Source organism: Hemiscyllium ocellatum, chromosome 25, assembly GCF_020745735.1.
Source record: "Hemiscyllium ocellatum isolate sHemOce1 chromosome 25, sHemOce1.pat.X.cur, whole genome shotgun sequence".
NCBI lineage: Eukaryota > Metazoa > Chordata > Chondrichthyes > Orectolobiformes > Hemiscylliidae > Hemiscyllium > Hemiscyllium ocellatum.
Genome location: NC_083425.1, coordinates 12,463,575 through 12,528,120, shown reverse-complemented (window position 1 = coordinate 12,528,120; position 64,546 = coordinate 12,463,575). Strand labels below are relative to the sequence as shown.

At 40.5% G+C, this 64,546-nt stretch overlaps 1 protein-coding gene across 1 annotated transcript; it reads left to right on the top strand.

Moving 5' to 3' along the window:
• Positions 1 to 3,849: 3,849 nt before the first annotated feature.
• On the top strand, positions 3,850 to 39,168 carry chmp6b (charged multivesicular body protein 6b). Its single transcript, XM_060844469.1, has 8 exons — positions 3,850 to 4,078; positions 16,404 to 16,513; positions 28,461 to 28,548; positions 30,520 to 30,606; positions 31,091 to 31,156; positions 31,270 to 31,350; positions 33,359 to 33,422; positions 38,506 to 39,168. Exons 1-8 carry the CDS (start codon positions 4,016 to 4,018, stop codon positions 38,556 to 38,558), a joined length of 612 nt encoding a protein of 203 aa, XP_060700452.1. The 5' UTR covers positions 3,850 to 4,015; the 3' UTR covers positions 38,559 to 39,168.
• The last annotated feature ends 25,378 nt before the right edge of the window (positions 39,169 to 64,546 follow it).

The window sequence follows — 64,546 nt, the reverse complement described above, 5'->3', positions numbered from 1 at the left end:
CTGATCCCTGCGGTACCCCACTGGTCACTGCCTGCCATTCCGAAATGGAGCCGTTTATCACTACTCTTTGTTTCCTATCAGCCAATCAACTTTCAATCCAAGTTAGTACATTGCCCCCAATACCAAGCGCCCTAATTTTGCTCACTAACCTCCTATGTGGGACTTTATCAAAAGCTTTCTGAAAGTCCAGGTACACGACATCTATTGGATCTCCCTCGTCCATCTTCAGAGTTACATCCTCAAAAAATTCCAGAAGATTAGTCAAGCATGATTTCCCCTTCATAAATCCATGCTAACTCTGACCTATTCTGTTACTACTATCCAGATGTGTCGTAATTTCATCCTTTATAATAGACTCCAGCATCTTTCCCACCACTGAGGTAAGACTAACTGGTATATAATTTCCTGTTTTCTCTCTCCCACCTTTCTTAAAAAGTGGTACAACATTAGCCACCCTCCAATCCGCAGGAACTGATCCCAAATCTATCAAACTCTGGAAAATAATCACCAACCCATCCACGATTTCTCAAGCCACCTCCTTCAGTACCCTGGGATGTAGAACATCAGGCCCCAGGGATTTATCAACCTTTAGACCTAACAGTCTCTCCAACACCAATTCCTGGCAAATATAAATTCCCTTAAGTTCAGGTCCTTCAGCCACTGTTACCTCAAGGAGATTGCTTGTGTCTTCCCTAGTGAACACAGATCTGAAGTACCAATTCAATTCTTCTGCCATTTCTTTGTTCCCTGTAATATATTCCCCTGTTTCTGTCTTCAAGGGCCCAATTTTAGTCTTAACCATTGTTTTGCCTTTCAAAAACTACCTAAAAAATACCTAAAAAAACTTTTACTATCCTCCTTTATATTATTGGCCAGTTTACCTTCGTACCTCATTTTTTCTCTGTGTATTTCCTTCTTAGTAATCCTCTGTTGTTCTTTAAAAGCTTCCCAGTCCTCTGTTTTCCCACTTATCTTTGCTATGTTATACTTTTTCTCTTTTAACTTTATATGTTTCTTAACTTCCTTCGTCAGCCACGGCCATCCATGCCTCCTCCTAGGATCTTTCTTCCTTTTTGGAATGAACCCGATCCTGCAAATTCTGCATTATACACGGAAATATCTGCCATTGTTCCTCCACTGTCACCCCTGCTAAGGTATTGCACCATTGAACTTTGGCCAGCTCCTCCCTCATAGCTCCATAGTTCTCTTTATTCAACTGAAATATTGTCACTTCCGATTGTACCCTCTCCCTCTCAAATTGCAGATTGAAGCTTATTGTATTATGGTCACTACTTCCCAATGGCTCCTTCACTTCGAGGTCCCTGGCCAATTCTGGTTCGTTGCACAATACCAGATCCAGAATTGCCTTCTCCGGTCAGCACCAGCACCAGCTGTTCTAAGAATCCATCTCTGAGGCACTCCACAAAGTCTCTTTCTTGAGGTCCAATACCATCCTGATCCTCCCAGTCTACCTGCATGTTGAAATCCCCCATAACAAATGTAGTAACATCTTTGCGACAGGCCAATTTCAGCTCCTGATTTAACTTACATCCGACATCCAGACTACTGTTTGGGGGCCTGTAGATAACTCCCAAGAGGGTCTTTTTACAAAGTTTGTGCGAAGATTTGTAGCTCGGGTGCTTGTTGTAGTGGTTCTGTTCGCCGAGCTGGAAGTTTTTGTTGCAAACGTTTCGTCCCCTGGCTAGGAGACATCATCAGTGCTCTGGAGCCTCCTGCGAAGCGCTTCTTTGATGTTACTTCCGGCATTTATAGTGGTCTGTCCTTGCCGCTTCCGGGTGTCAGTTTCAGCTGTCACCCGGAAGCGGCAAGGACAGACCACTATAAACGCCGGAAGAAACATCAAAGAAGCGCTTCGCAGGAGGCTCCAGAGCACTGATGATGTCTCCTAGCCAGGGGACGAAACGTTTGCAACAAAAGCTTCCAGCTCGGCGAACAGAACCACTACAGGGTCTTTTTACCCTTAGTATTTCTCAGCTCTATCCACACTGACTCTACATCCCCAGATTCTAGGTCCCCCCACACAAGGGTCTGAATATCATCCCTTACCAACACGGCCACCCCACCCCCTCTGCCCGTCAGTCTGTCCTTACGATAGCACATGTAGCCTTGAATATTCATTTCCCAGGCCCTGTCCACGTGAAGCCACATCTCAGTTATCCCCACAATATCGTATCTGCCAATTTCCAAAAGAGCCTCAAGCTCATCCATTTTATGTCTAATGCTTCGTGCATTCATGTATAGTATTTTTAATTTGTTACTGCCCTCACCCTTCCCATCAACTCCCATTTCACTCAATCTTACAGCATGATCCCTTTTTGAGTTTCCTGCCTTATTGATACAGTTGTCTTTCTTGACTTCCCTTGTAGTAACTTTCCCTCCAATTTCCTTCTTAAACATGCAGTTTGTCCCCTCCCCCGCTACTTAGTTTAAATGTAGCTGTGTTGCAGTAGCAAACCTGCCTGCCAGAATGCTGGTCCCTAACCTATTCAGGTGCAAATCGTCTCTCTTGTAGAATTTATGCTTACCACAAAATATACCCCAGTGATCCAAGAATTTAAATCCTTGGTTCCTGCACCAGTTCCCCAGCCACACGTTCAAGTCCATGGTCGGAGAGGAGGGTGGAGCGGATAGGTGAGAAGGAAGATTGACAGGTGAGACAGGTCATGAGGGTGGTGCTCAGCTGGAAGGTTGGAACTGGGGGGAGGAAAAATGAGGAAACTGATGAAGTCCACATTGATGCCCTGGGGTTAAAGGTAACCAGAGGCGGAGGATAAGGAGTTCTTCCTCCATTCCTGATTAAGGAATCTGGTCTGCTCCTCAACTTACTTTTCCAGCAACACATTCTTGACTCTGATCTCCAGCATCTGCAGACCTCAGTTTCTCCAGGTTTATTTGGAAGCACTAGTTTTCAGAGCGTTGCTCCTTCATCAGCTATCATTCACATCACCAATAAGAGACACTCGAACCACTGCCCCTTGACATTAAACGGTATTACCATCACTGAATCCCCCACTGCCAACATCCTTGGGGTTATCACTGACCAGAAACTCAACTGGATTCACCACATAAACACAGTGGGTACAAGAGCAGGTCAGTGACTAAGGATACTGCAGCGAGTAACTCACCTGACACCCCAAGGTCTATCCATCATCTACAAAGGCACAAGTCAGGAGTATGATGGAATACTCTCTGCTTGCCTGGATGGGTGCAGTTCCAACAACACTCAAGAAGCTTGACACCATCCAGGACGAAGCAACCTACTTGATTGGCACCACATTTACAAACATCCACTCCCTCCACCACTGACATTCAGTAGCAGCAGTGTGTTCTATCTACAAGATGCACTGCAGAAATTCAATAAAGATCCTTAGACAGCACCTTCCAAACCCATGACCACTTCCACCTAGAAAGATTAAGGCAGCAGGAACTTGGGAACACCACCACCTTTAATTTCCCCTGCAACCCTCTCACCACCTTAACTTGGAAATATACCGCCGTTCCTTCACAGTCGTTAGGTCAAAATCCTGGAATTCCCTCCCTTTCGGCATTGCGGGTCAACCCACAGCAAGTGGACTGCAGCCATTCAGGATGGCAGCTCACCACCACCTTCTCAAGGGCAAATAGGGATGGGCTATCAATGCTGGCCAGCCAGAGACGCCCAAGTTCCACAAATGAATTTTTAAAAAAACTTCCAAATAAACCTGTTGGACTGTAACCTGGTGTTGTGTGATCTTTTAGAATGGGCTGCAGCTCTCCACCTGGTGCAGGAGACTGATTTCGAATCGACGAAAGCGCGGTTCAGTTTGTCCGCGGCGGCTTGCCGTCCCGGGTGTGGTTACCGTGGTGACGGCGCGGCCTAGGCTCTGGGCGCCGGTCTTCTCCTGCAACTTGACGGGCCGGAGTAGCGGCAGGTGGGGAGTGATTCTCTGCGGCTCCTTCCCTCCCTTGTGCCGGGGGCGGGTATGTGGCTGGGCTCGGGCCCGAAGCAGCGCAAATGGGGAACCTCTTCGGCCGGAAGAAGCGGTCCCGAGTGACCGAGCAGGACCGCGCCGTCCTGGTGAGTGAGAGCGACAGCGGGCTCTGGGCGGGGAGAAGACAGCCCCCATCCTCCAGCCCTTAAACTCCTAACCCCCACCGACACACCCCCCACCCCCAAACCCACACCCCCATCCAACCCCCCCCACACCCCACCACCCAAACCCACATCCAACCCCCCACCCCCCCCACCCCCAAACCCACACCCCCATCCAACCCCCCCCACACCCCCAACCCACCCCCCCACCCCCACCACCCCACCCCCACCACCCCACTCCCACCACCCCACTCCCACCCCCCCACTCCCACCCCCAAACACACACCCCCATCCAACCCCCCCACACACTCCACCCCTCCACCCATGCCCCCCCACCCCCATCCAACCCCCAACACACCCCTACCCCCCAAACCCACACCACATGCCACACCCCCAACACACACCCCACCCCCACACTGTGCCCCCCACACATCCCCACCCCTGCTCCATACCACACCCCCATCTACCCAACCCCCACACCACCCCCACTCCCCCATTCCCCCCCGCACCCCCACACACCTTCCCCACACACCCTCCCACACACCTGCACTCCCATACCCCCACCCTGACTTTTCCAGCAGTTTTTGTTGTTGTAGTATTGCCAAAGTATCCCCAAATATGATCAGTTGAGTCAAACTTTAGAATTATTACTGATAATTCAATTTGGATTTGGTATCAGTTATTGATTCTCTGTCAGTTTGATGGTGCTCACCTTGCATAGCTGTCTTGGAGCAAGTTTTATCCAAAACACACCAACATGTGAAAAAAAAAGTACTGTTTCAAATATTAATAGAATCATAGAGATGTACAGCATGGAAACAGATTCTTCAGTCCAACTCGTCCATGCCGACCAGATATCCCAGCCCAATCTAGTCCCACCTGCCAGCAACTGGCCCATATCCCTCCAAACCCTTCCTATTCATATACCTATCCGAATGCCTCTTAAATGTTGCAATTGTACCAGCCTCCATTACTTTCTCTGGCAGCTCATTCCGTACACGTACCACCCTCTGCGTGAAAAAGTTGCTGCTTAGGTCTCTTTTATATCTTTCCCCCCTCACCCTAAATCTATGCCCTCTAGTTCTGGACTCCCACACCCCAGGGAAAAGACTTTGCCTATTTATCCTATCCATGGCCCTCATGATTTTGTGAACTTCTATAAGGTCACCCCTCAGTCTCCAACGCTGCAGGGAAAAGAGCCCCAGCCTATTCAATCTCTCCCTATAGCTCAAATCCTCCAACCCTGGCAACATCCTTGTAAATCTTTTCTGAACACTTTCAAGTTTCACAACATCTTTCTGATAGGAAGGAGACCAGAATTGCATGCAATATTCCAACAGCGGCCTAACCAATGTCCTGTACAGCCGCAACATGACCTCCCAACTCCTGTACTCAATACTCTGACCAATAAAGGAAAGCGTACCAAACGCCGCCTTCACTATCCTGTCTATCTGTGACTCCACTTTCAAAGAGCTATGAACCTGCACTCCAAGGTCTCTTTGTTCAGCAACACTCCTTAGGACCTTACCATTAAATGTATAAGTCCTGCTAAGATTTGCTTTCCCAAGATGCAGCACCTTGCATTTATCTAAATTAAACTCCATCTGATCAAGATCCTGTTGTAATCTGAGGTAGCCTTCTTCGCTGTCCACTACACCTCCAATTTTGGTGTCATCTGCAAATTTACTAACTATACCTCTTATGCTCACACCCATATCATTTATATAAATGAGGAAAAGTAGTGGACCCAGCACCAATCCTTGTGGTACTCCACTGGTCACAGGCCTCCAGGCTGAAAAACGAACCTCACCACCAACTTCTGTCTTCCACCTTTGAGCCAGTTCTGTATCCAAATGGCTTGTTCTCCCTGTATTCCGTAAGATCTACCCTCGCTCACCAGTCTCCCATGGGGAACCTTGTTGAATGCCTTACTGAAGTTCATATCAATCATGTTCACTGTTCTGCCCTCATCAATCTTCTTTGTTACTTCTTCAAAAAACTCAGTCAAGTTTGTGAGACATGGTTTCCACACACTAAGCCATGTTGACTATCTCTAATCAGTCCTTGTCTTTCCAAATTCATGTACATCCTGTCCCTCAGGATTCCCTCCAATAACTTGCCCACCACCGACGTCAGGCTCACCAGTCTGTAGTTCCCTGGCTTTAATCTTTAATCTTTTTTATCCTGATTGTTCCCCAGTTTAGCCATCCATCTATAATTGTAGCTAGTCATATGAAACACCACTGTGCCTGCTGTAGCCAGATTTAACCACTACTAGTCAGTTATTCTATAACCTGATGGTTGCATTCTTGTGCAACCACATGTTATAGCAATTAAAGTGTTCACACTGTAATTATGTTACTAACAACACATGTTCTAAAGGTTTGTGCTTTAGAAACAGTGTCCCCAATTCATCAATCATGTAACAGCAAGTTCACATTGATGAAACATGCATTATAACAGAATGACCTGGGTCATTCTGAGGAGTAAGGGGATCTTCTGGCTTTGTTTCTTTACTTCTGGCTATCTCACTAAGCCATTCTTCCACGAGCCTTCCATTTTTGCCTCCTACAACCACAGACAGACCAGTAATGACCTTATTGGGGGTGTGACAGGCTAGAGGTACCAGAAAGTCTACTCTTGCTTTTATTTCTTATGTTCTTAGATAGGAAAAACATATTTCCACAATGTGATTACAATTTGAAATGTAAACCTTGTTAGAGAGTTGGATGCAATTTGAGAAGTAGTCTTCAAAAGGACCACAGGAGAAAAAGTGCAGAGAAATCAAGAAAGAGTACTAAAAATAACTGATTGCTCTTTGAAAGATGATCTGCAGATTTGGTGAAGCAAATGACCTTCTCCTTCATTGTACTGTATTCTATTATTCAAACCTCTGGTAGTTCTGGCTTTCAACAGAGTGTTATATTCAATTTTTTTTCATCAGCTGAGTTGATGAAACCTCTGTCCATTTGTTGCATACTTACTGACCTGGAAACATAATACCCCATCAGATCATGAATTATATCTATTTACAATCTCTAAAGTATTTTGGTGTTTCCACCATATTTGTCTATTCAACAGGCTCCCAGTGCATTTGTGGCAAAAAAATTGATTATTTCACTGTCAGGTGTTTGAACTTGGATATTCATAGAAACAAAGTGTGATGGTTTAATACTCAATGTCTATCTGTCTGTCTCTCTCATGTACACACATGCCTCAACACACCACTGCCTCCAACCAGGTACTTGTGTTTGACTGAATTCTAAAAGTACAAGTTTCTACTGACAGCACAATAGATTGTCCAAGGCGTATGCTTTGAATAACATTGTGTTCAATTACAAACATGAGTTATTCAATATTGATGAATGTCTGCTTGGATCTCGTGTAACTGAGTTATAGTCACCTCGTGCCTTATGTGTCATGACACTTCGACAGGACAAAGAAGCAAGCTCCACACAGCAGAATTTATTTGTTTGTGTTTGAAACCTTTTTTTGATGAAGGTAACTTGGTCATTTGTTGTAGCTTACTCTGATAGGCAGTTCAGTGGCATTGGATCTCCAATTACAAATTATGCTGAGACTGAATTTTAGTTCAGCACCCTGAAGCTAGCTTGCAGAATAGCTGAGCCAGCTTTCACATGGTAGTTTGTTCTGCTAGGAAAGAAGTGAATTTATGTTAGAAATCTTGGAGAGACAGTAAGTTGTGCGCATTTTAAATGCTAAGACTGGTGAAATATAACTATTCACTATTAACGTATAACCTAGTTTTAACATAAGTAATCCACATTAGTTCAGGTCACGGATCTGTCTGGTAAAAATTCATTTTCAATCTTTTTTCAAACTGACAATCTCATCTTGGTTCATGATTCAATTGTCGGTTTAAGAGTTATGTTGTAGTTTCAGTGTTTCATTATTATTTCTCCAAGCGTGTGACTCAAACTGGCATATGTTGGACTGTAATGTACCATGATATTGAATCTAAGTGAACATTCAATGTAAACTCCTGAAATTAGTCGTCTTATTATAGATTCAGGTTCAGTGGTGAATATGATGGTTGGTGCATGGCTTCTAATATTCCAAAATTCTTTAGATACAGGGACAGTTCTATTAGATTGTAAAATAGTAAATGTAACTCCTTTCTTTAAAAGGTGAGGGAGACGAAGCAGGTAATTCTAGACAATTTAGCTTAACATCTATCAGAGAATAAGTGTCAGCCATTAATAAAAACAGGTAAAAACAATGACTGCAGATGCTGGAAACCAGATTCTGGATCAGTGGTGCTGGAAGAGCACAGCAGTTCAGGCAGCATCCTGATGAAAGGCTTTTGCCCGAAACGTTGATTTTGCTGCTCGTTGGATGCTGCCTGAACTGCTGTGCTCTTCCAGCACCACTGATCCATTAATAAAAACACTATATCTTGGCATACAGATATGTTCAGGTAATCAGGCAGAGTCAACGTGGTTTCGTCAAAGGGAAGCCACATTTAACCAATTTATTGGAGTTCTTTGAAGAAGTAACATGTAGTGGATCTAAAGAAACTGATGAGTGATACCTTAATTATCTTGTTTTAGATATGTTATAATACTTCTTTGAAGCCAGACATTCTTGGTCAGAGGTAGTGACATTGCCACTGCAACGCAAGAGCTCATCCAGTGGATGTTCTGCACTTCGATTTTCAGAAAACATTTGATAAGATGTTATATCAAAGGATATTGCAGAAAATAAAAGCTGATGATCTAGGGGTAACCATTGCCAATGATATAAGATTGGCTAGCTAACAGGAAGCAGTAGGCATAAACGTTGTCATTTAGTTGACAACATGTTGTGAACGGTACTCACAGGAATCAATGCTGGACCTCAACTCCATACAATTTATATACACGACTTTGAAAGGGCTAAAGTTATGGTTCCAAGCTTTACTGATCACACAAAGATAGATAAAGCCTTTGTGCTGGGGAGGTCTTGCCTCACAAACTTGATTGAGTTTTTTTGAGGAAGTGGCAAAGGTGAATGAGGGTATGGCAGTAGTTGTTGTCTACATGGACTTGATGAAAGCATTTGACAAGGTCCCTCATGGTATGCTGTCCAGAAGATTAACTCACGTGGAATCCATGGTGAGTTGCTAAGCTGGATATAAAATTGGCTTGGTTATAGATGATAAAGGATATTTATGGCGGGGTGTTTTTCTGACTGGACGTCTGTGACAAATGTTGTTGCAAAAGGATCAGTGCTGGGACCTCTGTATATATTGGGTGAAAATGTAGGTGGTTTGATTAGTAAAATGTGCAGATGACATGAAAATTAATGGAGTTGTGAATAGTGAGGAACATTGTCAAAGGATATAGCTAGGATATGAATTAGTTGGAAAGTTGGATGAAGAAATAGCAGATAGAGTTTAGTCCAGAAGAGTGTGAGGTAATGCATTTTGGAAGGTGAAATGCAAGGGGAAAGAATACAATAAATGGAAGGAACCATGAGAGCTTTGATTTACAGAGGGATTTGGGATGTGAGTGAATACCTCCTTGAAAGTGGCAGCACAAGTGGATAAGTTGGTAACAAAGGCATATGACTTGCTTGTCTTCATCGGTAGGTGCATTGAGTATGTAAGTTGGCAAGTTATGTCGCAGCTGTATAAAACTTTAGTGAGGCCACATTTGGAGTATTGTGTGCAGTTCTGGTCACCACAGTATTGGAAGCATGGGGAGTCTTTAGAGAAGGCATAAAAGAGGTTTGCAAGGATGTTGTTGCCTGGATTGGAGTGTATTACTTATGTGGAGAGGTTGGACAAATTTCAGTTGTTTTTGCTAGTGCACTGGCGGCTGAGGGGCAACCTGATAGAAGTATATAAAAATGAGAGAAATGGATAAGGTGGACAGTCAGTCTTTTTGCTAGGGTGGAAATGTCATATACTCAGGGTATAGGTTTAAGGTGAGAGGCGATTGTTTAAGGGAGTTATGGGAGGCAGGTTTTTTTTAATGCAGAGGTTGGTAGCTGCCTGGAATGTGCTGTCGGGGTGGTGGTAGGAACAGATACGTTGGTAATGTTTAAGAGACATTTAGACAGACACACATAGGCAGGGGGATTAGAGTTATACAGATCATGTGCAGATAGATGGGAGTAATTTAGAATGGCATCATAGTCGGCACAGACATGGTGGGCTGAAAGGCCTGTTCCTGTGCTATATGTTGTATGTTCCAATCACAGTGGAGCTAAAACTGGGCATGATACCATTGAGTGCTAGTAGGAGGGACATTTGACTTCCCATCTATGTCAGCTTCTGGATATTTATTGAGAAGGGATGGAACGTTGGACAGCTCCCACTCTCAGTCATGCAGTTCTACCTTCCCATTATTTTACTTAAAGGCAGAAAGCCGATAAGGGGTCTATACCATGAAAGGTGATGTATGGTCTACACTCTTGGAGACACCAGAAAGTAAATTAATAAAACCGTGAGGCACTTTGGATATATTACAAGGAAGGTCCAGAAACAATTTAGTAGTTGTAATTTCATTTTACAGTACAAATAGCAATAGTAAATGACACTTCCCCCATTTATTTTACTAATATTTCGGCATCTTTGTACTCCACTAAATGTTCTGTTGCTAATGGTGGAAACATTTCTGTACCTAAATGAGTGAAGTATTGATAAGAGTTAATTTGATTGAATAGATTGACCATTACTTTGTTGCCATTATCTGAACCATGCAAATCTGACCTTGCAAATCTTATTTTGGAAGTAAGAGATTATGTAACCCTGGGGACTGTACCTGGTATTGTGTATTTACACTGCCAATATTGGTCTTAAAGCTGATAGCTACAGTTGTAAGTTCCAGATATGTTGAACCCTGCTTCCATTACTTGTGTCATCTTCATGCCCATCAAATCTATTCCATTATTCAGTTACATCATGGCTCGGGCATATCTTAATTCCCCCAACCCACATTGCTTCTGTAACTATTAATATTTTTATCCAACAGAAACTTATCAATCTCAGCTCTGGCGTTTTTAATTGGCCCTTGGACCCAACAGGATATTCTAATAAATTATATTGTACTGATCAGATGAGCTTCTTACACTTAATAGCACTCTGACATTTTAGAGAAATCTTTATTCTTGGTATTCCAGAGAGTAAAAATGCATCTTAATTGATGGTCCACTGACTTAGGCAGACCTGAGCTCCCTGATTATGTATTTCTGATTCGTGTAGTTCCATGGTGTGAACTGATTTGGCCAAAGGGCCTGTTTCCACACTGTGTGGAATCTAATCTAATCAAATCTAAAAGGTGGGAGAAGGACATCTATCTGGCAGTCTGAGGGTCTGATATGACGATGCTGGAAAATAGTTGGGCCCATAGAACTGCCCAAAAATAAAATTACCTGTGATTGTTTAGAAAGGATTTGTGCAAAGCTGGATGTGTACTTGCACAGTACCTTCTCCCAAACATTTGAAATCTAAGTCTTTAGGTTAGTTGAAGAAGTGCATTCTAAGCCAGGTTTGGCATCACACTGTATTTACATTCCAGTGGTGCAAAACCAAGTAATTGATGCTTGCAGGAGTTTCTCGCCACCTTATTTTTGCAGTCAGGTCTTTGCTGAGTTTTGCAGAAATTAATTTCTTTGATGCACCAAATGTTCCTGTTTCAATTTAAGGTAGTTTGCCAGACTAAAACAAATATTCAGTATTGTGGATAAACTTGTTGCTTGTGTCTTATTTAGTTTTGTGTCACTTTAAAAAGAGCAACATTGTACTCCTATCACTTTTTTAGACTCAGGAGGCTCAAAAGTGCTTCACAAGCAACTGGGTATCTTTTAATTTGTTGTTGCTGTGGGATCATGTTCAAATAACAGCCTAAATTGGTGAGTGGCAAAAATAGCCTCTTTATTCAGCAATTACAGCACATGTTCAAGGCAGTAATAGAATCCCGAAATACATTTGTTACAAGAGTCCCTTTATACATGGTTCTTACAAAATCTCATTGTAGTGTTACATTTTTTATCTATAGTACACAAAGTTTTGAATGGCTCCTGTCCAGGGAGACAGGAGATGGGTTAAAACGCACTAAATGCTGGCTGCTACTTCGGATGGGATATCTGTCTGGTCTGCTCGCATAATTAGGAGGTGTTAGCCCTTTTGCCTTTTAAATTAGTAAATGTTAGTAAAGCTATTAGGCCTACATGCTCTAAAAAAGTTAGAAATCGGAATAAAAGAATAAAAGATATTAAACTGATTACTGCAACTGTGTGGTGAGATTGATTTACTATTTGCTCGTATAAGTTTCATTCATTCGTGCAATTTCATGCAAGTGCTGTTTTGTCAGTCAGATTCTTAAAGGGATAATGGCCCAGTTAAAAGATATTTAACAGGTACTTAGTTTATTCAGGTGCAGGAGATGGTTGATAAGAACTGAATAATATTATAATATTTTGTGAAGACTTGGTGGGTATGGTGTTGTTCTGCTTGCTGATAAGGTGTGTAAGTGTAGTATTGGGTTTGAAAGAGTTGTTTTTAACTTTGGATACTACAGAACTATGGTTTTGTGAATGAATCGGGACCCGATATTAATGAATATAGCGAACTGGTGAGTGAGTTAATAAAGATAACCTATAACACAATATCTCAACACAATGTCTCTTCAGTTTCCATTGTAATAAAGGATATTTGGCAACCAATTTTAACATAGCAAGCTCTCACAAGAATGAGATTTATTGTGACATTTGTTTTTGACATTCGTTGTTACATGCACTTAAAGCATTACTTTGTATTATTAAGTACAATTTATTTAGTTTAGTTTCTGTTAGATATGATTTTTTAAACGCATTGAGGTTAATTTTTGACAGTACTCGTTTTTGGTTTGCTATGTATTGTCTAGAAAAGCAACTTCAACTGTGTAAAAGCTGCTCCACCACTAGAGGCCCCTGTTGCTTCATTTCACAAATTTACAAAGCAATAAAAGGATCCACAATGGTATCTGTAATTCTGTCGTATGATATTTAGATGATCTTTTTTCTTGGTTATTCCCTATCTTTCAATGAATTGAAGTATTGTAAGTGCACATGAGGCAAAGCCTAATCGTGTGAGAAAATTGAATTGACAATTCTGATATTCAGGATGTCACCTCTGTTATATAATGAATATTAATTTTATTTTCACTAGGGTGGAGGTTTGCTCACTGAGCTGTTTGATATCCAGACGTTTCATTACCTGGCTAGGTAACATCATCAGTGGCGACCTCCAAGTGAAGTGAAGCTGTTGTCTCCTGCTTTCTATTTATATCTTTCTCCTGGATGGGGTTCCTGGAGTTTGTGGTGATGTCATTTCCAGTTCATTTTCTGAGGGGTTGATAGATGGTATCTAGATCTATGTGTTTGTTTGTGGCGTTGTGGTTGGAGTGCCAGGCCTCTAGGAATTCACTTATTTATTTTCACTTCTGAGCATTTTTGTCAATAAAGTATTGGAAATGTTCCAAACAAATTGGCAAGTAAATTGGTATTCCTTCCATGAGTGAAGGAAACTGTACGCTTGGGAGTTACACGGGTACACCGATCTGTATTCATGTATATAATTTGTGTGACTAGTGTCATGTTGTTTTGCATCAGAGTGGCTCAGCAATGGCACCTTCTTCCAGGTCAAACGTTTCAGAGTTCAAGAGTCATCCCAGAAACATCAACACATAATCATGGCTGGCACTTGTCATATGGAGGAAGTGCTTTGTAATAAAGTAAATAGTTTTGCACATCCGTGTATTCGAATTAATTTCCCACTACTTAAATTCATATATGTTCTTTTATCAGCCTTTGCATTCTCCTCATGACTTGCTTTCACATCTAACTTTGTGTCATGAGCAAACTTAGGCACATTACCCTCCATTCCTTCACCTAAGTAATTTGTATAGATTTGTAAGAACTGAGAAGTAATTTGTATAGATTTGTAAGTACTGAGGTCCCAGCGCTAAACCTGACTTCCTCACTGTTTTCTGATATTAATCAATCCTCAACCATGGTCTTACATGACTCTCGACCTGATCAACCCTTATCCTTGTCATCTAGTGTGGATTTTGAAAATTATGGAGTGTCAAAATCCAAAATTCATAATGATTAAATATGCTAGCTCTTGAAAATGTATTGAAAGAGACACCATTTCTGAGCTATCCTCATAATAGACCCTCAGTCCAAGATCATATCACTTCTGCAATTGACCAATCTGCTTCTCAGTGGTTCTGGCAAACTGGGATATTGGAAGTCCTGGCAGTGGTGTAGTTTGTGGGGAGAGAGGAACAGTAAATTACATTTTTCATTAACTAAGATGGCTTCCATCACTTTGTTTTTAATTCATTCATGGATGAGGGCATCACTGTCAGCATTTATTGCCTATCACATGGATAATAATGATGGCATGGGCACAAAATGTACTCCCGCTGAGGGAGGTCAATGTCCACCACCAAGAATAGCTTGGCAACAATTGAACTGGTCATGTTCTAAGGACGTAGCTATTTTACACTAGATCTGCAGCAGATTGTGAGGGAATCAACGAGAGAAAAACATACTTGATCTCAATCTTACCAGTCTCCCGGTTGCAGATGTATTTGTCCGTGATAGTTTCAGTAAGAGTGACCACTACACAGTCATCGTGGAGATGAAGTTGTACCTTCACATTGAGAATACCCTCCATCATGTTGCATGGCACTATCGCTGTTCTAAATGGGACAGACTTCGAACAGATATAGCAACTGAAGACTGGACATCCATGAGGCAATGTACACCATTAACAGGAGCAGCATTGTACTCCAGCACAATCTCCAACTTCCTCCCCCATGAAAGCCCCACTCAACCATTACCATCAAGCCAGGGGATCAACCTTGGTTCAATGAACAGTACAGGAGGGCATGCCAGGAGCAGCACCAGGCATAAGATGTCAACCTGGTGAAGCAACCAAACAGGACTACTTGCATGCCAAACGGCATAAGCAGCAAATTATAAACAGAGCTGGGAATACTACAGCAAGTAACTCAGCTCCTGATTCCCCAAAGTCTGTCCATTATCTCCAAGGCACAAATCAGGAGTGTGATGGAATACTCCCCACTTGCCTGGATGGGTGCAGCTCCAACAATGATCTAATTTTGGCAAGGTGTTAATTGTGATGGAATCCTCCCCTTGGATGGATGATTGTAGTTTTAACAACACTGCAGAAGCTTGACAGCATCCAGGACAAGGCAGCTCATTGATTGGCACTCCATCCACGAGCATCCATTTTCCCCCTTCCACTGACGGGCAGTAGCAGCAGCAGCATGTGCTACCTCTAAGATGCAATGCAGAAATTCGCGCAAAAATCCTTGGACAGTACCTTCCAAACCCATGACTACTTCCATCCAGAAGGACAAGGGCAGCAGATAAGTTGGAACACCACCACTTCCAAGATCCCCCTCCAAGCCATTCACCATCCTGGCTGGAAATATATTGCCATTCCTTCACTGACACTAGATCAAAAACCTGGAATTCTCTCCCTAATGACATTGTGGGTCAAGTTGCAGCAGGTGGACTGCAATGGTTCAAAAAGGAAGCTCACTAGCACCACCACAAAGAAAACTAGGGATGGGCAATAAAATGCTGGCCAGTCAGCAACACCATGTTCCACAAATGAATTTTAAAAATCCCAGAGAACTGTAAAGACTGAGCCACAGTGCTGTTGGTCTGGAGTCATATGTAGGCCAGAGCAAGAAAAGATGAGTTTTCCTCCCTAAAGGAGGCCAGTGAACCAGATGGGTGTTTGTTACAATTGACAATGGTTCTAAGTTCATTGTTAGACTCTCCTTTGCAGATTTTGACTGAACTCAGTCCACTGTAGTAGGTGGTGGATATTTCGAACCTGGGTCCCCAAAGCATTACCTGATAGTCTGGATTAACAATTCGACAGAAGCTGTCACCTTCCCTCCCGAGAAACAAACACGCGCACACACACACGCCACAAACACCCCATCAACACCACACACGCAGACACACCACAAACACCCCATCCCCACCACACACACACACGCCACAAATACCCCATCCCCACCACACACACACACACACACACACACACACACACACACACACACACACACACACACAACCGAAACCTCCCAACCCTATGTATACCACCCCACACACCACTCCCCACACAAACCACAAATGCCCCACACACCGGCAAAATAATACTAAACTAAATATTTCACCATGTGGTGTGCAAATCCTTCTTTAAATTAGTTGGTGATATGTTGATCTAAGTAGTTTTTAAAATTGTACTCCTATTCTTTGTGTTTTGTTTCTCCAGCAACTAAAGCAGCAACGTGACCAGTTGAAACAGTACCAGAAGAAGATTGCTATTCAACTTGAGAAAGAGCGGGAAATAGCCCGACAGCTGCTGCGTGGTGGGAAGAAAGAGTAGGTATCACAGATGTTATGTAAACGTGTTAAATTGTCAGACTTCATTTTTTTAAAATATATTTTTATTTAAAAGTTAGATTTTTTTTAATATTACAAACAAATACAAAACAATATAATTCAAAACAATACAGGAAAGAACACCAAAAAAAATTTAAAACCCAAACTGCCCTCTTGTACAAATGTATAAATATATAAAAATATATTTTTAAAAACCCCAACTAACTACTTAATGAAATAAGTAATAACTAACAACAAAGTAATAAATAATAATACAGCTCAGCAGAACAAAATGCTAACTCTCGAATATAGAGAACATTAATTTTCACATGTTCATACGTTTACAGTTCTCCCCTCTCAAGATATTGGACTTGTAAAGCACAGCCATTATGGCTATATAAAAGCCCTATTAGTGTGGCAGACGAATCTGTGTCCAGGTAGTCCAAAATGGGCCTCCATGTCTTATAGAAATTCTCAGTTTTCTGGTGTACCATGCTTGTAAGAAAATCCAAGGGGATATGCTTCATAACAATCTTATGCCAACTCGACACGCCCAGGGAATTTTCAGACACCCAACCTAAGAAGATATTCTTACTTGCCCAAAAAGTGAGGAGGTTGAAAAGTGTTTTCCTTAATGCACCTCTACAGGGAATACACTGGGAAGGCCAAGAAGAAGAGAGGTCTGGTCCCTCTCCACCCTTACACCCAAAATCCCCTCCATTGCACCCGCCACAGCACTTCAGTATGTTTGAAGCCTGCAACAGGATCAGAGACAAGTAAGAGTGCCTGTACTAACTCTAATTGACGATGTAAAGTGCTAAGTGTACTCTTAGCACTGAGCATCTCCTCTCTGTCAGATTTGTAGGGATCAGCCAAAAGTGTAGTTTTTTTTTGAATAAAATGCCTAACGTGAAAAAAACAAAAGAGGCCCCTGCGAGATAGCTCGTATTTCCACACTAACTGATCAAATGACATCATTGTGTCTCCCTCAAATAAATCACCCATGCAAGACATCTCCTAGCTGCTCAATGTTTGATTCCTGAATCCACCATCCCCAGTTGAAAAGCTGGTGTACCAACTATATGTGTAAGAAAAGATATTTTGCCAATACTGCCTTCCCTCTGCTGAATTGCCCTCCATGCTTTAACAGTATTGATAACTATTGGGTTATGGCAATATTCCTTAATTGTCCACATTTTGTCCAAAAACAGCAAATTAGTAAGTGGGGCAAGTTGTCTGAGAGGTTTCAATATCTAACAATATGGACAAAGGGTCCCCACAAGCCCAATCACTCTCATAAGATAATAGCGAGCTTAGTTTTTAATGTCTGGGAGATCCACTCCCCCAGTCTGTGAGGCAATTGCAGTTTAGCTAATTTAATAGGGGGTTGCTTACAATGCCAAATTTAAGAGCTGAACCAGCTGTTCAGTCTCCTCAACGTTTGCTTATCAGAAATCGGGGGGAAGCATATTAAGGTATTCATCTTAATAAGAGCTATCTGACTTAACCATGAGACCAGAAGCACCTCCCATCTTTGAAGGTCTTGTTTGATTTTGTCGAATAATTGAACAAAATTAGCTTTAAACAACCGATCAAAAACTGGAGTGATGAATACGTCCAAGTAAATATCACTGTGATCACTGAAATGGGAATTGAGATTCACCCTCAAGACCTAGCACCTTCGTAAGACTACTCATAGGCATACTTCTGATTTTGCAAAATTAATTTCATACCCCAAAAAGGTGTCAAACGAGCTGATGCATTGTATCAGGTGAGGCACCGAAATTGCTGGATTTGACAAAAAAAAGGACATTGTCGGCATACAATGAAATCTTATGTCATTTTGGCCCCATTTCTGGAGCCGATATATTGGGATCCCCACGAATGGCCTCTGCCAATGGTTCAGTCAATGTAAAAAGAAGTGGCGAAAGGGGACAGACAGCCCTATTGGCTACCCCTAAAAATGCTAAAATTACTTGATCGTATCCTATTGGTGATGACCGCAGTGAGTGGATCACTATAGAGAACCTTTATCCATCCTATAAAAACTTCGCCCAAGCCAACCGCTCGAGAGTATAAAAAAGGTACAGCCACTCAACTGTCAAATGCCTTTTCTGCATCTAGAGAAATCACCAATCACTGTATTGATTGTTGTTGACATACTTGAATTACATTAAGCAGCCACCTCATGTTATTGGAGGATCTGTGGCCCTTTATGAAGCCTGTCATAGAGATGTACAGCATGGAAACAGATCCTTTGGTCCAACCCGTCCATGCCGATCAGATATCCCAACCCAATCTAGTCCCAGCTGCCAGCACCCAGCCCACATCCCTCCAAACCCTTCCTATTCATATACCCATCCAAATGCCTCTTAAATCTTGCAATTGTACCTGCCTTCACCACATCCTCTGGCAGCTCATTCCATACACATACCATCCTCTGCATGAAAACATTGCCCCTTAGGTCTCTTTTATATCTTTCCCCTCTCACCCTAAACCTATGCCCTCTAGTTCTGGATTCCCTGATCCCAGGGAAAAGACTTTGCCTATTTATCCTATCCATGCCCCTCATAATTTTGTAAACCTTTATAAGGTCACCCCTCAGCCTCTGACGCTCCAGCCTGTTCAGCCTCTCCCTGTAGCTCAGATCCTCCAACCCTGGCAACATCCTTATCTGAACCCTTTCAAGTTTCACAACATCTTTCCGATAGGAAGAAGAGAATTGCACGCAATATTCCTACAGTGGCCTAACCAATGTCCTGTACAGCTGCAACATGACCTCCCAACTCCTGTACTCAATACTCTGACCAATAAAGGAAAGCATACCAAACGCTTTCTTCACTATCCTATCTATCTGCGACTCCACTTTCAAGGAGCTATGAACCTGCACTCCAAGGTCTCTTTGTTCAGCAACACTCCCCACGTCCTGCTAAGATTTGTTTTCCCAAAATGCAGCACCTCGCATTTATCTGAATTAAACTTCATCTACCACTTCTCAACCCATTGGCCCAACTGGTCCAGATCCTGTTGTAATCTAAGGTAACCCTCTTCGCTGTCCACTACACCTCCAGTTTTGGTGATCTAATCTTGCTAATCAGTCTCCCATGGGGAACCTTGTCGAATGCCTTACTGAAGTCCATATAGATCATGTTCACTGTTATGCCCTCATCAATCCTCTTTGCTACTTCAAAAAACTCAGTCAAGTTTGTGAGACATGATTTCCCATGCACAAAGCCATGTTGACTATCCCGAATCAGTCCTTGCCTTTCCAAATACATGTACATCCTGTCCCTCAGGATTCCCTCCAACAACTTGCCCACCACCGAGGTCAGGCTCACCGGTCTATAGTTCCCTGGCTTGGCTTTACTGCCCTTCTTAAACAGTGGCACCATGTTTGCCAACCTCCAGTCCAGCACCTCATCTGTGACTATCAATGATACAAATATCTCAGCAAGAGGCCCAGCAATCACTTCTCTAGCTTCCCACAGAGTTCTTGGGTACACCTGATCAGGTCCTGGGGATTTATCCACCCTTAACCATTTCAAGATATCCAGCACTTCCTCCTCTGTATTCTGGACATTTTGCAAGATGTCACCATCTATTTCCCTACAGTGTATATCTTCCATATCCTTTTCCACAGTAAATACTGATGCAAAATATTCATTTAGTAACTCCCCCATTTTTTGTGGCTCCACACAAAGGCCGCCTTGCTGATCTTTGAGGGACCCTATTCTCTCCCTAGTTACCCTTTTGTCCTTATTATATTTGTAAAAACCCTTTGGATTCTCCTTGATTCTATTTGACAAAGTTATCTCATGCCCCTGTTTTGCCCTCCTGATTTCCCTCTTAAGTATACTCCTACTTTCTTTATACTCTTCTCAGGATTCACTCGATCTATCCTGTCTATACCTGACATATGCTTTCTTCTTTTTCTTAACCAAACCCTCAATTTCTTTCGTCATCCAGCATTCTCTATACCTACCAGCCTTCCCTTTCACCCTGACAGGAATATACTTTCTCTGGATTCTTGTTATCTCATTTCTGAAGGCTTCCCATTTTCCAGCCGGCCCTTTACCTGAGAACGTCTGCCTCCAATCAGCTTTTGAAAGTTCTTGCCTAATACCGTCAAAATTGGCCTTTCTCCAGTTTTAGAATTCAACTTTTAGATTTGGTCTATTCTTTTCCATCACTATTTTAAAACAAATGGAATTATGGTCGCTGGCTCCAAAGTGCTCCCCCACTGACACCTAAGTCAGCTGCCCTGCCTTATTTTCCAAGAGTAGGTCAAGTTTTGCACCTTCTCTAGTGGGTACATCCACATACTGAATCAGAAAATTGTCTTGTACGCACTTAAGAAATTCCTCTCCATCTAAACCTTTAAAAGTATGGCTGTCTGGTCCTCTTTAACAATAGAAGGTAGCACAGTTTCCAGCCTTAACGCAAGCGTCTTAGAGAGGACTTTAAAGTCAACATTTAAGTGTGAAATGGGCCTGTAAGAAGCACGGTCCTCTGGGACCTTCCTTTTTTTTAAGATTAAGTGAAATATTGGTCTCTGAGATGGCGGGAGACGATCATGACTGTATGAGTCATTAAACATGTTGAGCATTGAGCCTGACAATATGCTTATAAGTTCCTTAACAAATTCGCTGAGAAGTCAGGACCAGTCACCTTTCCAATCTGAAGCTGCTTCACAGCCTCCTGCACCTCTTGCTCTGTTAAGGGGGCATTGAGAAAAGACTCTTATTCGGGGGTCACACCTGGGAACACTAGATCCTTGAAAAAGGACTCCATCTTGGCCTGCTTCTCCTCACAAACCTCAGATTGGTATAATTTCGAGTAAAATCTCTGGAATGCCACATTAGTCTTTTTGGAATCACATGTTAGGTTCCCAGACCCTTCCCTAATTGACATAATGGCTTGAGAGACACTCCTTTTCCTGGCGAGATACGCAAGGTATTTGGCCAGTTTGTCAACATGCTCATATAACCTTTGTTTTGCGAAAGGAAGTTCCTTCTTTGCTGTCTGTGTGAGCGCGGAATTCAATGTAGACCACCATAATCCTCTGTAACTTGACCAACGAGGAACTGTGAAAGTAGGCCTTCTCGGCTGCCTTCATCCGTGCTTCAAGGAGACATTGCTGCTCGCCCTTCTGCTTCCTACTGGCAAAATAGGAAATAACTAACCCCTGGCTTAGGCTTTGGCAGTTTCCCAAAGGATAGATGGGCTACTAACCGAGCCTGAGTTAATGTCTAGGAATGCCCTAAATTCCTTAGAGAAGTTCTCCACAAACTTATTATCCGTAAGGATAAATGGATCCACTCGCCAGTGTCTCAGGCCCACTATAGCATCCTTAATCTTAGCCAACAGGTACAGTGAAGCATGATCAAAGGTGACAATATTACCAATCGTACAAGATGCCACCAAGTCCAATGTTGCCACAGGGGTCAGAAAAAAAAAATCAATGCTGATGTGACATCTGTACAGATTGGAAAAAAATGTAAAATCCCTGTCTCTAGGTTGGAAATGCCTCCAGATGTTCACCAATCCTAACTCCACACACAGATGCACTAATTGTTTACTTTGTACAGAGGGTATCGTGGGGGCCTTTGGTCAACCTGTCCAAAGATTCCGCTTAACCAACACAACCATTGCCTACTACTGGTATTAAAAGATGAAAAGTAAACACAATCAAAGCCGTTCTGCTAGTTTCAAATGCTCCCTATCATCCAAGTGTGTCTCCTGTAATAAAGCAATATCTACCTTTTCCTTTCTAAGAGTCAAGAGTACCTTTTTCCTTTTAATTGGTGAGTGACTCCTCTTGATGTTCCAAGTATACCATTTAATTAAGTCATTAACCATAACCTTCTGCAATAACATTTAGATTCCAGAGAGTCATAGAGTCACAGAAATGTACAACATGGAAACAGACCCTTCAGTTCAACCTGTTCATGCCGAGCAGATATCCCAACCCAATCTAGTCCCACCTGCCAGCACCCGGCCCATATCCCTCCAAACCCTTCCTGAGAGGATCTTGAATTACAAATTTCCAAGCCTTAGTGTCGCAAGATCCATTGAACATAAAAACTATATAAACTATAACCACTACAATTAACAAATTACAAAGCTATCAAAGATTATATATTACAAAGCTATCAAAGATTATATACAACAAAACCCCCCAAAAAAACAACATATAAAGCGCCAAATGCACTGAATAGGGGAACTCATCCCCTGCCCAAAGGGGGCAACTACGCATCCCAATACCCGAGTTCCCATCCCCCTGCCAGTACTGTAACCCGGGCATATAAATACCTGAACCGGGCATAAACTGCCCATAAGTAGGCATCTAGCCATCCCAACCATTTTCTCTCTGACTAGCTAGAGCCGCACCACAAACGCAAGCAGAAAAGAAAGAAAATACGCTATGAAATAACAATGTGAACAAAGAAATTTTGAAATAAAAATGTAAGTACCTCGCCCATCCTTTGGTATAATTGAAAGTACATATCCCAACCACCTCCCTGCATAGTTTAGACCAGATAGTTACCAATAAAAATATAGGAAAGGAAATCCCTGACTGGACTTACTCCTTTTTTTTAAAGAAAAGACATACCCAAACAACATTTGTATGTACTAAATTGTTCACATTAAGTTAATTTGTTAATAAAGTCTCTTGGCTTCTCTTCCATGTCAAAGAGATATATAGATCCATCTGAGGTGATCCAAAGCATTGCTGGATACCTCAGAGTACTGGATTCTGAGCTCCCTCAGTCTTTTTTTGATGCCGTCATAGGATTTTCTTTTCTGGATAGCCACCGCTGAGATGTCCTGGAAGAACATGATCTTAGAGTCCTTGTAAACTAGGGCCTTTGGATCCTTCCTCTGGATTCTGGAAGCTTCCACGATTCTCTCCTTCACTCTATAGTAATGAAACCACACCAAGACAAGACGATGACACTGGTCCAAACTTGACCTCCACACTGTGACCTGTTGAGCCCTCCCAATCTTCAAGCTTCTCATTCCAGCCTCCTAGTTAAGGAATTTCAGCAACCAGTCCTCGATACATTCTACGGTCGCCCACCTTCCTTACCCTCTGGCAGACAGATGATCTGAATAATTTTTCTCCTGCCTTGTTTGCGAGGTCATCAACCTGGTCAAGTAAATTATGGACCTGCGTCTCCAGGGCCTGCATCCTATCCTTGGAGGAATTGGTATCAGCTTCCATCACTGTGACCCTGCATTCCATCTCATCCGTCCTTTTCTCCAGGTCTCCCATGTTCATGCATCTGCAGCATGAGAGACATCAGCAGCTTCTCCTCCATCTGCCTCCCCAACATGTCGCGAGAATTCGCAAGCTCCTTTACCAGGACCTGGTAGGAAATAGAGTCCAAGAATCCTTCTAGGTTGGACCATGGGCTTGGCCTCAGACGTACCTGCTCCCTTCTTTGCTATCCCTGGATGGTGAAAACAGAGATAAGTTGCTCTCTAACAGTTTTCTGTGACTCCATGACCTTTCCAGAGTCCCAGGACATCGCGGTGGTCCAGGTAGGGTGGGTTAGGACTTCGTCCCGCTTGCGATGCGGTGCGGAGTTCTGCAACGCGATCTTCCTAGATCGCCACCATCTTGGGTCCCCGTCTGACTTTCTGAAGTTCATCAGTTAAGGATAGTATTCTTCGGCAACCCATATCAATCTTCCAGTTGTTTTAATGTATTTAAGTGTATAGGGAAAAACAGTGTGACGTGAGGACCTTTGGGAGTGTAAATGCTGAATTTCTGACTGTTTCAAAGTTTAGTTTTTCATTTTCTAAAAATAAAATTCCTTTTCCCTTGCATTGTAGGAACAGGAGTAAACCATTCAGCCTATCAAATTTAACTTTCCATTATAATCAAACATGGCTTATCTGTATCTAACTTGTTCTACAACTTTATTCTGTAATGTTTTGATATACTTGCTTAAAACAAAATTATCAATGTCCATTTTGGAAATTTTAATTGCTATAGCCTCAGAAGATGTTTGGAAGAGAGCACTGCAAATTTTCCATTATAGTGTGTGTAGAAATACTTTGACATTAAATTTATCATTCTGTCCCTTTATTTTGGCTCACCATCACTTTTTTTTAATCTTGAACACTTCAGTTATACTCGATCTGCTGTACGCCAGCATGTACAAATCTAAACTATGCAGTAAAAACAGAAAATGTTAGAATACTCAGCAGATTGAGCAGCAGATCGGAGAGGGAAGTAGAATGAATGTTTCAGGCTGATGATCTCGCATCCGAACTGTCAAACTGTTTCCCACAGCCGAGTGAATACCTGTCTAGCCCAGTAATTCTCTCCAGCACTTTTAAGTTTATTTCAGATTTCTAGTCTCTGCAGCATTTTGCTTTAGTCCTAATCAGTGGAATACCCTCAAAGTTTAATCCTTGTAGCCCTGATATGAAAATGAAAATATGTTGTTTCCCCCTTCAAGGCCAATGTAATGTGATGCTTTAAATGTCACGTCTCCCTTAAAACCCAGGTGAAATTTGATGTACTCTGAGGATCATTCAGTCTCCTAGTTATGACATTTTTGGGTTCCAAGAAGTGACCATATGATCTGATGTTGCCATGGGGATGAACAAAAAGAAAACTAATTGCAGTTGGGTTGGTCAGCCTGTGTTTTCTACTGAGAATTCACGTAAAGAGCAAACAGTAAAGATTCTCTGTGTCAGGGGGTGAAAATGAAGTCTTGTCCAGCAGCTTGATTTCCATTGTCATTGTGAGAGTTTCATTCTTTTTAAAATGCTATAAATCATTATTTCATATGAGTAGCCGTACATTTATAAAATTAATAACACACTCAGGCAGTGTCAAGATGATTTGTGAAAGAAGAATTGTGTTTGACAAATTTAGTTCTTTTGAGGCTGAAATAAGCAGTCTGGATGTAGGGGAATCAGCAGAAGTAGTGTATTTGTATTTCCAAAAGGCATTCAATAACATTCTACATTATGTTATTATTTAAAATAAGAACTTATATGGTGTAGGAAATGATACATTAACATGGATAGAGGACTGGCTAAATGGGTCATCTTCAGGATAGTAAATGGTAACTAAGATTGTTGCATGGATTTTGGCTGGGTCTTCAACTACTTATGATCTCTGTTGATGATTTGGATGAAGGGACCATCTAATATAACCCAATTTGCTGATGGTATGAAGATGGGTAGGAAAGGGAGTTGTGAGGAGGATGTAAAGTTTCTACAAAAGGCTATGGGTAATTTGAGTGGGCAAATGTTTGGCACATTAAATATAATATGGGAAAATGTGAGGTATTAAAATATTTTGAAGGAAGTTGATAGAGTTGTTGCTGAGAAAATGTTTTTTGTCTGGGGGGAATATCTAAAAATAGAAGGCACAGCATGTATGTCATAAGTACACTGTAATTAGTCCCTCTTCTTCTATAAATGTATTGTTATGGTCTACTTTCTCTTCCTCCTCCTCTTCCCATCATATACAATATTCGTTCTGTTTCAGGACCCTCCGTTGAACTGCTTGACATTATTGAGAGTTTGTTCGTACGGTTTTCCTGATGGTTCAATAATAAGTGCCTTTTGGAATATTCAGTGAGCTTTTAGTTTGGGATATGAATTGCACAAATACCACCACTAGGTGGTGCAAAGAGCATAAAGTGCAAAAAGGCCAAGTGAAATATCAACCAAACCCCATCATTATGATCTCTGAGGCAGAAGTTTAACTGATATTAAATTCAAATGAAATTCACAACCTGCAGTATTTTGCTGTTGTATTAACTTCAAATTGCGAATGAACCTGGCTGTAGAACAGAACTAGTTTTATACGTGGTTCAGCTCTGTTCAGAGAGATGTGGTGGCTTTGAGAAGACCCTTTGACTTTAAATTTTTACACTTCCACCTTTTTATTTCTTGCCTGTTGTTTTCTACACTGGGTGCAGTCGTCATCGTCCCAGAGGACCATAGGGCTGCTCTCTTATAGAGTTATAGACACAGCACAGAAAAAGGCTCTTTATCCTAACTTGACTGTGCTGACCAGGTTTCCCAGACTGAACCAGGCCGATTTGGCCCATATCCTTCAAAGCCTTTCCTATTCATGTACTTGTTCACATGTCTTTTAAATGTTGTAATTTTGTTGTCCCTTGGGTCCCTCTCACCTTAAAACCATGCCCTCTAATTTTGGACTGGACTAGGTCTACCCTACCCTAGGGAAAAGACCCTTGCTATTCACCTTATCTATGCCCCTCATGATTTTATAAACCTCTGTAAGATCACTCCTCAGCCTCCTACGCTCCAGGGAAAAAAGTCCCAGCCTCCTCTTGGGAACGTTCTTGTAAACCTTTTACACCTTTTCATAGTTAATAACATCCTTCCTGTAGCAGCATGACCAGAATTGCACACCGTTCTCCCAGTGTGGCCTTACCAAATAAGGGGAGAGATGACTGATGGTAAGTTTAACCCAAGGGTCATCACTAGTGGGGCAAGCAGTGAGGCTGAGAAACAGGACCTTTATGGTGACCTCAGCGAGTGCAGGAAATGAGCCCACGTAGTTGGCATTACACTGCACCAAAAACCAGTACGCTAACCACCTCCCAAAACTGAATCTAACCCCAACCATTGGTTTTGGCTCTGTTGAATACTCACCTCTCTATACACCCTGTTGGTCTGGCCTCCTGAGATTTTCCTGCAAGATGGGCCTTGGATAGGCCACAGTACTTGCAATCACAGGTTCTCTCTCTCCCCCACCCTTAATGCTGCTCCAATCCCTTATTCTCTCTGAGTAGGAGCAGCAAGAGTGAGAGATGGATGGGACCTATGATTTGAGAAAGTAGAGAAAGGACTGTGAGGGGGGTGGGGGGGGGGGGAAGAGCACGGCGGGATCTCTAATTGAAGGAGCAACTCCTCATTGATTTTGTCTCTTTCTCAAACAGGGATACCTTTTCTGTGGTCTCCCTGTAATTGAATTTTCAGGGGCAAATTAGCTATTACCCAGATGTATTTCAAATGCTGGGGCATGGTTTCAAAATAGGGATCTCCCATTTAAGACGGAAATAAGGATGAATTTCTTAGTGTTGTTTGTGTTTGGAATTATTCCCCAGAGTAGTGAAAGGCAGGTTACTGAAGATACTTAAGGCTGAGTTTGACAGATGTTTTATTGATGAGGGAGTTAAGTGGCATGGTGTATAGGCAAGAAAGTGAAGTTCCAGTCATATCAGATCAGCCATGATCTTTCTGAATGGTGGAGGAACTTTCTGCTCATTTCTTATGTTCTTTATGTGAAATTTCATATAGTTTCTACAAGGATGATAGCAGTATTCTCCCTAAGGTGCTTTATGTAAAACTAATGCATTGCCACAGGTGGAGTCTGGCCACATCTGCTTCAGATAAAGGCTGCATGTTACTAATCTTTAAAACTATTGGACCCATACAAAAATAATTTAAGTGATTTTGTATTTGGATCTCCTAATCTCTCAGTTCTTCTATAGTTTCTGTCTTTTTGCCATTTAGAAAATACTGCTGATCAGTTGTTTTTAAGTCACTATGATGATCTTATACTTTTTCATGTTGAGGTCCATACTACTCTCAATCTATCCATGTCCCTTTGCAACTTTTGCACAAATCTACACCATTTACTGTATTGTGCTACCTATTTCAAGGCCATTTGCAAACTTCCATATGTGCCTCTATTTCTGCATTCATTTAAATGAATCAGAGACCAAAGCTTTGGATCTATATCCTGATGAATTCTCATTCGTGTTCGTCAATAAGATAGATGTTGACATGAAGTAAGGATTTCTAAAGCACTATACTGGGAGGAAGGGACCGTGATAAATATTTGCTCACGTGCACCCATGAACATACATAGGTGAACTGGCACCAGCTCAGCAAGGTTTTAAGATCTGAATGCCATTATTTAACACTTTCTTTTCTTCTTCAGTAAAGCCAAACTTCTGCTCAAGAAGAAACGATATCAGGAGCAACTTCTTGATAAAACTGAAGTTCAGATTGGCAACCTTGAGAAAATGGTAAGGAAAAGGCTTCTGCTTTGGGTAACAAATGTATCAGATTTGTGAACACACCCTATCTGAGTTTACTAGGAATGTAAGATTATCTTGCAGGCATATTCTCCTTATTTCTATGGAAATTCTGTCCCTTGCCGCCTCGTTTTACCAGCCCTCACTTCATTCTCCTTCTATTCTCTTGGTCTGTTTCTTTCTTCATCACTTTCATACTTCTTTCTTTATTCTTGTGCTTAGTACATGCCTCTGTCATCCCTGTCCCCTGCTTTTATGTTTAAACTTGTTTTCTTCTCGACATCTTCTTACTCAGATCAGTTCTCTTAGCTCTAACTAATTCTTTAGACCTTAAGATTATATAAAACAAAAACAAAGCTAAGTATTTAAAACTAAGTGATGTAGTACTAGGGTTTAAGGATATGCAGATGAGCTTGTAAGGTATGCTGTGGTAGTGACCTCAGGAGTCATGAGACAGAGACTCTCTTGCTAAAAGTTTCGAACTAGATAAGCTAATGTTAGGGATGTCTGCTGCAATATCTTCACTGTTTGTTTGAAGAGGTATGGCCTGAGTTTGTCAGAACAGACAGACCACATTAAAATAAGTTTGTATGCTGGACCCCTGTTTTAAAAAAGCAGTGGTTTAAAAAATACCCTAGAACGACACAGGTGGAGTCTGGCCACATCTGCTTCAGATAAAGGCTGCATGTTACTAATCTTTAAAACTATTGGACCCATACAAAAAAATGTAAGTGATTTTTGTATTTGGATCTCCTAATCTCTCAGTTCTTCTATAGTTTCTGTCTTTTTGCCATTTAGAAAATACTGCTGATCAGTATGAGAATCTATAATTGTTTTGTATAAGATGTTTGTGACTAGACTCAGTCCACAGGCAGTTCTTCTACAACGCAATGGTTGCGTTCTTGTGCTATATAAAAATCGCACAATAAAAGTAGCACTTAGTATTGGCAATGCAGTGGCTCTGCTTAAGAAACAACGGCCCCTATTTGTCAATTGCATTACAGCCAATTTGCATTGAAGAAACATGCGTTATAGCAGAATGACCTATAAATCCTAGTCAGCACTAGTGTGAAATACAGAAATTACCTTAATTTGTCATTCACACAGAGTGGCTATTTGTGAATAATATTATGTGCATGGGGGCAGCATATCCTATGAATACCAACTTTAGGTGCTACAAAGAAAAGAATGAAAGCTGACCCATTCTCAAGGTATGGAAGCAACTGCTTGGTTGTAAAATCAAATCTGCAGTGCAATCAAATATACAGTTTACTTTGAAACTGATCTTCCTTCTCGACAGAATTTATTATCGCTCCCACTCCCCCTGTGGCCACTCAGTCTTTATTTCCAGGTAAAACAAAAGGTGGCTGTCTCCTGGTACTGCCCTCTCAGCTCCCAGTCTTGGTTCTGGCCTTTGTCCTGCTTGGACTGTGGACTCAGCTGCTTCTTCGCTTACCTGGATTCTTTGACAATAGTACCTGTGCTAATGATGGTAATGATGGTGTTGCTGCACCCAGAACACGCTCATGCAAATGGCACGTGTACAAGCACTTCCTATTGCAGCCAGGTGACCACAGTGGCACTGTCTGTGCAAACACAGATCATTTTGCATTGTGGGTAATCACGTCAGTTTTGGAGATGGTTTAAATCACTGGATTTTGGAAAAGGCAAGTTGTCACCAAGCAGTAGCGTTCTTCGTCTTCATGAACACACACAAATGGATCATGTTGCTTTTTGATATGCTGGTGAATGAGTTCATTTAATGTGTTTCATAATGGCCAAGTGACCAAGAATGTTTCATAATTGTCTCCTTTGCAATGATAAAGCTGATACTCCCTGCTGACTAATTACTGCCTCTTCTGTCCATCTGTTAATGCAGGTCTTGCTTACTGTAACAAATAAAACCTGTCTACCTTTTTGAGGTATGAAAATAATGCTGCTTATTTGTGTTTGATTTTAAAGGTTCAAGACATTGAATTTACTCAAATAGAAATGAAAGTTTTGGAAGGACTTAAGATTGGAAACAGCTGTCTTCAGAAAATGCACGAGGTATATCTGTGGAAAGTAGTGATGACTTCTGCATTGTGGAAATCTCTTGCACTGTCTTTGGTTTATTCTTGGGACGTGTACATCACTAGCAAGGCTAGCATTCATTGCTTTCTTAAACTGATACTACCCATGCATTGGAGGGAGATCCACAGATACATGAACAGCTTTATCTGTGGCAATTTGATTCAACTAAGTGGTATGCTACCCTGCTTAGAATAGCAATTCAGAGTCAACCATACTGCTGTGGATTTGGAGTCATAAGTAAGCCAAACTGGAAAACGATAACATTAGTGAACCAGATAGGTTCTTTCAACACTTGGATAGATTGCAAATGAGAAAAGCTATTTTGTTTCAGATTGATTTATCATTATAAAATTCTTCAGCTCAGTTCAGGCAAAGTTATTTTCCTGTTAATATACATGAGTTATAATGTTCAAGTTCTTAAAATAGTATGGTAGTATTGAAGAAATCTTTTTTCTTTTAGATTATGTCTATTGAAGAAGTAGAAAGAATAATGGATGAGACTCAAGAAGCTGTTGAATACCAGAGGGTGAGCAATATGATACAGTTTGAATTCTACTAACGTCTATGAATGAAGGATCAAAACATAATAATGAAAGGTTGCAAATGTGTTTTTAAAACAATGGCTTTTTGTTATTTCAGCAAATTGATGACATTCTAGCTGGAGGAATATCCCAAGAAGATGAGGATGCCATTCTGGCTGAACTAGATGCTATAACTCAGGTGAGGATATGTATTCGTCTAGTTACTGAACAATTAAGATCACCTAATGTTTGCCATCGTCTGAATGCAACCACCTCTCCCACCTTGTTACTATCATCATCCAAGCATAAACTAAACTTCTGTCTTATGAGAGCCATTCCTATAGTGTGTCACAGTCATGCACACTTTGTTGTCTAAAACTATTGAATGGATTTTTAACCCTGACTAATCTGCTGCTCTAACCATTTGGGTAAATAAAAACTTGTTCATTTTAACTAATTTTGGTAAAATCTTCATTTTTAATAATCAATTTCATTTTCAATAAGAATTTCAGTTTAACCTTGTGAAGACATTTGCGTGGACTTTGAGCTAAAAATAATTGGCAGTATGGTGGCTCAGTGGTTAGTGCTGCTGCCTCACAGCACCAGGAATCCGGGTTTGATGCAACCCTTGGGTGATCATCTGAGTGGAGTTTGCCCATTGTCCCTGTGTCCGTGTGGGTTTCCTCTGGGTGTCCTGGTTTCCTCCCACAGTTAAAGATGTGCAGGCTAGGTGGATTAGCCATAAGAAAATGCAGGGTTAAAGGGATAGGGAGGAAGGATGGGTCTAGATGGGATGCTTTTTGGAGGGTTGGTCTGGACTCAATGGGCCGAATGACCTGCTTCCAAGCTGTAGGGATTCTATGATAATTAAGGTTCTCTGGACTTCTAATCATTATTAGGCAGCAACATCCAAAGATCCCACACATGTAACTAAATACATGTTACTTACTTTACCTTGCTGCAACTCTCCACAAGTTGTGCTGCAAAGAGTGATGTAAGTTCTGAAACACATATTGTAAAAAATTTATTTTGAGTTTGGACTTTTTAATGTGAACTAGTGGCATATTGATTATCTGTGTGTCTAAAAGTGTTGAATTATTAACTTATAAGTATTGTTGAGGCAGTTATGTCTTTATTTAAAAACAGTGTGTGGCTTTGGAGTCTTTTGGAAATTGGTTTACATTGGAAAGGTTTGAGTGAAACAAGTAAACAGTGTGATGTATTAGCTTACACAAGGTTCAGGAACTTCTTTGCACTTGGGGAAACACGACAACATTGAAAAATAGTTTTCTTTAGTTCCAGTTTAAGCAGTTTTGCAGGGCTCTTAGCTAAGGCTATATGTGCAATACAGTTTCTGAGAAAGAAAGAGGTTAGTTCAGAAGTAGTTAAAAACAGTTTACCTCAGAGTAAGGAGATAAATTTAGAAGTTCCAGACCAGAAGTGCTTGATTAAAATCTTGAAGGTGTTATGTGAAGCTGAGAAGGTGTAAGCTTTTGGATGTAACAAATCAAGGAAGAGGCTGTCTGATTCTCACGATTAGAATTTGGAGCTACAGCTAAGTCAAACCCTATACTGGGTGGAGAATTGGCAAGTTGGCTGCAAATATTGAAATTCCTAGACCAATGAAGTCTAAAAATTCAGCTTATATTTAGATTAGATAGACCCCCTACAGTATGAAAACAGGCCATTTGGCTCAACAAGTCCACAACGACTCTCTGAAGAGTGACCCATTCCCCTACTTCACCCCTGACTAATGCACCTAACACTATGGGCAAATTAGCATGGCCAATTCACCTAACCTGCACATCTTTGGATTGTGGGAGGAAACCCACTCAGATATAGGGAGAATGTGCAAACTCCACACAGACAGTCGCCAGAGAGTGAATTCGAACCCGGGTCCCTGGTGCTGTGAGACAGACAATCACTGAGCCACCATGCCACCCATTACTTGACCAGAGAGGGCCATGGTAGACTAGATGCCCAGTGACAGCAGGTTGCAAGAAATCTATGGTCATGGAAAATGAAGAGAGTCACACATGCTGTTCCTTCGCTGCTGACCACAGTTATACATGTTCTCCCTTCAATTGTGAATTTATATTTTACAGCCTGGGTACATATTCTTCTTAAATCTTTTGCCGGAAATACAAATTTCTGATGTCTTCTTAGGAATCAGTTACTATTAAAAATGATTTATTTTAATCTTTCAGGAAGACGTTGAACTACCAGAAGTTCCTGCAGAGCCACTGCCAAATATATCTGCAAAAGAAAAAGGTATGCATGTGATTTATCATTTACAAGCTGAATTCAGTTTTGTGGAAATTCTTTAAATTTAAAGAACTGGTTTACTTGATTTTAAATACTATATTTATTCTATGTAGTTTTCTTGAATGAAGTAATTTTCATTTACCCTATTTAAAAAGTTAATGAACAGTAAATGGTATATCGTGTATACCTGCAAATTTCTGATGTGCATGGTTAGTGGTTGAAACTCTGTCAGTAGTATGAGCTCCAGAAAGGACCATCAGGATTTTTATTCTGAGTAGATTTTGGCGTGTATTTTGATAGAGGCAAAGTGAAGGTGTAGCTTTATAATGGTTCGTATATCGTGTTTGATTATATGTAGGGGCAATATCTTTTATTCTTTCAATTATTTATTTGTCTTAACATTGTATCAAAATTCTAGGGATTTATAATTTGTCAGAATAGTATGGCTATTGATGCATAAATGGTACATCAACCTCCGATGAGGGGCAAATGTGTATGATTAAGCACGATTGTTCATGTTCCTGAGTTGCCCTGCTGTGGTGTTCAAATGCATTGAGTCATAAGCACAGCAGATTAAAAACTTAAGCTCAGAATCAAATCCAGTCCATTCTTTAACACTAGAATAATCATTCTCTGTAGCACAGAAAATGAACTTTTACAAGTGTGAAATCTCATTTCTTCAGATTCAAATTGTTGAAAATTCTAGTTTCCTCTTTCTTTGAATTATTATGTCTTTTATTCTCTTACTGTGTCTGATTCAACATTGGATTCATTCATTTAATTTACATTTGCTTCTCTCTTCTTGACCCATTAATCAACCGGATTGAAGAATTGTGAAGAGACATTTGCTGTGTTCTTTCAGGTCCTAGACTTGTCTAATTGTAACATAAATTCTCTTTCAGTGGATTGCCATTCCAATAATTTTAAATTATTGGGAGGCAATTGAAGCACTATTATTGTCACTGGACTAGTAATCCATTCACCCAACTAGTGTACTGGGAGGAACTAGTGGCGACAATGTCCTCTCTCCACATTAAGCAAAGCCTGCATTGTGCTCTGTGGTACTATAACCATGCTAAATGGAACAGACATTGAATAGACCTAGCAACTCATCGGTGAGATCTGTGACGTGCTGTGGGCCATCAGCAGCAGTAGCAGAATCACGCTACAACACAATTTGCAACCTCCTGGGCCGGCATATCTCAACTGTGCCATTATAATCAAGCCAGGAGATCAACCCTGGTTCAGTAAAGGTTCAGGAGGGCTGCAGGAAGCAGCAAATATCCAGTCCTACCCGTGATGAATCATAGTAGCAGTGTGTATCTTTGAGAATATGCACTGTCGAAATTATCCAAGGCTCCTTAGACAGCACATTACAAAGTTATGACCACTAACATTCAGAAGAATAAGGGCAATGGATACATGGCATAGCACTGTCTGCAAGTTCCATTCCAAGCCACTCTTCATTCTAACTTGGAAAAATATCTCTGCTCCTTCATTGTCACGGAGTCCCAGTTGGTGAGACACTTTTTTTTTCTAATAGCATTTTCTAGTAGATTGTGGATTTGCTTACATCAAATTAACTGTAGTAGTTCATGAAGTAACTCACCACTACTTTCTCAAGGGTATGTAAGGGTCGACAGTAAATACTGCCTGAGCCACTGAAGCCTACATCCCATGAAAGAAAAAAACATGACGACCAAGTCAATTACCTTGCCATACCAAATAATGGCCCAATATTAGCTGAGGTGTCACTCACTGTAATTTGTAAAAATTCATTCATGGGATGTTGCCCATGAAAAGGTGGTGGTCTGCTTCATGAATTATTGATATACGTTCACCCACAATGCTATTAGGGAAGGAGTTCCACAGGACCACAGAGTTATACAGTATGGACACAGACCCTTCGGTCAACTTTTCCATGCCAACAACATTTCCGAAACTAAATTAATCCCATGTGACCCATATCCCTCTAAACTTTTCCTCTTGTACCTATCCAAATGTATTTTAAATGTCGTTACTGTACCTGCATCTCCCACTTCCTCTGACAGTTCATTCCATGTATCGAGTCATAGAGATGTACAGCATGGAAACAGACCATTTGGTCCAACCCGTCCACGCCGATCAGATATCCCATCCCAATCTAGTCCCAACTGCCAGCACCCAACCCGTATCCCTCCAAATCCTTCCTATTCATATACCCATCCAAATGCCTCTTAAATATTGCAATTGTACCAGCCTCCACCACATCCTCTGGCAGCTCATTCCAAACACATACCACCCTCTCAGTGAAACAAATCCCCCTTAGGTCTTTTTTATATATTTCCCCTCTCACCTAAACCTGTGCCCTCTACTTCTTGTCTCCCCGACCCTAGGGAAAAGACTTTGCCTATTTACCCTATCCATGCCCCTCATAATTTAGTAAACCTCTATAAGGTCACCCCTCAGCCTCCGATGCTCCAGGGAAAACAGTCCCAGCCTGTTTAGCCTCTCCCTGTAGCTCAAATCCTCCAACCCTTGCAACATCCTTGTAATGAACAGGTTGCCTCTCGGGTCCCTTTTAAATCTTTCTCTTCTCACCTTAAAAATACACCTCCTAGTTTTGAATTCCCCACCCTTGGGAAAAGACCTCTGCTGTTCATCTTATTTATGCCCCTTCTGATTTTAAAAACCTCTATAATGTCACTCCTCAATGTCCTACACTCTGGTGAAAAACGTCCCAGCCCATCCTTACAACTCAAGCCTTTCAATAATATCCTTTCCATAGCAGGGCAAACAGACCTGTACACATGCTCCAAAAGTGGGCTCACCAATGTCCTGTACAACCTCAACATGATGTTCCAACTGCTATACTCAGTGGTCTGAGCAGCGATGGCAAGCATGCTAAACGCCTTCTTCATCAGCTACCTGTGATACAGCTTTCAAAGAACTATGTACCTGAACCCCTAGGCCTCTCAGTTCAACACTACCCATCATTGGACATACCATTAACTGTATAAGTCCCAACCTTGTTTGTTTTACCAAAATGCAATACCTTTCATTTATCCAAATTAAACCCCATCTGCCATTCCTCACTGGCCCAATTGATCAAGACCCCTTTGGGATCTTTGTCAACAGTGAAGAAGGTTACCAATACCACTAATTTTGGTGTCATCTGCAAACTTACAAACCATGTCTGCTAAATTCTCATCCAAATCTTTTATATAAATGACAAACAAGTGTGGGCCAAGCACTGATCCCTGCAGAACATTGCTGGTCACGGGCCTCCAGTCTTAATAGAACCCCTCCACCACCGGCCTCTGGCTCCTACCATCAAGCCAATTTTGTATCCAGTTGGCAAGCTTTCCCTGAATCCCATGTGATCTAAATTTACTAATTAGTCTACCATGCAGAACCTTGTTAGAAGCTTTAGTAAAGTCCATATTGACAAAGTCTATCACTTTTGGGTGAGCTGTGACCTTTTGTTGGGTAGCTGTACTTTGTTGATGCCAGTGTATATTGTCCCACTGTTTGAATCAAGGGCAGGCATGATGGCTCAGTGGTTAGCATTGCTGCCTTACAGTACCAGTGACTTGGGTTCAATTTCATCCTTGGTTAACTGTCTGTCTAGAGTTTGCAGATTCTTCCCTTGTCTCCATTTTCTCTGGGTGTTCAGTGTCCTCCCACATCCAAAGGGTTGTGCAGGTTAGGTGCATTGGCTATGCTAAATTGCCCATTGTATCCAGGGATGTGTAAGCCAGGTGGAATAGCCTTTGGAGATGCTGGAATAGCATCGGGGGTTAGGTCTGGGTGGGATGGTCTTCAGAGGGTCAGGGTGGGCTTGATGGCCCACTTCCACACTGTAGGGATTCTTTGATTCTAGTAAGTGACTTTAGTAAGTGGTTTGGATTTGAGTTTTCAAGGATGATGTTTACGTAAATCTTTTATTGTAGATTTGGGATTTGAAGTCTACCTGTCTCCTATCCACAATTTGTGTGAGACCTATTACTGTTTACTCATTTTTGATTGGATTTAAAAGAAGCAAAGAATATTTTTATAAGCCACTTAAGTAACAATCTGCAAAATGTTAGTAAATGGAATATTTCCAACTACTATGTCTGTCAATAAAGGCCCAAAATGGTTTGAAATGACAGATATTTGACAGGGGAAAATAAGAGAAAAAAAATCTGGTTCACTTGAGATGTTAAAGGTTCTGCACATATCGAAGAAATTTAAGATTTAGAGGATTTAGTTTGGGGCAGCATGGTAACTCAGTGGTTAGCACTGCTGCCTCACAGCGCTGGGGACCTGGATTCGATTCCTGCCTCAGGCAACTGTCTGTGTGCAGTTTGCACATTCTCCTCATGTCTGCGTGGGTTTCCTCTGGGTGCTCCAGTTTCCTCCCACAATCCAAAGATGTGCTGTTTAGGTGAATTGGCCATGCTAAATTGCCCATAGTGTTAGGTGCATTAGTCAGGGGTAAATATAGGGTGGCTTACTCTTCGTAGGATTGATGTGGATTTGTTGGGCCGAAGACCTATTTCCATACTGTAGTGAATCTAATCTAATCTAAAAAAATTTAGATCTAGACAAGTTTTGTCTCTTGTTTAAATTCAAATTATTTTGAGAAGGAACACATGACTTTAGATTGTGTTCAAGGCTGTGTGTTTAAATTTGCTCCTTATTTTTAAACAAGTGCTTATCAAGTCTTGTTTTTTGGACATCTGTTACCAAATAAGTAGACTTCATTGAATGTTTAAAAGCTTTCTCCAGTTAGATTCCACTTTACAAATAAGTGGTGGTGCAACGAGCTGCAAGTGATGCTCTTCCAAGCAATATTTTGACTGCTGGGAGTTAGTTAACAGAATAGGCGTGTTGAGTATAGGAAATGATACACTAATGCAGTTAAACGATGTCTGTGGGTTTGAACCATGGCAAATTGGGACACAGTGGAGGGAGGCATACCATAGTTCTGAACTAGGAACAGTTGATGCTGACACTGGATTCCAACATTCAGGTACAGTTTAGTTTGTGTCTCATGTAGATTTTAAAAGTTATATTCTTTCAAGACAATTCAGTTGGGGAATTAACTTTTTTTTTTCTTTAACAGGAAAAGAGCCAGTTAAAAACACACCGAAACAAGAAATGGTGGCAGCATCGTAACTGAAATTTGGATTTTCGGTCACACAAACATGAATGATTTATCTTCTGTATGTTTTCAAGAGTTGATCATGATTCACCACCCTTTTTGAGGGTTGAGAAATTCAAACATGTACTTCAGGAGGATCTTTACTCTTTCCTGGCATTGTTTCCTTTGTAAAAATGAAATTTCAGTCTTGACTTTTTTAAAATGTATTTTTCACTTTTTAAAAAGTCAAAAAATGTGCAAGTGCTATAGAATTCTGAAGCTGATATTCCTTTGAAACTCATTCACAATCAAGCTAATTTACAAAATTTCAGTTGCTATTTAGTTCTAAATTTAAAATGGTTTCCAGATAAACTTGCACTGACCTAGTAATACTGTCGTGTATTAATGTGGTAAGTTACATTTCTATCTGTAAACCATTAACTTTTTATCTTTGAATCTTTTGTTAAGAAGCTACGCAGGATTAAAGGAAATGCAATTCTTGATGGAATGAAGTGTCCAGAATGCAAAACAATTCCGAGAGAAGTAACAAATTTCGCACTGGTGGGATAATTATTGTAAATGTATTCTGTTCTTTTAATAAATTCTCTGACATGAAACATTAAAAAAATGAATTGTATTTAAAAAGGAGTATGCTGAAGAATTTTAATTTATGGGGAAAAGAGCAGTATTCTGAAATGTTATTATATCTGTAATCTCTGTGGAAGATCTCAAAGAACTCTTCATAAGGCTGCATTGGAATTCTCTGTGCAGTGCTCTGACTGGGACTTATAAATGGATAGAATTGAAATATCAGTGTCAAAAATGGAACTTCGGAAGTTTATCACATTTTCACTATAGTTAACAAATTTATTTAAAGTAAGTTTGGAACTACAGTGTAATTCCACTGAATACTTGTAAAACTCTTGTTTTGTGATTGTGAATTTGAAATGGAAGCCTTGGATTTTATATTTAAAGATTGAAGATGATTTTCGAGCTGCTAATCAAACTTACATTGTTCTGTTTTTAATCATGTTATAATTGTATTCCATTGCAGTTTGGTTCCTTAGCCACTAAACAGAATATTTTTGCACCGCAAGGTTAATATATTATGTTTCTTGATTTGCACTTGCATTGCTTTTCATTTGGTCATATTATTCTAGGAACAATTTGTTTGTGATGAAGAACTGTTCAAAATGAACTGTTCAGTTAAAAACAATCTCCAGAAGCAATGTGAAACTGAGTCATCTTGAGCGTGCACACGGTTTTCTCCTAAAATCTCAGTGTGCACAACCATAGTTTATCCTGAATCAATTAACAGTTTTACATACTGCCTGATGGTGAGAGATGTATGAGGGAATGTGCTAAATAGAGGTCAAGCATTTCGTCATGGAAGAGAGCATGAGGGCAAAATCAGCACAATTCCTATCAAAGATAGCTCAAGACTTGCATTGAGCAAGGACTTGGATGTAGTTTGTGTGTCTGGCACATGCAGGGAGTAGGAACACTTTTTTCCTAACAACTCAGTGACTCAAATATGGTCATGTAAGAATTACTTGTATATTTATTTTAATCGGTTGTAATAAGTACATATTTTTTAAAAGGGGTATGCTTGCTTTCATAGCAAAAATAAAACTTGATGTCAACTGTCAAATCTTGCTAAGATCATAGTCTGATTGAAATTCCTACCTGTAAGCACATAACTTTAATTGACATTTATGCACGTATCAATATACTTTTATTTGGATACATGTATGTAAAAATCTTTTGAGTTCCCCTTATATATTTTACAGAACAAAATCAAAATTTCTATCAAGAATAATTCCATACCTATGGAAATTGCCTTATAATCTTGGTATTATAATCTTTTCGGTACCATGCTTTAAAACCTACACACCATTTTGATCTCTGTAATAAATTTCTACAAACTGTATTTGTTAGAACATAGAATAAAAATAACCACACTTTGACTTTCGTTGCAGTAGGATATGTTTTCAGTAAATAGAAGTGGGTTTTTTTGGGTTGGGAAATGTTGCTTTAAACTTTCAGTAGATTTCAAACATCTGGTTTGGAGCATATTTATTGTGCATGTAAGATGTTCCATCAGTGTTATCATTAATCATTGGAGAAGGACAATGTAGAAGTCAGTGAACTGAAGAAAATTGAATAACAGAACGCGAACATACTTTAAATTATTAAAGTTATAATGTAAGTCTTTGTCCTTCCAAAAAAAATGTTAAATGCATTGTGACTAACTATGACTAAGATCTCTGACAATGTGTGTGTGTGCATATGTGGGATGTATGTTTAGAGAATGGTTCAAAGATTATAGGGTTGATAATGTAATCTGTCCTTGAGTCTCCTTTTAAATGAAACTTGATCACCATGATGACTCAGGTTACAATTGATTAAAAAGACATTTAGCCAATGACATTGCAACCCTTCTGCTACAGCAACTCTTCCTTTATGGCATTTAACTGTGCACATGTTTTTTGCCTTCAATAAGTGATAATTGGCTAAACTCAAGAAACTTTTTTTTCCAGGCTTTGAAATCATTTTTCAGTGTTCCATTTCAGCTTGATTTGTTTCAAATCATTTTGTTGGTTCACAGCTTTTGTTGCCTGTGTCTGTTTTTTTGTTTTTTTAAAAACAATATCTTAACCGGAAAGACTACTTGCTTAAAGTTGTAATTGCTGTATTTGCCTGTTACGTGGAGTCCATTTTCTCAATGGGCTGACATTTTTGGATTGTTGTAAATCATGGTTTCTGCATTAGTCTTGATGGTCAGTTGTTTAGTGCCAATATTTCCTGTCAGTCTTATCAGTGTAGCTCAGAAGGTAAAACTGATGTAACCAAGCTAACACAAACATTGGTTTTCAGAGATAAGCTCTAGTCCAGTGGAATAATAGTCTGACCTATTTCCCTTTTGTATGGCTACTCTATTTGAAAAATCTAATCGTACCAAGGCAGCAGAGTGAAATAAGTCAAATGCATGATCTAAAAATACAGAAATCACGTATGCCACTTACACTGACCTTCTTTATACCAACCACCTTCAGCAAATGAATATTTGGACTGCAGTCAGGAAAGATATAATTTATCAGATTGACAAGGGTTGACTTCTGTTTCAGCAGGTTTAGTAAACAGTTGCAGAAAAACATTGCTAAAGGCTTTGAGGATATCACTGGAATCTTAATTCTGCTTCATAACAGATTAGTAGCCATACAGAGGCAGTGTTTATCCTACTTGCCAAGCACCTCCTATGCCTGCACATAATACAAAAGAGGCAGGGCTGGAGTGCTTATGCGGCCACAAAAGATATGTAGCCCATATCAAGTACAATGCAGGACCCTCCTGCACTGAGTTGCAAGCCATCTCAAGCCTGTTAGACTGCAACAGCCGAGCAATGGATCGTCTTGCTACTCAAATAGCACCAGATTACAGTGAAGACTTCAATTAAACTCTGGCACCAAGACAGTAGAAATAAGTACTGTTGGTTATCAAATGGGGAGAGAGTGAAGCTGAGGCAGATCAGCTTGTAACTGCATTGAATGGTATAGCATGATGTTAAGGGACATATGGTCTATTCTTAGTCATTAAATTAGGGTGACATTATCCTTGTTCATGCAGACATTTGTTTGCAGTGTTGCTTTCAGAAAGTTACATTAATAGAAACTTTGTGAATTGTAATATGGGAAAGGGATTTCAGAAAGTAAGTATTTACCTGCATGGCACACATGCTGTTTATCAAGAATTTTTCTTGCTTCTTTATAGATTTGGTCAGAACTTTTTCAACATCCATAATTCTGAACCCTATAATCTTAGAAATTGAAATTGTTGTGGCTTGACATTTTGCTGATGTTTGGATGTGATGAATTGGATAAAAATTCTTGTAGCAATAAAAAGAAAACTTGACTATTTATTAATGCCAAAAGAAATAGGAGCAGGAGTAGGCCATTTGGCCCATAGAATCATGATTAATCTGGCATTGTTAATTACTGCTTTCCTGCCCTTTCCCCTTAATCCCTGAATCCCCAAGAATTGATCAAGAATTCCATCTCGGCCTCTGTGGCAAGGAGTTTCAAAGACACAGCCCTCAGAAGGAAGTCCTTCTCATTTCAGTCTTAAATTGTAACCCCTTTATTCTGAGACTACACTGTCTTGTCCAAGACACACTCAAGAAGAGGAAATGTTCTATTAGCACTTAGCCTGTCAAGCTCCTTAAGAATCCTATATGTTTCAATGAGATCACCTCTCATTCTTCTAAATATCAGCTAATAGACTCCCAACCTGTTTAGCCTTTGCTAATTAGACAATCACTTGTACCAGGGATCATCCCAATTAATCTTTTCTGAACTGATTCAATGAAGTTACATTTTTCCTTAAATAAGGGGACAAGACTGGTCTCAGTATTCCAGATGTGGTCTCACCAACACCTTGTACAGTTATAGTAAGAATTCTCTTTTTGTACTCCAAACCCTTGAAATAAGGGTCAATGTTCCATTAGTCTGTATTACCTGATTAGTGAATGAAGGAACTTTTAATCGGAAGTAGCACTAAATAGCCGTAAAGTTTAGTAAAGCTATAAGCCTCTAAAATCACAACATCCAATACAGAGTACTTTTGAATGAGCAACCTATGGGGTTCTAAGTGGGGAAAAAAGAATAATGTTTGTTTCATATAAAATGGCAGAAGTGCTGTAACAGCAAAACAAACACCAAAACTGATCATGGGCGGCACGGTGGCACAGTGGTTAGCACTGCTGCCTCACAGCGCCAGAGACCCAGGTTCAATTCCCGCCTCAGGCGACTGACTGTGTGGAGTTTGCACATTCTCCCCGTGTCTGCGTGGGTTTCCTCCGGGTGCTCCGGTTTCCTCCCACAGTCCAAAGATGTGCGGGTCAGGTGAACTGGCCATGCTAAATTGCCCGTAGTGTTAGGTAAAGGGTAAATGTAGGGGTATGGGTGGGTTGCGCTTCGGCGGGTCGGTGTGCACTTGTTGGACCGAAGGGCCTGTAAGTAATCTAATCTGATCCATAATTATGAATTTTGTATAGGCTACCTGATTAATTATTTGCCTCTTTGTAAATCTACTTTTTTATTTCACTACCAGTAGCTCATGGCATTGCTTTTGTTTTCCAGTTTGTCCTGATGTGTTATAACACACTTCCAGGCCCACCACAACTTAGTGTCTTGGACCCAGGAATTGTGGCACAGAGCTAGGAAACACTACCACTGTGCCACAAAAACTTGTTTGAATAGGTTGTTGCCTCTAGTATTGGCAATCATTAAGGCAATGGCATTGGTACAAAATAGGATTTCTCCTGGGCTGTACTGTCCTTGCAGCCTTATTTGCATATAGCCTTCCAAAAATGATCCAGTCCTCTTGCTTACCGAGTTTATAAATTCTTCTGTGTTTCCTGTCTTTGCAAGCATTTCTCATGTAACTCACTGCTGTTGTATTTTGAATAAATTATCATTCAATATCTACCCTATAATTAATTTCTTCTGCAACATACTCCTCTAGGACTTTCCATTGTTTCTTTTTGAATCATATACAGTATTGAGCTTTTTAGTTCTTTCACTACTTTGTTGTGTTACTACTCACTAGGATGAGGCAGTGTAAGTTGAGCCCCTCTTTCTAGAGTCATACCAAATGTTACATTTGTGTCCTACAAAGGTATACACACAGTACTACAATTTACTTGACTTTTGTGCCAAGTTAGTATTATAAGAAATTAAATTAAAGCTACAAGTAGATATTAACCAATAGTACATATCACTCCCAACTAAAACTCTAATCTCTTTATAAACTCCCTCTTTACACGTAGACACACACATGCATGAATAGGCAAAATAGAATATTGCCAGAAATAGAGAAAAGCTGGAAAATTATTTTGGTGCATTTTTTGTTTCAGAATTCTGATTTTGAGATGATCCATTCTTGACTAGCCAGGTTGTTGATCTTCAGTTGTCTTACACTGAAAGTTTCCATTGGTTTGTAAGAAGTACAGTGTGATTGATTCACATAGAAGATGTCTCTGAGTTATCAATTAAAATGTCATTGCTTTCTGCAACTGCTGCAGGAAAGGTAACTGGCTTCTTTGAAGTTTACAGAGTTATTTTAGTGCACAGAACAATCAGCTTCTGCTGGGGAAATCAATAGCACACCCTTCTCTATCTTTCTCTGCATGTTTGTGTTTTTGTAACTTGGGCTTCTCCTTATGCATGGTGTATGCTACTCCTTCAAAGTGTTCCAATAAATTGGTTAAACATGATTTCCTTTTCACAGAACCATACAGATGCTTGTGTCAAGCTATAACCTAATGATCAATTCTAACTTTCCATGACAGATATCCAGCTAACTGGCCTATAGTTTCCTGCTTTCTGCTTCTATTCCTTCTGTCTTGAGCAGAAGAGTTACGTTTGCTATTTTCAGGTCTGATAGAACATTTCCAGAATCTAATGAATTTTGGAAAAGGGACAGCAACATCTACCTCAATATCCCCTTATTTTTAGACTAGGCTAAAATTTATCCAGAGTGGGAACTTGTTGGCCCACAGTTCCGTCAGTTCACTGTACTACTTCCCTGATGCTGGTAATTTTATCAAGTTCCTCTTTCTTTCACTTGATTTACAGCTTTCCATGTTTTTTTTACTATTTACTATTAACTTACCATTTTCTTGCCATAAAAAACACTCATTTTTAAACTTCTTCCCTTTTTAAGATACCTGTACAAACTCTAGCTATCTGTTTTTACATTCCTAGCTATTTTCCTCTCGTACTTGTAGTCTCTTCATTTTCATTAGAGTTTTACTCATTCTCTGCTGTTATTTACAGTCTGACCAGTATCTAACATACCACACACCTTTGCACAATCATATGCTTTTTTTTTGAGTTTGATGCTTTCTTTACCTTCTTGAGATAAGCACGGAATTTTTCTTTATGGTAGAAATATACTGATCCCTTAAATGTCTTGCATTGCTTCTCTATTGATCTATTTCTTACCCTTGTTAACTTCAGCTAACTTTCATGTCCACAGTTTCCCTTTTATTTAACTTTGAATATTAATCTAGTTTATTTTAAACACCTAGTTCCTGCTACCTTGAGGTGCATTTACCATGAGGTCATTAATAAATTCTGTTACACAATATGAAGTCTGATATCACTAGTTCTCTGGTTGGGTCAGGGAACAGCAACGCAACCTGTCGAACATGCCATGAATATCTTATCCATGCTATTATTGCCAATCTGATTTTTCCAGTTTATACGTGGATCACATGATTATTGCTGCCCTTTGATCACAAACACCCAGTATTTCTCCTTGTATACTTCATACTGCAAGGGAGCTGTAGTCCACTCCCAGCCATGAATTATTTCCCCCACGTTTCTTCATCTCTAGCTAAACTGCTTCCACATCCTGTTCTCCTGCAGTAAGGTCCTTTCCAATTATTGCCTGATGCCATCCTTGGTTAATTCGAGAAGTGTATGAAGAGGCAGGAGGTATTGGGCCACACTGCAGTCACTGTAGCACTCAACTGGAGAATGGTGGGAGGAAATGACACTTTGAAGGAATGTAGTCCGTGGCAAACAATAGAAATTCAATTTTTCCTGGTACCAGCGCAGTATTCCTCTAAATTACAGAGCAGGTACAGAACATGCTTGAAGTGGGTGCAGAGTGAGGCAGGAGAGTACGGATCACTTATCAAGGTGAGCTGTCAGGGATGAACCACAAATGATACTTCATTATCAGTACACATTCATATATGTTAAATACGTTCATTTACACAGCTCCTTATTACGCAAAGGTAGCGAAAATGTGAGGGTAAAAACACATATCTCATCACTTTGGATTTCATATTTTACTGTATGATAGATCACTGGAACAGATGAGCCTTTAACCTATGTCTCCTTGTGCGGAGGCAGGGACAGTTATGATTTTACAATGGATTGTTTAAACCAGCTATCATGGAACCAAAAAGGGGAATCACTGCGTTTTAATCTACGCATACTAATGAACTGGTCAGAGTTTTTTTTCAAATCGGATGACACTCGAGCAGTGGCATATGTCTCCTCCGTAAACATGTGCGCTTAACATATTGTTACTCATGACTCAGCCTCTTGTAAAATAATGTAAATTAGCTAGTGGGTGGTTGCAAGGGGGTAGCAATGTTTCATACTCTTCCCACGTTGTAACATTTTTTTTTCACTCGGCTGCCTGAGTCAGCGATAGCACTTTAAACACCTCGCACACTTTAAACATGTCAGAAGATCTGGACCCGTGGCACCCTCTAGAGCCACCTGGCAGTTTTCCTGCTGGCAGATCCTCTTACTACTCATTTTGAAATACCGACGTCAAACTAAGTACTACCTGTGAAATCTGACCTTTTTTAAAAAAATGAACAAGTGTAACTTTCCCCTGTGTACCTAATCCAACGTATGCAGATGTATTTAAACGGCTTGCTGTCTGACTCAGATTTTTTTTGTGTGCTGCTGTTGAATATCACTGCCAAGTTTACCTTGACGTCTCTGCATAATTTGAATGCCACCACCTCCTCGCTGCAAATTGGGTTCTGACTGCAGTCGCTCCAATCCAGTACTACTGATGCGGTCAGCACTTTCTGCTGACTGTGGCTTGACCTTTTAATTTAAAGAAAGAACGAAATACTGCAGAATTCCAGTTCCAAAGAGGAGAAATTGGATTCGAAACGTCAGCTCTGCTTCTCTATCCGTGGATGCTGCCAGAACTGTTCAATTGTAATTTAAAAATGCGAATTTGTTATCTCTCTCCTTAGAGATTTATAAAGCCCAAGCATTTTTATGGCCATTAGTTCTTTTCAAGCCCGAGGGAACCTTCCTACATTTTTAATTTTCTCAGTAGCTGCAGCGGTAGGCTTCCCCATGTTTCCCTCGCCCACACACGCATTTCCAGATTAAGAAGATGGATAACTTGCTGCCTGGCAACACTTGAGGCATTTATCTCAGGTGCTGGCTCAGAACAGCCGGATTCGGGTCGGCCGACCGTCACACGCTGCCTGATGATGTTAAAAATCACACAACACCAGGTTATAGTCCAACAGGTCTAATTGGAAGCGACGCCCCTTCAACAGGTGAACTTTATACACCCCAGTCCAACACCGGCATCTCCAAATCATGCCTGATAATCAGTTCAATTGCAGTCCATACTCTCCTGAACCGACGTATAGGTCAGGCCATTGTGTTCCTCTAGCTTGTCTAGTTCCTGAGGTGCATGTGAACTCCACATGACCCTCTCGTCTCGGTATCCCTGACTCTGAGGCAGCATTTGGCTGATGTGACCCTTGCACTGTTTTGATAGCTGCAAGGACACCCAGGCTCTTACAATGTAGATAGTTGGTGAAAGAGAGAGAGAAATGGGGGTAAAGGAAAAGAGATGGACATATGGACAGGAAATAGTGGAGTGAAGGAGGGGGAGATGAGGCAGGCTCAGATTCACTCTCCCCCACTCCTATTGCTTAACAGCTCCCCATAGTTTTGCCTCAAAGTCATATGAAGTCCGGGGTATTAAAATTGGGCCTCACCAGAAGCACTGCTTTAGTACCATCACGGCCCAACAAAAAATCTGATTAAACGTACTTTGGTATTTTGCAACAAATCTAGTCGCAACTTGTTTGATGGGGTAAAATTCTTCAAATGTTGTAGAGATAGGGGGATAGGATTGGTAGTTTAATGTTCCGAGATATCAATGTTTGAGACAAGACGGAAGAGAATGCACCAGAGGTGTAGGAGTTGTATTACCAGTTAGGGAACATATCACAGCTGTGCTGAGGGTACCCTCGAGGGATTTTGCAGCGAGAGAAAATGGGTAGAACTCAGGAATAGGAAGGAAAGATGCAATCACAATACTAGGATTGTATTATAAACATGCAATTTGCTAGCGGGAGGTAGAAAAAAAAGATACGTCGTCAGATTCTGGAAAGATGTGAAAATAACAGCGTTGTTGTGGGTGACTTTAACTTCCCTCATATTGACTTGCACCCCCTTAGTGCTGGGGGTTTGGGTGGGGAGAAATTTGTTAGGTATGTCCAGGAAAGTTTTTGAAACAGTATGTGGATAATCCAATGAGGGAGGGGGCCATACTGGACTTGATTTTGGGAAATGAGCCTGGCCAGGTGATCAAAGTTTCAGTGGAGGAGCATTTTGGGAATAGTGACTGTAATTCTGTAAGTTTTTCGATACCTATACATCAGGGCAAGCGTGAACCTCAGATGAAAGTATTTAACTGGGGGAAGGGAACTGGAGCTGGAGTTGGATGAACTTAGGATATTTCGGGAGGCAGAGGGGATCATAGATCGGAGCTTTAGGGAAGTAGTAACTCCAAAGATTGCAGACAGATGGGTGACAGTGAGGGGGACTGGGAGGAAGCAGCTAGTGCAGAGTCCCCTGCGGCCGTTCCCCTCAAGAACAAGTATACCGTTTTGGATACTGGTGTGGGGGACGACTTACCAGGGGTAAGCAATGGGGTTCAGAAGGGAAGGGTGGAGAAGAGAAGAGCAATAATTGGAGACTCGATAGCTCAGGGCACAGATAAGCAGTTTTGTGGGGGCAAGAGAGACTCACATTTGGTATGTTGCCTCCCAGGTGCAAGGGTACGTGATGTCTCTGATCGTGTTTTCCGGGTCCTTAAGGGGGAGGGGGAGCAGCCCGAAGTCGTGGTCCACATTGGCACCAACGACATAGGTCGGAAGAGGGATGAGGATGTTAGGCAGGCTTTCAGGGAGCTAGGTTGGAAGCTCAGAGTTAGAACAAACAGAGGTGTTGTCTCTGATTTGTTACCCGTGCCACGTGATAGAGAGTCGAGGAATAGGGAGAGAGAGCAGTTAAATGCGTGGCTACAGGGATGGTGCAGGAGGGAGGGATTCCAGTTTCTGGATAACTGGGGTTCTTTCTGGGGAAGGTGGGACTTCTATAAACAGGATGGTCTACACCTGAACCTGAGGGGCACCAGTATCCTTTGGGGGGAGGTTTGCTAGTGTTCTTTTGGGGGGTTTAAACTAACTCTGCAGGGGCATGGGAACCTAGACTGTAGCTTTAGGGTGCAGGACCTGGAGTGTAGGGAGGTTAGGAACATGGCATCAATCTCGAAGGAGGGTGCCTGTAAACAGGAAGGTGGCTTGAAGTGTGTATACTTCAATGCCAGAAGTATACGAAATAAGGTGGGTGAACTTGCAGTGTGGGTTGGTACCTGGGAGTTCGATGTTGTGGCTATTACGGAGACATGAGTAGAACAGGGACAGGATTGGTTGTTGCAGGTTCCGGGGTTTAAATGTTTTGGTAGGGTCAGAGATGGAGGTAAAAGAGGGGGAGGTGTGGCATTGCTTGTCAAAGATAGTATTACAGCAGTGGAAAGGACAATGGATGAAGACTCGCCATCTGAGGTAGTTTAGGCTGAGGTTAGAAATAGGAAAGGTGAGGTCACCCTGTAGGAGTTTTCTATAGGCCTCCTAATAGTCCTAGAGATGTAGAAGAAAGGATTGCGAGGATGATTCAGGAGAAGAGTGAAAGTAATAAGGTGGTTGTTATGGGGGACTTTAACTTTCTAGATATTGACTGGGAAAGCTATAGCTCAAATACATTAGATGGGTCGGTGTTTGTCCAATGTGTGCAGGAGGGTTTCCTGACACAATATGTAGACAGGCCAACAAGAGGTGAGGCCATACTGGATTTGGTTCTGGGTAACGAACCAGGCCAGGTGTTAGAATTGGAGGTAGGTGAGCACTGTGGGAACAGTGACCATAATTCGGTGACTTTTACTCTAGTGATGGAGAGGGATAATTGTGCACTACAGGGCAAGAGTTATAGCTGGGAGCAGGGAAATTATGATGCGGTGAGGCATGACTTAGGATGCGTGGCTTGGAAAAGTAGGCTTCAAGTGAAGGGTGCAATCGATATGTGGAGCTTGTTCAAGGAGCAACTATTGAGTGTCCTTGATAAGTATGTACCTATCAGGCAGGGAGGAAAAGGTCATGTGAGGGAGCCGTGGTTTAATAAGGAATTGGAATCCCTTGTTAAAGGGAAGATGGCGGCCTGTGTAAAGATGAAGCGTGAAGGTTCAATTGGGGCGATTGAGAGTTATAAGGTAGCCAGGAAGGATCTAAAGAGAGAGCTAAGAGCAGCAAGGAGGGGACATGAAAAGTCCTTGGTTGATAGGATTAGGGAAAACCCAAAGGCTTTCTATAGGTATGTCAGGAATAAAAGAATGACTAGGGTAGGAATAGGTCCAGTCAAGGATAGTAGTGAGAAGTTGTGTGTGGAGGCTGAAGAAATTGGAGAGACATTGAATGAATACTCTTCGTCAGTATTCACTCAGGAACAGGACATTGTTGCCGATGTGAATATTGAGTCACAATTAATTAGAATGGATGGCTTTGAGATATGTAGGGAAGAGGTGTTGGAAATTCTGGAAAGAGTGAATTTAGATAAGTCCCCTGGGCCTGAAGGCATTTATCCTAGAATTCTCTGGGAAGCAAGGGAGGAGATTGCAGAGCCATTGGCCTTGATTTTTATGTCCTCGTTGTCTACAGGAATAGCGCCAGAAGACTGGAGGATAGCAAATGTGGTTCCCTTGTTCAAGAAGGGGAGTAGGGATAACCCTAGTAACTATGGGCCAGTGAGTCTTACCTCTGTTGTGGGCAAAGTCTTAGAGAGAATTGTAAGGGATAGGATTTATGAACATCTGGATAGGAATGATGTGATCAAGGATAGTCAGCATGGTTTTGTGAAGGGCAGGTCGTGCCTCACAAACCTTATTGAATTCTTTAAGAAGGTGACTAAGGAGGTGGACGAGGGTAAAGCGGTAGATGTGGTGTATATGGATTTTAGTAAGGCGTTTGATAAGGTTCCCCATGATAGGCTACTGCAAAAAATACGGAGGTATGGCATTGAGGGTGAGTTGGAGGTTTGGATTAGGAATTGGCTGGCTGGACGAAGACAGAAGGTAGTAGTTGATGGTAAAGGTTCATCTTGGAGTGCAGTTACCAGCGGTGTTCCACAAGGATCTGTTTTGGGACCATTGCTGTTTGTCATTTTTATAAATGACCTGGAGGAGGGGCTAGAAGGTTGGGTGAGCAAGTTTGCGGATGATGCGAAAGTCGGTGGAGTTGTTGACAGTGAGGAAGGATGTGGCAGGTTACAGCGGGATATAGATAAGCTGCAGAGCTAGGCAGAAAGGTGGCAAATGGAGTTCAATGTAGCTAAGTGTGAAGTGATTCATTTTGGTAAGAGTAACAAAAATATGGAGTACTGGGCTAATGGTCGGATATTTGGTAGTGTGGATGAGCAGAGGGATCTTGGTGTCCATGTACACAGATCTCTGAAAGTTGCCACCCAGGTAAATAGTGCTGTGAAGAAGGCATATGGCGTACTGGCTTTTATTGGTAGAGGAATTGAGTTCTGGAGTCCTGAGGTCATGTTTGCAGTTGTATAAGACTCTGGTGCGGCCGCATCTGGAGTATTGTGTGCAGTTTTGGTTGCCATACTATAGGAAGGATGTGGAGGCACTGGAACGGGTGCAGAGGAGGTTTACCAGGATGTTGCCTAGTATGGTAGGAAGATCGTATGAGGAAAGGCTGAGGCACTTGGGGCTGTTTTCATTGGAGAAAAGAAGGTTTAGGGGTGACCTGATAGAGGTGTACAGATGATTAGGGGTTTAGATAGGGTTGACCATGAGAACCTTTTTCCATGTATGGAGTCAGATATTACGAGGGGGCATAGCTTTAAATTAAGGGGTGGTAGGTATAGGACAGATGTTAGGGGTAGATTCTTTACTCAGCGAGTTGTGAGTTCATGGAATGCCCTGCCAGTAACAGTGGTGGACTCTCCCTCTTTACGGGCATTTAAACGGGCATTGGATAGGCATATGGAGGAAAGTGGGCTAGTATAGGTTAGGTGGGCTTGGATCGGCGCAACATCGAGGGCCGAAGGGCCTGTACTGCGCTGTATTTTTCTATGTTCAATGTTCTATGAAGGCCAAATAGAACCGAATCAGGCAAGAATTGGAGAATCAGGCAAGAATTGGAGAATCTGGATTCGGAGCAGCTATTTGAGGGTAAACCCACATCTGACATGTGGTAGTCCAGTTAAAGAGCAGTTGATTAGAGTGCAAGACACACATGTACCTGTGGAAATGAAGAACAAGAATTGCAGGATTCAGGAACCTTGGTTAACTGAGGAAATTATAAGCTTGGTCAAAAAAGGAAGCATATCTAAATTTTAGGTAACTAAGAACAAAGTTCTTGAAGGGTATAGCGAAAGTAGGACGATACTCAAACCAGAAGATAGGAGAGTTAACAGGAGTCATGAAATATTCTTGGCCAGCAGAGTTAAGAACAATTCTGAGCCATTTTATACATGCGTTAGAAGCAAAAGGGTAGCTAGAGAACGAGTAGACCTATTTAAGGATAAAGGAGGGAAGTTAAGTGTGGAGTCAGAGGAAATAGATGAGACCCTTCAGGAGTACTTTACATCAGTATTCACCAAAGAGAGTGATATGAGGATGTTGAGGTTGGGGCAAGATGTATGAATACTTTTGGCAGGTCAACAAAATGAAAGAGGAAGTGTTGGGTGTCTTGAAATGCTTTAAGGTAGACTCATCCCCTGGGCCAGATGGAATCTATCCCAGGATACTGTGGGAGACAAGAGGGGATCTGTCTGGGGCCTTAACAGAAGTCTTTTCATCCTCTTTGGCCTTAGGTGAGGTTCCAAAGTACTGGAGAATGGCCAAAGTTGTTCCTTTGTTTAAGAAGGGAAACAGACAATCCAGGTAATTACAGGCCAGTGAGTCCAATGTCAGTGGTCAGGAAGCTGTTGGAGAAGATGCAATTTACATTGATGATTTAGAGTTGGGGTGCAAAGTATGCCGTCCAGATGAATATAAAACTGGCTTGGTCATAGAAGACAGAGAGTAACGGTAGAAGCATGCTTTTCAAAATGATCAGAAAGTAGTGATATTCCACAGGGGTCAGTGCTGGGTATATTTGTTAGGTGAGATATATATATCTGGAGGAAAATGTAGGTTGTCTGATTAGTAGATTTGCGCATGACACCAAAATTGGTGGAATTGCAGATAGTGAGGACGATTATCAAAGGATACAGGAGGATATAGATAGCAGATTGGGCAGAAATGGCAGATAGAGTTTAATCTGAACAAGTGCAAGGTGATGAATTTTGGAAGATCAAACTCAAGTGTGAATTATACAATAAATGGCAGAACCCTTAGGAGCACTGACATACAGAAGGATCTGGGCACACAGATCCCTGAAAGTGGCAAAATAGGTGAATAAGGCAGTCAAGAAGGTAGCTGAAAATGTGTTGCTGGAAAAGCGCAGCAGGTCAGGCAGCATCCAAGGAGCAGGAGAATCAACGTTTCGGGCATGAGCCCTTCTTCAGGAAGAAGCCCTTCCTGAAGAAGGGCTCATGCCTGAAATGTCGATTCTCCTGCTCCTTGGATGCTGCCTGACCTGCTGCGCTTTTCCAGCAACACATTTTCAGCTCTGATCTCCAGCATCTGCAGACCTCACTTTCTCCCAGTCAAGAAGGTATACAGCACACTTGCCTTCATCAGCCAAGATATCAAATGTAAAAGCTTGCAAGCTATGTTATAGCTGTATAAAACTTTAATTCAGTCACATTTGGAATATTGTGTGCAGTTCTGGTCACCACACTTCCAGAAGGACATGGATGCTTTGAAGAGGGTGCAGAGAGGTTTACCAGAATGTTATCAGATCTGGAGGATTTTAATTATGAGATGGAGAGGTCGGATAAACTTGGATTGTCTTCATTGGAAGACAGAGGCTGAGGGGCGACCTGACAGAGGTCTACAAAATTATGAGAGACAGAGAGAGAGGAGAAAGTCAGAGGCCTTTTCCCAGGGTGGAAATGTCAACTATCGGTTCAAAGTGAGAGGGAGAAAGTTTAGGGGAAAAAAAGCAGGAAAACATTTTCACACAGAGGGTGGATGGTGCCTGAAACGCAGTGCCAGTGGAGGTGGTGGAAGCAGGCATGTTGGCAATAAATAGCGGGTCTAAGTAATGATTAGGAAGTGGTGCAGGCTTGGTGGGCTGAAGGGCCTGTTCCTGTGCTGTATTATATTATATTGAACTGATTGTTCTTCTCTACTTGAGGTAAAAATCCTACACAGTTGTAAAAATCTAAACCATACATCCAAGTATAAGTAAGTAGCATCATTGGTCTGGTAATCCAGAACCCTGGTCTAATATTATATGTCAGAGGACATCTATTAGGATCCCACCATAGCAGGCAATGAAATTTGAATTCAATAAAAGTTTGTAATAAAGAGAATAATGACCTTGTAACTACTGTAAATTGTTGTAAAAACATCTGATTTATTAATATGCATCAGGAAAGGAAATCTGTCACCCTTACCTTGTGTGGCCAACAGACTCACAGCAATGTGGTTGACTTTAAACTGTCTTCTGGGTGACACCCACATGCTATAAATTAATTTCAAAAAGATGTTTTAAAAACTCCTGAAAATGTTGCTGGAGAATTTCCCTGGACTTGTGAGCTAGTATTTTGTCTCCTAGACAACATTATTGTACTATTTCAGGATATTGAATATATTCTGTTTTGATCTCCAGACTGAAGTTTCAGTATGCTGTTTTTTGTGGTTATCAAATGGTGAGACCATTTTAAAAAGAAAAATGGTATATTGTTAGCACACTGGGAATCAAGCCCCAGTACTCCCAGAATCACCACAAAGTAGAAAATTTAATTACAGTACACAAAGTCCCCAGTTTACCTGTCAGACCCAGGCTAACAGAAAATATAAACTAGCTTTCTGTACTTAATAAGAACAATTATTATTACAAGCAAATAGATTCCAGCCATAGGCAAACAATTATGATCTGCCAACATATAAGTCTACTAGTTTAAACTCTAACCCCCTTCTAGCCACTGCATTATATACACAGACAGACAGTCCCAGACGGACAAAACAAATTGGTGTTATGAGTAGAGAGAAAAATAATTGGGGAAGCAGTTCAACGGCCTCAGTCCACAGGTATCACAGAGGTGATACTTTTGCTTGCCAGCACTTTCTGTTCTTCAGTCTGTTTTCTCCTGGTTCTTTTCACATTTTCACAGGAGGCACAGGTGATGGTGATGCTCCTCCAACTCCAAAATCTGGTTACAGGTTAAAGGCCACAGATTACAGTAGCTGGTGAGCTAAAATAAACTGGCTTTCTTCATGATTTGTGAGTTTGTGATTTGCTTTTTATACATGCAACATTTTCTTCTACATTCTTTAGTTTTTTAGAAGTCATTTTCCCATTTCAGTTCACAATTAAAAATACAGAAAAATAAAAGAATTGCAGTCTTTGCAATGTATGATACTTGCCCCTGAAAATTATCTATCAATGCTTGTCTCAGCTGATTTTAATGTGCCAGTTTCTTGGGGTTTCAGAAATAAAGCAATCTCCTTTAGAAATACAGATACAATTTTAGGATGAGTTCAAAGGCACCCTGCTATGCTTCTGTATATTTCTGTAATCTTACCTTATGCTACATTTGTGGTATTCTCCCAATTCTCACGATTTCACACCAATGAAACTATAAATGTCAGTAAGAATGTTAGACATGACTATGACTATGCAAGGCCCACTTCACAATGCTGAATAGTTCATGTACATCATCTCCAAGGACAAATGACCAATAGCAGCAGCTCAGTTCATGAAGCCTGGTTACTATGGGAACCAGTAATATAAACTGAAATAATAATAGGGATCTAAATTACTCCAGATTATATTAAAAGGCAAGGACTATTATTAATTCCTAACAAGTGTACAAGAAAATGGTTTTCAATCAATATGCTTTAAGTTCAATGTTTAATGAAACAGTGGGGAATCTAATTCTGGGATATGAAAAAAGGGAAATTGAATGTTTTTCACTACAAGTTTGGCTAGGTAATAATGATCACAATATTATTAGATTTAAAGTAGTTATGGAGAGGGACAATCCAAAGTGAAATCCTAGACTGAAAGAGACCAAATTTCTATAGTCAAGGGTAAATATAGGATCAGGGAATGAGTCTGGGTGGGTTACTTCTCTTCAGAGAGTCGCTGTGGGGCCGAAGGGCCTGTTTTGACACTGTAGGGATTCTGTTAAAAAAAGGGAAACCCATTTTTTATTGTTAAACAAGTAAAATAACACTTAAAGGGTGGAGTTGATTAGGAACAAAAAAAAGGAAATCTTCTTGTGGAGACAAAATACATGTTTGAGATATTGAATGAGTACTTTCATTCTGTCTTCACCAAATAAAGGAAAACAGAAAATAGGACCAGGAGTAAGCCATTCAGCCCCTCAAGCCTGTTCCACCATTCAATGAGATCATGGCTGGTCTGTGGCTTAACTCCATATTTCTTTGGCCTTTGGCCTATTTCCCTTAAGATCTTTGCTTAACAAAAATTTTTCTATCTCATATTTAAACTTAACAACTGATCTGCATCCATTGCCATTTATGGAAGAGAGTTTCAAACATCGCCCACCTTTTGTGGGTAGAAGATACCTAATATCTCTTCTGCTCCGAATTCTCTTCCCCCTAGTTCTGGAAACCCCAATCAGTGGAAATAGTTTATCCTGTCTTTTCCTGTTAACATCTTGAAGACTTTGATCAGATCACCCCTTAATCTCTAAATCCTAGAAAAAACAGGCCTAACGGGTGTATCTCTCCCCATAACTTAACACCTGAAGCTCAGGCATCATTCTTGTAAACCTAAGTTGTTCTCCCTCCAAGGCTAACATTATTCTTCCTAAGGTGTGGTGCCCAGATCTGCTCACCAAACTACTAGTGGTGCCTAACCAGGATTTGCTATAACTCCAGCATAATGTCTGCATCTTTTTACTGTAATCCTCTAAATATAAAGGCCAGCATTCCATTAACTTTCTTGATTATTTTCTACACCTGTTTGTGACATTTTAAAGATCTGTGCACTTGAACCCCCAAGTCTCTCTCCACTGTATTTCACTGTATAAAGTATCCAGATCTATTTTTATTTAGTTTAAAATGGATAACCTCACACTTTCTAATGCTCCATTGGTCACGGTTTTCATTTAGTATATCAATCTCCCTTTGAAATTTTGTGCTATCATCTACATTGTCTACAGTGCAGCCTAACTCTATCATCAGCAAATATGGATATCTGTTTATTAATAAATTATTCATAAATAATGTGAATAATTGAGGCCCTAACACACATCCTTCTGGGACACCATTTATGACATTCTGCTAATTTGGGTGTCTACCCCATTATTCCCACTTTCTGTTGCCTGCCACTCAATCAATTTCCCAGCCATGTCAGTAATTTGCACTCAGTTCCATGGGCTTCTACCTTAATAAATAGTCCCTTATGTGGGATTTTATTAAATTCCTTTGAAAATCAATATAAACAACATCTATAGACATTCTCCAGTCCAGTACCTTAGTCACCTCTTCAAAACATTCAATGAGGTTTGTCAGTCATGAACCCAAGCTGATTCTCCCAATTAACTGAACAGTTTTGAGATGTTCAGTTATCTCATCCTTGATTATGGACTCAAAAATTTCGCTATCACAGAGGTTAGGCTAACTGTTCTGTAATCCCTTGATTTTCCCCTTTCACCCTTCCTAAAATGTAGATTGACATGTGCTGGACAGTGTAAAAGAAGTAGTTAAAGTCAGAGTAGAGTGGAGAGAAAGTTGAGACATTGGATATGTTTTAAAAATACAGAGAAAAGATGTATTAAATAGGTTGGCATTCCTCAAAGTTAGCAAGTTACGTGGTCCAGTTGGGTGAATCCTTCGATTGCTGAGGGAAGAAGGGTTTAATAGCAGAAGGTGTGACCACAATCCACTTTTCATTTTGGAGTGATGTCAAAGGATTGCAACTGTTGCACCCGATTTAGAAAAAGGGAAAGAGATAAACCTGATAACTATATGGCAATCAGTTTAATGAAGCGAAAACTATGAAAACTCTATTAAGGATAAAATTAATTCACACTTGGAAAAACTGGGTTAATAAACATAAATTTTGTTGGAGTAATGTGTTCATAAAGGGAATGCTGTAGATTTTTCATATCTGGTGTTTCAAAAGACATTTAGTAAAGTACTTCATAATGGCATAATTTGAAGAATAGATTCATGCGGCTGATCTGCCACAGGACTCAACTCCTTCCATTTCAAAAATCTAAGTACTTTCAACCTTCAGAACATTTTCTAGCCTCCACAGATCTGTAACTATTTTTTAATAAATCCATTTAGTGATTGTGGGCATTGCTGGCTGACCTAGTATTACTTGCCCTCCCTAACCACCCCCTGATCTGAAAGGCATGCTGGGTCATTTCAGAGGGTAGTTAGGAGTCGAATGTAGGTCAGACAGATTTTTAAACGGATATTTTTAAAGAAAGAAAGATTTTAAAAAATAAAATTACAGGAAGTCACAACACCAACAAACCAACAAAAAATTATTCTATGTGTATATAACAATGAAAAAAACAACACAAACAAAACACAACTATGCTCATGTGCAAAATAAGAAAATCAGTAAAGGTAATAATAAATAAATAAGTAAAACAGCTCAGCACAACTAAACATTAGTTCCTGATCTCCGAGATCACTGAATATTACACACTAATTTATTCGAAGCTCTTCCTTCAAGGACATCATGTACATTAGATCAAACTGTCATGTCTACACAAAAGCCCTAGGTAAGATGGCAGATAAATCTACATCCAGTTAGTCCAAAAAGGGCCACCATATCCTATACAAATTTTCAGTTTTCTGGTGTACCATATTCGTAAAAATGTCCAGCGCAATATGGTCCATGATAAGCCTATGCCAACCCGACAGACGCCGGGGTTTTTCAGAAACCCAAAACATTAGAATATTTTTCCTTGCACTAAAAGTGAGAATACTAAAAAGGTTTTTCCCATGAGCACCCAGAAAAGATATATTGTGTCAGCGGCCAGAAAGGTTAACGACAACAGACTTCCTTCCTTAAAGAACATTTGTGAACCATAGGGATTTTTTAAAACAATAATTGTTTCATGGTCATCATTAGACTTTTACTTCCAGACTTCTATTGAATTAAAATTTCACTATAGGATTTGAACCCATGTTCTAAGAACATTAGCATGATATTCTGGATTACTAGTTCAGTAACATTACCATTATAACACAACCTTCCCACATGTCCCCTTGTTCAATATTCCCCCACTATCTTCTCAATAGTTACCCGATCAAACTCCTTTAGAATCGTGTATGTTTCAATAAAATCACTCCTCACTATTCCAAACTCTAATGAATAAAGGATTAACCTGTTTATCTGTTCTTGATAAGTCAATATGTTCATTCCAGGAATCAGCCTAATGAGTCTCTTTTTGAACTACCTCCACTGCCAATACATCACTTTAAATATGGGGACTAGAACTCTACACAGTCCTCTCAGTCCAGTCTTACCAACATCCTGCACAGTTATGACACAGTTTCCCTATTTTTAAACTCTAACCCCGTGGCAATAAAGGCCAAATCCATTTGCCAATTATTGCTAGTATCCTTAATATTTAACCTAGAGTTGCAGCATCTTATTTCAAAGACAATTTTCTTTCTTGTTCAATGTCAGCTAAGGTTATACCCTTGCGTGGGGTTTGAACTTAATCTTCTGTTTTAGAAATAAGCATTCTATCACTGAATCAATATGACGTTTTGTTGTTAGTGAATGATTAGGTAATTAATTTGAACTAAGTTATGCGTTTGCTGTCTAAATAATGCCTTGCTATTGCATTCTCATTTTGTAAGACTTGATGAATCTACAAGATAAAGCAGAATTGTGTTTGGAAATTCACAAGTAATCCCAGGTTCATATGAAGATAGAAATAAACAGTAGTAGGGTATGAGAGGAAGGCTGTGGTGTGCCTTTTTTCTGGCACTGTATATGATAGGATCACTAATGCTGGGAATCTTAAGACTAGCAACCTGCCAAAAAGTAGAGTTAATATATAATAAAATATTAGCTGTAAAAGGAGTAACATTGCTACTATAGTGCTAGTGTTGTGACTTAATGTGTAGGCGTGCTGAGCAGGCTGCAACCACACATTACCACCCACTTACAGCCTGACAGTGCTTCCCAGGCACATAGTGATACAGGGAAAGGCTCACGACTGCACCTGTCACCCACAACTAGAGGGAGGCAGGATGAAGTAAATTATGGGATTGTGTCCCTAACTAAATATGCATGTAAACTAAAAACATGTATTTGCAAAATATATATATATATATATTAATTTTAATGCTCAGTTTACATTTAAAGTACACATGCCTTTTAAATAATTACAGTGCTTAAAGCACTTTTTTTGCAGTATGAAAGAATATAAGTCTAATGCACTACTCCAGTGAGCTGTACAATGTTAATTCTTACATTATCTCTGTAGTTCCCGAGTTCAAGCATGCCATATGAAACCAGTTAAAACTGGAAATTGGCCCTGTCCCCAAAAGAAATGGAAGTTGCCATTTTGACAATATGTGTGAGGTCTGAATGTTAAGTTTTATTTAAAGTTTTGACTCGAATATTTAAGTAAGACTCCTATTTTATATCTGAATGTTGTTTAGTATCATTTCAATGTCTAAACTCTTCGAATCTAAGTAACAGTGTAAAATGTGAAGGCAAACTGCAATGCAATATCAAGGTATATTTATTTAATTGGACACATTAGAAGAGTCCTTATATTGGAAAAGTCATTCCAAGCAGAGTGAGTAAAGTGTGTTAGTTTGCATATAAATGTTGCAAAGCATTATCGTCAATCTTAAATTTTGAAAGCAGAAACCAGTTAGCAAAACATCTTATGTTTTAAGCTATCATTGAGTGGGAAAGTGTTTTCTTTATATGCCACATATCAATTATTGCATCTCTCTTTAATTTTATCATGATATTATTTTCTTTAAAGCCTCTTTCCATAACCAAATATTCAAAAGTAAACTGACTTTACAATATAGGTACATCTTAGATTGAAAATTCTTCATTTACAATAATGACAGCCTGTGTTAGTATTGTACTCAGCCTGTGTAAAGCTTCTTGGTCTGTAATTACACCCTCCCTCGACTGCAGCACCTCAGCTGGGAGAAGAGTGTAATCACATTAGAAAGAATTTCAGTTTCCATTAGAACTGCAAACATGGGAATTTAAAATGGGGCTTGAATTATGTCTATATGGTCTAGTTCAATTATTTCCTGGCTACTTGCCTGATTTCATCTGAAGATGATATTTGATTTGTCATTGTAAATTAAGACTAACTATTAATCATTCCAAATGGCAAATCCTTGACGGTTTCCAAAGAATATCAGTTCACAGTGTCAAAATTGCTATTAAATTTTAAAGTCATTGATACATAATGGAAGGTTCCACAGTCAGTATGAACTAATAGCAGATCATAAAATGCCAGAAATGTTTTTAGTTATATTTGATAAACAAATGTTTATAAATATATTTCACCTAATTTACTTCTTGCTCTTTGCTTCTATTTGTTAAAATACTTCCAAAAAATGACAGAATCACAGAATTGTTACAGCACAGAAGGTGGGGGGGTGGGGGGGGGATGGTGTCATTTGGTCATTGTGCCTGCACCAGCTCCTCAAATGAGCAGTATTACTTAGTGGTAATCTCCAGTTTTGCCCCCATACCCTTCCTCATAATTTCTATCCAAATTATCATTCAATGCCCTCTTAAATACCTCAATAGAACCTACCTCCACTACAGTGCTGACTCAATGGGTCAACAGGCCTTTTCTGTGCTGCACGAATTAACCAATTACCTGACTACTTGCTGAGGCAACTAACTGAAGCAAGGCTGTTGTGAGAAAAAAAACTTGAGTGAAAAAGTTTTTTTTCTCACAACAGCTTTGCTTCTTTTGCGCATCGCTTTAAATTTATTCCTTCTTATTATTGTTACATTCATGAGCTGGAACAGCTTCTCACTATCTTCTTTATCCAGCCCACTCATGATTTTGCAAATCTCTGTTGAATCTCCTCTCGGCCTTGTTCTTTCCAAGGAGAACAGTCCTAACCTCTCTAATCTATTCTCAAAACTGAAGTTTCTCATTCCTGGAACCATTCTTGTAAGTCGCTTCTCACTCTCTCCAGTGTATTTGCATCTTTCCTGTAAAGATGGCATCTACAAATATACATTATACTCCAGCTGAGGTCTAAAAAGAGTCTTATACAAATTCAACATTGTCTCAGCGTCCTCAGCTTTATAAATAGGGGCATAGTGTGCTTTATTAACTGCTATCTCCACCTGTGCTGCCACCTTCAATGATCTACACATACACACCCGATCCCTCTGCTCCTGCACCCCTTTCGAACTGTATTCACTATTTCATATTGCTTTTCAATGTTCTTCCTACCAAAGGGCATCCCCTCACACCTTCTCTGCATTGAAGTTCAGCGCAACCTATCCAACCAATTTCCATATTGTCAATGCCCTTTTGGAGTTCTGCCCTGGCCTCCTCACAGTTTACAGTTCTGTCAAGTTTTGAGCAAATAACTTTGAAATTGCCCCTTGCACACCAAGATTCAATCATTCACATACATTCAGCAAAGCTTGGGTCCCAATACTGAACCCTGAGGAGTCATTATAAACCTCCTTCCAGCCCAAAATACATTCATTGACTCTCAGTTTCCTTTCACACAGCCAGTTTTGTACTGTTCCCTTTATACCATGACCTAAACTTTGCTCACAGGTCAATTTTAGATGCTTGTAATGCAGAAAACGTAGCTAATTTGTGCATAGCAAACTCCCATAAATAGCAATGTGATAATGACTAAATAATTTGTTTTTTGTGATGAGCTGAGAGACCTTTTCTTGTCCAATGGATCCTTATGTTGTTGCATGTTTTAACAATGAATTACCACCATGTAAGGCATAGATAAAATTAAAACAATGTGGTATCTTACAAAACAGCCTTCCAGTTTGTTGCAATAAATTTGAAAAGCATCATTTAAAATAAGGCACAAATGACATGTACAAGATACTGAACATTCAATCTATACTTAAATGAAAAGGATGGAAGCCAGATGTGTCCATTAATCTTCTCAAATGTAAGTCTCAGATACCATGGGATGGTATTCAGCAGGTGATTTCCCACAGGGAGTTAATAAAGGACAATAAACAAGAGGAATGAATGGAAAATAAAATGCAAAACATGGCTCTGATCTGCTTTCAAAAGATATGCAAATTAAACATGTATGCTTAAAGGCCCTCTGCAGTCCTGTCACACCCCAGTTTGTAGGTGGTAGAGGGAATTCTGTTAGGAAAAACATTTGCTATTCAATGTCAGGTATTTTTCACAGCAGAAATCAATTCCAGCCATGCATTTCTGCTTTTTTCCTGAATTCTCAGGAGGCATTTGGGAGTCAAACAGAGCCACTTACAAGTTTAGATGAATTCAAAGCTGCCAACTAAGTATTCAGAGGTATGTGACTTTTCAAGAGGACAGGCAGGAAGGAAAGGGGTAGCATTGCTAGTACGGATGGAATAAATATGATAGGGAGGAATGATTTTGGATCGGAAGATGTAGAATCTGTATTGGTGGAGATAAGAAATAAAAAGGAAAATAAGACGCAGGTAAGAGTAGAGTAAAGGCCCTCAACAGTAGCTATCCAGAGGGATTGAGATTAAATCATAAAATAATAAGGGCATGTGAAAAAGGCAGTACATTAATCATGGGTGACTTTAGTTTCATTTGGATTTCCATGTCTGATTGGCTGAAGTAGCCACAAGGAAAAATTCGTAGAGTGTATTTATTAGAGTTTCCAGACCAAACTGCATTTATTTCAATGCAAGAGGCCTGACAAATAAGGCAAATGAACATAGGGCATGGTTGGGAACATGGACTGGGATATCATAGCTATTACAGAAAGGTGGCTCAGAAAGGGGCAGGACTGGCAGCTTAATGTTCTAGAGTACAGATGTAATAGGAAGGATAGAAAGTGAGGGTAAGAG

Excerpts from the sequence above, each read along its gene's own strand:
- chmp6b (XM_060844469.1), top strand. The coding sequence starts at position 4,016 with ATGGGGAACCTCTTCGGCCGGAAGAAGCGGTCCCGAGTGACCGAGCAG. Across the intron at positions 4,079-16,403 it reads AGCAGGACCGCGCCGTCCTG|CAACTAAAGCAGCAACGTGA; the intron begins GTGAGTGAGAGC and ends TTGTTTCTCCAG. Across the intron at positions 33,423-38,505 it reads TATATCTGCAAAAGAAAAAG|GAAAAGAGCCAGTTAAAAAC; the intron begins GTATGCATGTGA and ends TTTCTTTAACAG.